Source organism: Wolffia australiana, chromosome 7 (genome assembly GCF_029677425.1).
Source record: "Wolffia australiana isolate 7733 chromosome 7, ASM2967742v1".
NCBI classification, from domain to species: domain Eukaryota; kingdom Viridiplantae; phylum Streptophyta; class Magnoliopsida; order Alismatales; family Araceae; genus Wolffia; species Wolffia australiana.
In genome coordinates, this window is record NC_135841.1 from 19033346 (window position 1) to 19103016 (window position 69671).

Below are 69671 nucleotides of genomic sequence, written 5' to 3' on the forward strand. Positions count from 1 at the left end.
GAGAGAGAGAGAGAGAGAGAGAGAGAGAGAGAGAGAGAGAGAGAGAGAGAGAGAGAGAGAGAGAGAGAGAGAGAGAGAGAGAGAGAGAGAGAGAGAGAGAGAGAGAGATTTTGGGAAAAGTCAAATATGTGGAAAAGAAAGTTGCCGAGTGAGGAGCGAGAAAACTAGAGTGGGAAAACTAAGGTTAAAACTAGAGAAAGAAAGAAATAAAAAGCCAAAACAAACTGGGAGAAAGGGATAAATGGGGAAGAAGGGAGAAAGGGCAAATGACCTACATATTTCACATCAACGTGAGAGAGGGAGAGGGAGATGGACATAGATAGATATAGAGGCGAGGAGGAGAGACAGAGGAGACGAGAAGAGAGAGAGGGGAACATAAAGAGAGTGAGGAGACATAGAGGAGATGAGAAGAGAGAGAGGGAAACAAAAAGAGAGTGAGGAGAGATATATGAAATGAGAGGAGATAGAGGAGAAGAGAAAGAGAGTGAGGGGAAGAGAAAGAGAGTAAGGAGAGAGAGAGAGATAGATATATACAGATAGATAGAGAGAGAGAGAGGGAGAGAGATAGAGAGAGATAGAGAAGGAGAGAAGAGGAGGAGACATAGAGAAAGAGAGAGACAGAAGGAGAGAGGGGATGAGAGAGAGATATAGAGAAGGAGAGAAGTGGAGGAGACAGAGAGAAAGAGAGAGATAGAAGGAGAGAGGGGAGGAGAGAGAGATAGAGAGAGAAGAAAAAGGAAATAGATAGAGAAAGAGGAGATGAGAGAGATATATAGAAAGAGATAGAGAGAGAGGATAGAGAGATATATAGATAGAGTGAGAGGAGAAGGATATATATATATGGACTGAGATAGATATATATATAGAGTAAGATATATATATATAGTGAGAGATAGAGAGTGAGATAGAGAGAGATTGAGAGCGAGAGATAGAGAGTGAGAGAGAGAGACAAAGAGAGAGAGACAGAGAGAGGGACAGAGAGAGAGAGACAGAGAGACCGACAGAGAGAGAGAGAGAGACAGAGAGACAGAGAGACAGAGTCATAGAGAGAGAGAGACAGAGAGAGAGAGGGAGACAGGTAGAGAGAGGGAGGGGGAGAGAGAGAGAGACATAGAGAGACAGAGAAACAGAGAGAGAGAGGGAGAGAGAGAGAGAGAGAGAGAGAGAGAGAGAGAGAGAGAGAGAGAGAGAGAGAGAGAGAGAGAGAGAGAGAGAGAGAGAGGACACTCTAAAGGTAGTGTTTGCCCGTCCTGATGCCGGTATCGGATACCGGTATCGGGATGGATGCTGAACCGGATACCAGAAATGAATTTTCCGGTATCCATTTTTCCGATATCCAGATACCGGATATCGGTTGCTACAGTGCCGATATCCGATATCGGTATCCGTCCGATACCGGCATCCGTCTCCTGTCTTAGGGGGACAGATGACGGTACCGGATTTCGGATGCGGATATCGGTTTTTGATATCCGCATCGTATACCCTTATCTCAGTCTCTCTCACTCTCTCATTCTCGCCTCTCTCTCCTCTCTCCTCTCCTCTCCTTCCTCTCCTCTCTCTCTCTCTCTCGCTCTCTCTCTCCCTCTCCCTCTCTCTCTCTCTCTCTCTCTCTCTCTCTCTCTCGTTCTCGCCCTCTCTCTCGTTCTCGCCCTCTCCCTCTTTCTCTCTCTTTCTCTCTCTCTCTCTCTCTCTCGTTCTCGCCCTCTCCCCTCTCTCCTTCTCTCTCTCTCTCTCAGTCTCTCTCTCTAGTTCTCGCTCTATCCTCCTCCTCTCTCCTCCTCCTCTCCCTCTCTTTCTAGCTTTTCATGCATCGCTCTCTAAAAATATGAGAAGCACATGAAACCATGTTTCTCTAAAAATATGGTCGACTGACATTTCATATTTCGCAGGGGGTAACGTTGGCTAGGTGGCACCAGAGAAAGAGAAACAGAGAGAGAGAGAGAGAGAGAGAGAGAGAGAGAGAGAGAGAGAGAGAGAGAGAGAGAGAGAGAGAGAGAGAGAGAGAGAGAGAGAGAGAGAGAGAGAGAGAGAGAGAGAGAGAGAGAGAGAGAGAGAGAGAGATAGAGAGAGAGAGAGAGAGAGAGAGAGAGAGAGAGAGAGAGAGAGAGAGAGAGAGAGAGAGAGAGAGAGAGAGAGAGAGAGAGAGAGAGAGAGAGAGAGAGAGAGAGAGAGAGAGAGAGAGAGAGAGAGAGAGAGAGAGAGAGAGAGAGAGCACACTCTAAAGACTAAAGGATTTCGAAAATTTAACATGACAATGGGCATCGAACTGCTGGGCCTGGCCCAATTTAGACCCACTCGAAAGGCCAGTCTTGTCAATTTTCGTGCGCAAGATCGCGATACATCCTACGGTCAGGATTCGCCCTCCTGATATCACCGTCGAATTCAAATTTGGCCCCCTGGCCCCGAGTCCCGCTCCAAAGAACATAATCGACCAGGTGATATCGAAAGAGCGAGAGAGAGAGAGTTAGAGAGAGATAGAGGTAGATAGAGAGAGAGTTAGAGAGAGATAGAGGTAGATAGAGAGAGAGTTAGAGAGAGAGAGAGAGGATTTTGTGTGTGTGTGGGTGTTTCTCTCTCATCAGCCGTCGTCTCTGTGAGATGTCTTCTCAGCGGCATGACAAAGAGAAGGCGGTGAACGTCCAGGTGCTCCTCCGATGCAGGTAAAATCGTTGCCACTCCGTTTTTCTCCAGTTTTTGTTTCCTGGGTTGGGTTTTGATCTTCGATGTGGTCGTGTTTTTGGGAATATTTTTGTTTTTGTTTGTTTTTTTGGAAGATTTTTGATCTAGTACTTGTTCTTCTTTTGCAAACTGTAGATTTGTTCTGTTTTCGTAATTCAAGGTGTTTTCTTTGTATCAGGCCATTCAGCGACGATGAGATCAGAAACAATGCTCCCCAAGTGGTGACTTGTAACGAGTTCCAGAGAGAGGTCGCTGTTTCGCAGACTATTGCTGGCAAGCAAATCGACAGGGTTTTCACATTTGACAAGGTTTCCAATTCCTTTTATTCTGGGTCATTTTTGCTCTCTTATTTAGGTTTAGGCGAACGTTATTGATGCTAAATTCCAGAGCTTCGGATTTCGTTACATATAGTTATCTCCCACGTATGTCATTATCAAGGATTTAATTTCTCTTAAGAGAAAAGTAGAAGACATAGATCGTCGCATCGTTGATTTTTTTACTTTCTATGTTCTGACCATTCGCCATGTCTAATGCTCAGATCCACAACTTCTCGACTGTTGTGTGTTCCTTTAATCCTTGCATTCTTATTCGGCTTCCCTTTAGTTTCTGATTCTTTGGCGTTCTTATTTATTAAGTTTGATTTTGTCCTGTTGTGCTGAAGGTTGAGCAGACATACTCCTCAAAATGCCCAGTGGGGTTCATTTCGTCATTGTGTCAAAGAAATGTAGATAAAATTTTACGCTGATATTCGAGAGATGTAGTAGCTCTAAGCTATTTTATGTGGATATTCCTCTTTGAAATTTTCTTACGAGATCTTTTAGTTCATGTGAAGTGCCGATTGCCCTTATTCAGCTCATTTCTTTATTTTGAGTCCACCATTCCGCTGCAGACTTTGCATTGATAATAAACATAAAATTTTGGATATTGGGAAATCAATAATCATAGGTCAAAGCATAAAATCGTAAGAAACAAAAAAATCTTGGATTGTGTGCTAAACGATTCCTAACAATTTATTTTCTTCAATTTTGGGATAACAATATCGTGCATATATTTTCATCATGACGTAAACCTCTTTTACTCCCTTCTACTGTTTTCTGGTTGCAATCATTACAGATATGGATGCACAACAGCGCTGAACTTTTGTGGTTCATTTGTGAAATCTTGACAAGGAAAACCTTCGTGTTCGTTAAAAATAATTGGTGTTGATTCTGGACAAGCTGTTCGTGAACTATACTCAAATCAATGTGATTAGTGTTTTTATTTTACTTTAAAAAAATAGTATTTTTATTTTTTATGTAATTGTAATTATGTGATATTTATTATCATATTCTCCAAGACTGTCTTGTGTTAGCATTATACAACTGATTTTATCGAGTTGGTTTTTAAATTGTGCTCAGGTATTTGGTCCTTCAGCTCAGCAGAGAGACCTGTACGACCAAGCTGTTATTCCAATTGTAAATGAAGTGCTTGAGGGTTTCAACTGCACTATTTTTGCTTATGGTCAGACTGGGACCGGAAAAACATATACAATGGAAGGGGATTGCAAAAAGACAAAGGTAATCAGAAGTCACATACTGATCTTTAACCCTTAATTTCTTCTCTCTTTACTCTTCGCAGTACATGACATTGTTTTTGGCAGGCGGGTCCGAATGGGAAGTTGCCTCCAGGTGCGGGTGTAATACCCAGGGCAGTTAAACAGATATTTGACACATTAGAAAGTCAGCAGGCCGAGTACAGTGTTAAGGTTACATTCCTTGAGCTGTACAACGAAGAAATCACCGATCTGTTAGCTCCCGAAGAACTTTCAAAACTTGCCCTGGATGACAAGCAGAAGAAACCCCTGCCACTTATGGAAGATGGGAAAGGGGGTGTTCTTGTTCGAGGGCTCGAGGAAGAGATTGTGACAAATGCTAGCGAAATTTTCAGCCTTTTGGAAAGAGGTTCTGCAAAACGGAGGACTGCTGAGACGCTTTTGAACAAGCAATCAAGGTCATTGTTTTGTGGGATGTTATTTACTTTTTAATCGTGAATATTTCTGTGAATTTTTTTCATGGGTTCATTTCCTTTTTTCAGCCGATCACATTCTCTATTTTCGATTACTATCCATATTAAGGAGGCCACACCAGAGGGTGAAGAGCTTATCAAATGTGGAAAGTTAAATCTTGTTGATCTTGCGGGCTCAGAGAATATATCTCGGTCTGGCGCAAGGGAGGTAACACTTTCTAGCGATTATTTGGATCTATATTTTCCTCTTGTGTAAGCTGAAAGAAATTGTAGTGGCCTTTTTCTGAGAACAAAAGAGGAGTTTTCCCGTCTGATCAGTTTCGGAGGCTGATTGATGATTGCATTGGGTGTTTTATATATTAATTGTCTTCCCCAGGCTCAGAGGAACCATATCACAGAAGTGGATTATAAACAGAAAAAACTTATTTTTACGTCAAACTTAATCCATAGTAATTGATACGTTCCCGCTGGATTATATCAGTTATGCATTTTCAGACTCCTTTCTGTCCTCTTCATCTTCTCTCATCTTCTTCAATTTTAGGGCCGTGCAAGAGAAGCAGGAGAAATCAATAAGAGTCTACTTACCTTGGGTCGCGTTATTACCGCACTTGTTGAGCATCTTGGGCATGTGCCTTACAGGTTAAGGCTATCAACTGCAAGTAAGTTTGCTTATGCCTATTCGGCCAACTGAACTCTAATATCTTACAGGGATAGCAAACTGACTCGTTTGCTGCGAGACTCCCTGGGAGGGAAGACGAAGACATGTATTATTGCTACTGTTTCTCCGTCCGTTCACTGTCTTGAGGAGACCCTTAGTACATTGGACTATGCTCACAGGGCGAAAAATATCAAAAACAGACCTGAGGTGTGTTCTTGGATGACATATACCTTTGACTGTTGGATAATATAAGATTTGTTTCAATTATGAGATGGAAAATTTGATTTTTATTATGTGAGGCATGCGTGTTATGTGAGATCTACTATGAATAAAAAGCAATCGTGGGAGCCATGCTCAGAATTTATCCTTTCTTTTGGACCAACTGGAATTTAACGTAAGGATTAAGAAATGATGCTCAGGACTAATAGTGGAATCTGCTCCGTACAGGTGAACCAGAAAATGATGAAATCTACGTTGATCAAGGACCTTTACGGGGAGATTGATCGGCTGAAAGCAGGCAAGTGAAGTTTTCGAGTCCTCCATTCTTCATCCGATGTGCGTGCATTATCACTTACTTGAGTACCTTTCAACCAGAGGTTTATGCTGCGCGAGAGAAAGTGGGAGTTTACATTCCCAAGGAGCGTTACCAGCAAGAAGAAGCTGAAAGAAAGGTAGTGATGGCTATAAATGTAGTTACAGAAATTGTTTTTCAACTGTGTGATATATGATGCTGGAATTATTTTTTATGTATTCCTGAAGGCAATGGCAGAACAAATAGAGCAAATGAACGCCACCATAGAAACCTATCAAAAGGTGATGTAACTTTCTTCATTTAAACATTCACAATAATTTAAGGTCGATATCAAATCTTACCCGTACTTCACCAAATGATGCTTGCTGAATGAAGTTTAACTTTACAGCAAATAAGTGACCTGCAAGAAAAATACGATTCTGAGATTCATCAATGCACGGAGCTCACCAAGAAGCTTGCTGCAACAGAGGTGAGATTCCCGGAATATGGTCAGCTGATGAGTTAAAGTAGCTCTTATCTTGCACCAGTTAATGAAAAAGGAAAACCTTTCCAGAAAAATCTTGATAACACTAGTAAGATGCTTGCGGCGACAAAAGATGACTTGAAGCATTGCCAGTACATCTTGAAGGAGAAAGAGTTTATCATCTCCGAGCAAAGGAAGTCTGGTTCGTTTGATATGATTTTTTAAATTTCTTCAGAGCTGTCTTTTAGAGTTTCTTCTCAAGTTTTCGACTTCTTGATTTGACACGGCAGAAGCTGCGCTGACGAATCAGGCTTGCGTCTTGCGATCTGACTTGGAGAAATCAATGCAGGATAATGCGTCACTCTATTTAAAGATGGGCAAGTATAGGATTATTTATTTTAAACTTTAGCTCTATAATTTATTGTTGCTATCAATGATATTGCAGACAGAGAAGACCAGTTGAACTCGGAGAACCGGTTAATTGTAAACAGCTTCCAGTTAGATTTGGAGGAGAAGGTTAGGGCACTAGGAGACATTCTTTCCTCTTACATTACCCGGCAAAAGGAACAGCTTGACACTGTTGAAGAGATCTGCAAGTCTTGTGTAGAATCTCAAGAAAAGGTATTGGTCGCTTGTATAAAATATATAAATTCTATCAAAATTTGGATCTCATTTTATTTTTTGACGCAGTCATCTGCCGAGCTAGCAGAGAAAGTGGCAGCTTCTAGAGCTGTGTACATTTCTCACATCGAAACAATTCACAACATTGTCCAGTTGCACAAGGCCAACTCTGACGGGAGTTTGGATCAAATTTCTTCTTCGATCTCTGCCCACCATTCCTCTCTTGAAGAGGTCTATCCTTCATTAATACATTTATTACTAAATCAATTCATTTTAAGCTGCAATCGTGTAATAAGCTTATTCTATGTGTGGTGTTTATCAGTTGCTGGCTTCAGGCGAAAAGAAATCTGACCAGCTATTCGGCAAAATTCAAGAGATGCTGTTGAGTCACAGAGCGGAGATTGCACGATTTGCTCAGGAGCTCCGAGAAGTTGGCTCTCGTTATGAACAATTTTCATTTCAGCATATTCAACATTATTTTCTAGGAAATTATCTTAAACCATGCGTTTTCTTGTGGCTTTCAGAGGTTTCAGGGCAGTTTACAGCAGTCAAAGGATACATCAGACTTCATCCTCGGCGTCTTCTCGTCGCTTGGTGATGAATCTCAAAAATTCTACAATGACATGAATCTGATGCAGGGCGCGCAAGGAAAACACATTACAGACTTTCAGAAGGCCTTCGAGGTTCAAAAATATTGTGAAATATCTTCTCCGTCATACCCTAGAACTTTTTACTAAATGTGCAATTCATATTAATGTCAGGAGCAATCCAAGGCCGAGACGGAGAAGCTCTTGGCAGAAGTCAGCAGCCTGGTCTCTGGCCACATGTCTAGGCAAATGGAGCTGGTCAGTGTGACTAGTGATTTGTGCAGTAGATAATAATTTTTTTTTGGTTAAAATTGCGATTTTTTTGATTATGGAGTTTAACTGAGATTTTATTTACAGGTGTCTGGCAGGTTATGCGGTCTGGAGGTGGCGGCTGTGGAGAACAAAGCTGCTCTTGATGCGCACAACTCGTCGATCAGGCGGATCACGAATGATGCAAAGAGGAAGTGGGAAGAACTCTGCGCCGCGGCCGATGGTGATTTTAGAGAGGGCGCTGATTTTTCTGCAGCCAAGCATTGCCGCATGGAGGTTATGCTTCAGAACTGGTGCGTACACTTTTTCTCTCTTCTTCCACCTAAAATTTTCTCATCCCATCTTTTGATGCAGATTTTCTTGCTTCTTTTTTTCCAAAAAATACATTTGATGACGCTGATTTCTCACATTTTTTGTTTCGGAAAAATACATTTGATGATGCTGATAACTTGTTTTTTTGTTTCAAAAAAATCTCATTTGATACATATTTTGACGCTTATTTTGAATATTTTGATAAAAGCTCAAAACATTTTTTGATGCAGATTTCTCTCTTTCTTTTCCAAAATACACTCATATGGTTTGAGGCGCATTATTGCCTTTTTACCCCCAAACGCTTGCTTCTAATTTTGTTTAGTTTCATCCCACTCTCTCTCCCACACTGGCAATGATGATGATTTATTGTTTCCTTCTGCCATAACTGGTCTCCCTTTTCTTTCTTTTCCTTTATTTCTTCTTTCCTTCTGTCTCTCTATCAATAATGATTGTATGATGACTTGAGTCATAAATGTTGAGCAGCGTTGATGCCATTGGAGCTGCTTCCAACCACTGGAAGGAGACAAGTGTGTCTGTAAACGCGACGGGCACACAACATGTGACGGCCTTGGAGGAGATCATCAGGTATTTTTCTTTTAGTCAGGGATTGAGGACTGACGACAAATAACGGTTACAGAACTGAATGGCCATCTGTTCAGTAATCCATACTGGGGATTTGTTGCCGTCTCTACCATCATCCGTCCACATTTCATCATATACACTACTCCGTCATCAGTCCCTTTCAGTCATTCGTTTGAGACGAAGAACAGATGACTATTGACGGAATTGACTTAGTCCTTCATCTTGGATGGATGACAGATGACTAATGATGGAATGACTGTGTCCATCAATCTGTCCACGGGTGTGACAGACTGGGATGATACTGATGTCTCTCTGCATCCCGTATAAATGACAGATGACTAATGACGGAAATGACTTTGTACAGTCATATGTCCACCTATATTTAAAAGAAAACAGTCATCTGTCCACTGGTGTGATGGATGACGGAATGGGACGAGACGGATGACTCCCTGTCATTCGTCCTCTGTTCCTACTAGTCCTCTATAGGGTTTCCTCCCTCGCCTTCGATTGGTCAGCAAGTTGACTTGTGGGGTTCAATGCAGAGCCAGCGTCGAGAACAACGGTCAGCATGCACTCGAGATCGCCTCCACCCGGCGCTCAGCCGAAGAAGACGCGGCAAAGGGCAGCGAAGACATCCTCGCTCACTTCCAAGGTGAAATCAAAATCCCAACAACCAGTCAACACATTGACTTTTGACCAAAATTCTCCGAATCTGCAGCCACGTTCGAGTGCTGGCGCGGCAAGACCTCGAGAATCGCGTCGTCGGTAAAAGTCAACGAGGGCCTGCTGGAGAGACTACAGGAGGAGCACTCTGCCGGGGAATCTGAGATCCGCCGAGGATCGGAGAAGACCTTCCGGGAGAAGTACCAGGTCAGCGCCGGCGCAATCCTGTATAATTAACTTTGATTGCAGCTAATCAAAGCTCATGATCTCGTGGTATCAGGATTATAAGCCGACGGGGGAGACGCCGGAGAAGTGGGAGCCCAACCTGCCGAGCCGGGCGACGATCGAGTCATTACGGGCCCGGCCCATTAACGATTTACTGGAAGAGTTCCGGGAGAACAACCCACCAGAGCCCATTAATGCAAAAGAGCCAAAGCCCACATCCATCCCTCGCTGCCCACTCTCCCAGCTCAATTCCCTTATCTAATCTCCCCCTACTTTATGCCAAAATTACGGTTTGGCTGTGCTTTTCTTAAAACGGAAAATCCCCTGGGAAATTGAAGGATTCAGTATTCCTCATTGGCTGGGGGGGGGGGGGTTGTGGGAATCCAACGTATTATTCCTATCATGTCTCCTGCATGGGATGTGACTACATGGCCACTTTGGACATGCAATTGAAGGTCTTTGTTCTCGTTTCTATTAAAGCCGGGGGGAGGAGAAGGAGAGATGGGAAGGGAGGGTGGTTTTGTGAGGGCCATGGGAAGAGATTTGCTTGCGGTAGTGGCGGTGGTGGTGGTTGGTGGCGGTGGCGGGTTCGGAGAGCAGGGGCTGGAGGGGTCTCATGTGGTGTACCCGGAGGCACAGGGCTACGAGGCGACGAAGGTGAGCGGCTGCCACCTCATCGGCTTCCAGTACCAGCCCCCCTCCAACTGGATCAATGGTGAGAAACACATCTCTCTTCCTTCTTCTGATTCTCCTTCGATTCTCCTTCATCTTCTTCACCTTCATCTTCTTCTTTTTGTACTCTCCCACTTGGGGAGTCTTCTTCTTCTCCTTCATCTTCATCTTCTTCTCCCCTCCTTCAGATTCTCCTTCTCCTTCACCATCATCTTCAGATTCTCCTTATCCTTCATTTTCTTCTTCAGATTCTCCTTCATCTTCTTCTCCCCTCCTTCAGATCCTCCTCCTCCATTATCATCTTCTTCTTCAGATTCTCCTTCTCCTTTTTCTTCTTCGGATTCTCCTTCTCCTTCTTCTCCTTCATCTTCTTCTTCTTCTTCTTCTTCTTATTATTATTATTATTATTATTCTCTTTCTTCTTCTTCTTACTATTATTGTTGTTCTTATTCCTTTTTTCTTTTTCTTCTTCTCCTTCTTCCTCTTCAGATTCTTCTTCTTCTTCTTCTTCTTCTTCTTTATCCTTCTTCCTCTTCAGATTCTTCTTCTTCTTCTTCTTCTTCTTCTTCTTTATCCTTCTTCCTCTTCAGATTCTTCTTTTCCTCGAGATTCTTCATCGTCTTAAGCACGTTTCTCTCGAGTGTTTACTGACTTTTTTAGCCGCTGCTTCGCTGTGGCGGCCTGGCGTTCATGCCGTAGGAGCTGCTTCCAACCACTGGAAGGAGACAAGTGTGTCTGTAAACACCTCACACACGCAACATGTGAGGGCCTTGGAGGAAATCATCAGGTATTTTTCTTATAGTCAGGGTGTGAGAAGAGGAGCCCCGTTTGGGCCTATGTAAGTGGGCCATTGGCCCACATATATAATATATATATCTCTCTCTTTATGTATCCCGTTTTCTATTGGGATAATACTAGGAGGAAGCCCGAACTTCCAGTTTTGTAAAGAAAGTAGCCCCAACTTTCACATTTGTAAAAAAAATAGCCCAGACGAATGAGATGTAAGTGGTACCCAGGTGGACTCCACGGTGGCATCCACGTCACCGCGTGACCGCCGACAACGCCGTGCTCCGTCCGCCCACGCCACCGCCCGTCTCCGTCTCCCGCCGCCGGCCGACTCCGTCCCCCGCCGCCGCCCGCACCCGGCCGCGGCCGCCGCGCGTTTCCGGCTGCCGCCGACGCCGCCTGCCGGCGTTCGCCGTCGACGCCGCCCGTCCGTCGCCGCCGACGCTGCCCCTTTTCCTCCGCCGTCGACGCCGCCTCTCTTTCTCTGCCGTCGACGCCGCCTCTCTTTCTCCGTCGTCGACGCCGCCTCTCTTCCTCCGCCATCGAGGCTGCCCCTCTCCGTCCGCCGTCGACGCCGCCTCTCTTCCTCCGCCATTGACGCGGCCCCTCTCCGCATCCTCTCTTCTCTTCTCTTTTATTCTCGTCTTCTCTTCTCTTACGAGCTTCTCTTCTCTTCTCTTTTACTCTCGTCTTCTCTTCTGTTACGAGCTTCTCTTCTCTTTTACTCTCGTCTTCTCTTCTCTTACGAGCCACTCTTCTCTTCTCTTTTATTCTCATCTTCTCTTCTCTTACGAGCTTCTCTTCTCTTCTCTTTTATTCTTGTCTTCTCTTCTGTTACGAGCCTCTCTTCTTGTCTCTTTTATTCTCGTCTTCTCTTCTCTTACGAGCCACTCTTCTCTTCTCTTTTATTCTCGTCTTCCCTTCTGTTACAAGCTTCTCTTCTCTTCTCTTTTACTCTCGTCTTCTCTTCTCTTACGAGCCACTTTTCTCTTCTCTTTTACTCTCGTCTTCTCTTCTCTTACGAGCTTCTCTTCTCTTCTCTTCTCTTTTACTCTCGTCTTTTCTTCTCTTATGAGCTTCTCTTCTCTTCTCTTTTACTCTCGTCGCAGGCGCCGTGTTCATGGAAGAGGAAGAAGAAGAGGAAGAAGAAGAAGGAGAGGAAGAGGAAGAAGAAGAGGAAGAAGAAGAAGAAGAGGAAGAGGAAGAAGAAGAGGAAGAAGAAGAGGAAGAAGAAGAGGAAGAAGAAGAAGAAGAAGAAGAAGAAGAAGAAGAAGAAGAAGTGGTCTCACTGAAATGGAAAATGACTGTCGAAATCCGCATACTGCTACTAAGTCACCTCCCCCCAAGTTAAGCTCGTACATGCTGCTGCACCAGGCGTGATTTTACATGCAGTCTTTTGTAGCCATTGTGGAAAGATGGTTTGTAACTGTATAGCGGTTATTTTGGTTTTGGTACCTATAAAATATGGGGACCGATTAATAACCAAGTACAAACCGAGTGCGGCATAGTTAATTAAAATTAAGAAACAATCAAACCTGTAACTTGGTCATGCTCTTCAACAAGTTGCTGAGTCCTCTTGAAGAAGACTGTGATCCCTGCATTACGTGCTTAAACCTTTTTGTTTTAATGAAAATCACAGCTATAAAGGAAGTCAAAAAAAAAACTCAATCCATACTAGAGATGGTCGTGCGGTGCGGTGCGAAAATTCGCACCGAGTGTGCGAATTTTCGCACGCACAAAATGCCCTGCGCGGTGTGCGGTGCGCTTTTGTGCGGGAAAGCGCACCGCACATCGCACTAAATTTGCTCATTTATAAATATTTTTAAAAAATATTTTAAATGTTATTTGGAAATAAAATAACTATATTTAATTCTTAATATAAGAGGTATAATTGCTATGTTTAATTATTAATATAATAAATAATTAAAAATAATATGACGCCCAGGGCGGCCCACGACGGCACCGCCGGAGAAGACAGTGCGCGGCGCGGCGGGGGTGGGGGCCACACGAGGAGGGTGGAGAGAAGGCGGGGGGGCGGGGGGGTGGGGGGGGGGTCGTGGTGTGGGGCGGCGGCCAGGGGGTGGAGGGCGGAGAGATAGTGGCGGCCGGCTGGGGGAGGGGGGCACGCGGCGACGAGGGAAGGCGGCGGTTGGGGGGTAGGGGGGTGCCGACAGAGGAGGGTTGGAGAGGGGGGGGCTAGCGGGGGGGCGGGCGGCAGGAAGGGCTGTAGCCGGAGGGGCGCGGGGGAGAGGCGGCGCGCGGGGGCAGGGGGAGAGAGGGGCGCGCGCGGGCAGGGGAAGGAGGGGGGCGGGGACGGCCGGAGGGGGAGGCAGGGAGGCGGCTGGAGGGGGGGCAGGCTAGACGGGGGTGGGCGGCGGGCTGACCAGCAGACGCCGGGGGGGGGCAGGGGATGCGAAATTTGCACAACGTGGAATTTTCACACCGCACCGACTCCTGCGCCGTGGGCCATGCGGTGTGCGAAATTCCTGTGTGAAAATTCGCACAATAGCTTCGCATATGCGCCCAACCGCACGAGCGTGATCCGCTCACACGGTTTGGCGCATGTCTATCCATACTTCGCATGCGTGTTGTTATCTTCTATTGCCGCATGTCTTTCTGTTATGGCTGCCTTGGTTGCAGAGAGAATAGTGCATTTGCACGCCTTTCTTGGTTAATCTTAGAACACTAGGACCTGCCTCACTAACATTAGTTCTCCTTTTATGCTTCGGCCTTCTCGGTTGTTTCTTTCGCAATGGGGGGAAGAGGTAGCTTCCATCATTCCCCCCCACATGTTTTTCCCATTCATCGACGGGATACCATAAGTATAAGCTAGCTGGTATGAATCCCTCTTCAACCATTCATTGACGTAGTTAGCAGGGTCGGCCCGGATAAAGTGAATGCAGGCAACAGAATGCAGGCATGGAATGCCCGTAATAGCCCAATATCTGCAGGTGCAGTGTTGGGCACGCAGGTCAACCACGTATCCTTCTCCATGTGTGCTAACCTCGAATTTAAGAGGGCCTGCATGGATAACTCTGCATGCCCTACACTTGAGTCTGTTATCTTCGAGTACCCGTCTTATCCGAGGGCATAAGGAATCAGCACTCTCCGAGAATATCTCCCTGTTCTTAACTATACATTCCATGATTGCCGTTCTAATGTATTCCAACATGTCGATGATGGGTTTAGCCCTACTCGGCAAGATGAAGCTCTTGAAACACTCAGACATATTGTTATTAATAACCTCACATTTCGGCCTGTCAGAAATAAAAGCCCTGCAAAACTTTTGAACGCGTACCTCTAGAAGATCTTGTATGGCTTCTGCTTTCAATGTCTTCATTTGTCCGATGACCCTCTCGAATCCTTCGCGGGTTGTGCACTTCACTGCTTTCCAAAATAGGTTCCTCAAGATGTCGGTGGAATGTCCCTTCTTTCTCCAATTTGCATAAATATGTCTTGCGCAATTCCTGTGCTCCGCATTCGGTAACAAACCTACCACTGCATTCTCGAGATCCTGAGAGATGCCAAGGCGTATCAACGTATTAGTGCACAACATTGATTCCGCCTTAGTCAAGTAAGTCTTAGAATGAGTAGTATAAAGGGAACGACTCAAATAAATAACTTTTGTTGATCACTTATAATCGTCCAACCGTAGCCATCAACAATCCCTAAACCATTCATCAGCAGGCTGATAAACCAAGTCCATGAAGCTTGATTTTCCCCTTCTACCACCGCCCAAGCTATAGGGAACATTTGGTTATTCCCATCCCTCCCCACGTCGCTCAACAACTGCCCTTTCAATTCGGTTTTCAGGAAACAACCATCCAACCCAAGCACTGGTCTACAACCCTCAAGGAGCCCCTTGCTAAAGATTCGAAGCAAATATAGAGTCTGCTAAACCTAGCCAAAGAATGATGAATGTCGTGCTGCACCTCCAATTGGAAAGTACTATTCATATTCACTTTTTGTAACTCAGCCACATAGCAGGGTAGCGTGTGATATTGCTCATTCAAAGAACCCTGAAGCACACATTGCTTGAATCTTCTTCCTCTTGTTCTTCCTCTTCCTCTTCTTCTTCCTCTTGTTCTTCCTCTTCCTCTTCTTCTTCCTCTTCTTCTTCCTCTTCCTCTTCTTCTTCTTCTTCTTCTTCTTCTCCTCTTCTTCTTCTTCCAATGAGAGAAAGGTGATGCGGCGTTGAGGAGTGAGAATAATGGCGTGAATAGGGTTTGATGTGATATTCTCATGCGATTTATACCCGCGAGGAGAGAGGATGTGGAAGGTTGACCATAATCCACACCGTCCGTTAGACCAAACCCATCATCATCGCGACCGTCCAATCTTAACAAAACTCACCATCATTAGCGATGGGCTCGTCGTTTGAGTTTCGGGTGCGAAGCTCTGCACGGCCCTCTTCTGATTTTCCTTCTTCCTTGCCGTCTCCACCTTCAGCCACTTCCCCATGAATAAAAGAGAAGAGAAGCTTGTAAGAAGAGAGGATAGAATAGAGCAAAAGAAGAAACAAGAGAAAACGAGAATAAAAGAGAAGAGAAGAGACACTCGTAAGAGAAGAGAAGACCAGAATAAAAGAGAAGAGAAGCTCGTAAGAGAAGAGAAGACCAGAATAAAAGAGAAGAGAAGAGAAGACCAGAATAAAAGAGAAGAGAAGAGAAGCTCGTAAGAGAAGAGAAGACGAGAATAAAAGAGAAGAGAAGAGAGGCTCGTAAGAGAAGAGAAGACGAGAGTAAAAGAGAAGAGAAGAGAAGCTCGTAAGAGAAGAGAAGACGAGAATAAAAGAGAAGAGAAGAGAGGCTCGTAAGAGAAGAGAAGACGAGAGTAAAAGAGAAGAGAAGAGAAGCTCGTAAGAGAAGAGAAGACGAGAGTAAAAGAGAAGAGAAGAGAAGCTCGTAAGAGAAGAGAAGACGAGAATAAAAGAGAAGAGAAGAGAGGCTCGTAAGAGAAGAGAAGACGAGAGTAAAAGAGAAGAGAAGAGAAGCTCGTAAGAGAAGAGAAGACGAGAATAAAAGAGAAGAGAAGAGAAGAGAAGCTCGTAAGAGAAGAGAAGCTCGTAAGAGAAGAGAAGACGAGAATAAAAGAGAAGAGAAGAGAAGAGAAGCTCGTAAGAGAAGAGAAGACGAGAATAAAAGAGAAGAGAAGAGAGGATGCGGAGAGGGGTGGCGTCAACGGCGGAGGAAGAGAGGTGGCGTCGACGGCGGACGGAGAGGGGCGGCGTCGACGGCGGAGGAAGAGAGGCGGCGTCGATGGCGGAGAAAGAGAGGCGGCGTCGACGGTGGAGGAAGAGGGGCGGCGTCGACGGCGAATGCCGGCGGGCGGCGTCGGCGGCAGCTGGAAATGCGCGGCGGCAGCGGCCGGGTGCGGGCGGCGGCGGGGGACGGAGTCGGCCGGCGGCAGGAGACGGAGAAGGGGGGCGGCCTGGGCGGACAGACCACGGCGTCGTCGGCGGTCACGTGGTGACGTGGATGCCACCGTGGAGTCCACCTGGGTGCCACGGTGGCATCCACGCCACCCTTTGACCGTCGGTGGGGAAAAAAAATTGGACGCCAAGTGGTGAGGTCTCATTCGTGTGGACTATTCTTTTTACAAATGTGAAAGTTAGGGCTACTTTCTTTACAAAACTGGAAGTTCGGGCTTCCTCGTAGTATTATCCCAATAGAAAATGGGATACATAAAGAGAGAGATATATATTATATATGTGGACCAATGGCCCACTTACATAGGCCCAAACGGGGCCTATAAGAAAAATACCTGATGATCTCCTCCAAGGCCCTCACATGTTGCGTGTGTGAGGTGTTTACAGACACACTTGTCTCCTTCCAGTGGTTGGAAGCAGCTCCTACGGCATCAACGCCAGGCCGTCACAGCGAAGCAGCGGCTAAAAAAGTCAGTAAACACTCGAGAGAAACGTGCTTAAGACGATGAAGAATCTCGAGGAAAAGAAGAATCTGAAGAGGAAGAAGGATAAAGAAGAAGAAGAAGAAGAATCTGAAGAGGAAGAAGGAGAAGAAGAAAAAGAAAAAAGGAATAAGAACAACAATAATAGTAAGAAGAAGAAGAAAGAGAATAATAATAATAATAATAATAATAATAATAATAATAATAATAATAAGAAAATTGGAAGTTCGGGCTTCCTTGTAGTATTATCCCTTTTCTATTTTTCTAACCTAATGAGCACGTAGTCACATCGTTTGACACTCTACCTCTTTCTTCTTACCTTTGTCTACATGGTATCAGAGCACCAGGCTCCAGATCCTTCTCCTTGTCCAAACTTCTGGTCTGGCGGTGGCGAACTACATTTCTGGAGCGTATATTTTCCGGCGGATTGCATTTCTGGCGTTTCTTTAACGTGTGGCGGTTCTTGACCAGCCGACGGTTCTCCTCATCTGAACTTCTCACAGTCTGGCAGAGACTTCTATCTCCTAGTCCGGCGGTTTATCGTCATCTATTCCGACGGAGATTGCTATCTCCTAGTTTGGTGGCTCCGGCGATCTGCTCCGGTTGTTCCGGCAGTTCTGGCGGCTCCACCTTTCCGGCAGCATCGTTTTTCATCTTTCGGCTGCGTCATTTTCATTCCGGCGGCGCTATCATGCCCCGGCCCGACATTCCCTCGTGCTGGCGACCTTCTCTCGTTCCGGCGATGATCTCTTCCCGTCGATCTATCTTCCAGAGGGCCTTTACCGGTGGTATTTCTTCCCGGTGGTCTCTCTCCTCGGCATTGTACTTCTCTCGGTGACATTTACGCGTGGCATTTGCAATGGAGTATTATGGGGACTCTCCCTTGAATCCTCCTATGCCTGCACCAGTTAACACTAGACCGGTTAATCCTTTAATCTCCCAGCTGCAGGCTCCATGTTATATTTTCTCTGGGCGTGGATCAAATTATATCACATGGTTCGCGAGTTTCCGTCGATTTCTACAGATACATCAGCACGAGCCTCTTCTAATGGAAGATTCACCGTCTTCTGATGATCCGCATTATGCGCACTGGATAACTTGTGATTGTACGGCCACTGCCTGGCTCCTTAAGATGCTCTCCCTCGATTTTGCCGACTCACTACAGCTTATATCCCCAAAAAGAGAAGATATGGGACAAGCTCTTCCGGATGTATGGTCCGAAGAGTAATATTGCCTCTACTATTGACATATTTGATAAGATGTTTAAACTTCAAGGATCAGAGGGTTCCCTCAAGATGGTATATGCTACTCTTCGTGGATGTGACTCTCGACTACAAGTCTATCAACCATATACTCTGGATCTAGCGGAGCAAAGACGTTATCGGGAGGAGTTACAGGTATCCATCTTCCTTGACTCTATCCCTACGGCCATCAGTACACAGATTCATGGCTCCATTTTGAGTGGCTCAACTCTTCCTTCCTTGGCCGATGTGTTTAATGCGGCTCAAAGAGTGGACAGCCTCACTCCCTCAAGGGACTCTCTCCGTCCACCTCTATCGCATCATCCATCTCTTCGACACTACTTCTGCTCCTACGGCTCTAACCACCACTAGGAGAAGCTCTGGATATTCTCAACATTCCGGTCATCGCACTTTTGATCGTCGTCGCAGTTAATATACAGGTCCTCCATGCATTCATTGCTCTCGACCGACGCATTCATCCGCTTGCTGCTATCAGAAGTGGGATTACCCCCTCGACATCCTCAGCATATTCCGTTTTCATCTGCCACTCCACCGGTGCCACCCTCTTCCTCTCTATTGGCCACTCCATCTTATGAGGCAAATACTTCTCTTGCTAGGCTTCCAATCAACATCACTCTTACCATTGCTATGCGCGGTTCCTCTTCCACGGGCCCAGGTACTACCTCTTGATCCTGCTCTTTGGGGTCTTGGATCATTGACTCTGGTGCATCCTGCCATGTGACGGGTGACAACACCATCCTCACACATTTCCAAACTAGCCAATCCTGAGTCCATATTTGTTGCGAATGGTCACTTATGTCCGGTTACCGGCAAAGGCACTACATCTCCTACATCTCAGCTTTCACTTCATGATGTGCTCTATATTCTGAGCTTTCTAGTCAATCTTATCTCCATTAGTACCTTGACTGAATCTCTTTTATGCTCGGTGACCTTTTTTCCCTATCATTATGTGTTTCAAGACTTGAGGACCGGAGCACAGATTGCTTTGGGGTGTAAGACTCGGGGTGGCATTTACGAGCTCGTCTCCAGTACCCCATCCACAGGCCTTACCTATCACCTCTCCCATTCCTCTACCTCTCTTGAGTGGCATCATCGACTTGGCCATCCCAGTATCACCAAGCTCTCCCATGGGTGAAAATTAAGGAATTTGTTTGTGAGTCACGTCAGATGGGAAAGCATCATCGTGCTACTTTTCAAGGTACTGAATCTATTAGTCCAAGACGTTTTGATTTAGTGCATTGTGATATTTGGGAGCCATCACGCATTCCTTCCAAACTTGGTTTTCACTACTACATGGTTCTTATTGATGATTATTCCCACATGTCATGGGTCTATCTTCTGACTGACCGCACCGATGCTCTTCTGATAATCCGCTAGTTTCTTTAGGAGATATAAACTCAGTACTCGTGTACTCTGAAGAATATTCGTACGGACAATGCCGCGAAACTTGTCCAATGAAAATTTCAAGATTTGTACATCGTGGCTGGTATCATTCATCAAAGATCATGCCCTCATACCCCTCAACAGAATGACGTAGCTGAGCGAAAGCATCATCACTTTTTGGACATGACTCAGACGCTCTTACATGCGATGAATGTCCCTCATGAGTTTTGGGCAGATGCTATCATGACCTCGGCATTCCTCATCAACTGCCTTCCTTCCACACCTCTTGGTGGTGATGTCTCTCTTCATCGACTACATCCAGAGAGGGAGCTCTTTCCCTTACATCCCCATATATTTGGGTGTGTGGCATTTGCTCAGAACCACTCGGCCACCAAATCCAAACTTGGTCCTCGGGCGACCAAGGGAATGTTTGTTGGCTACTCTCCCATGAATCCCTGAATGGTATTATACTGAACTTTCAATTAGGTCAATTCATGTCACAATTGTGTAAGTTGTCCTTAGACCTGCGACACCAAAGACGTCTTGTGAACAGACAGTTGTACTTTGACTATGGCCAACGAGTCTCTAATCATGAGATTCTAAACGGTTTTAGTTTGGGTACATCAAGATGTTCACGAAGACGATTGAGTGGTCAAGATGGGATTGTCCACCCTGGGTATAAGAGGTGACATCTCAAGGAAGATGATGCGATGAAATCCTTGGCCAAGGCAGTGAAATATCGGAGAAGAGTTCTCCGATGATTTCCGAATGCATCAATACTAACTCGGATGACCGATTAGGGTTTGACATTTGACCATACCCTAAGTCGTCAAAGGAGCGTTAAGCGGATGAGGGATTATACGTACACGGTAACCGATGATGAATATGTTTCATGAGTGGGTCCGTACACACTCCTTTGTATCTTATAGAACACGAGGTGTATCTTGGCACCCCACGTGTTGGAGACTCGACCTATCGATTGGGATAAATCGATATGATGTTAATTAATATAGTTAATTAATTTGGAAGGCCAATAAAGGTTATTGGTCCATTAGAGTTATTAACTAGACTGATGCATGGCCTAGAGGGTAACACGCAAATGGTCTTTTGGACGTCAGAAGATATACTTAAGTTTTGGGGGTTTTTAAGAAAAATACCCACTTAGTATAAATAGGGGAAGGCCCTAAACGAAATTCACCGAGGCCAGAATTGTTCAGGGGCCTTTCCCCTTCGTCTCCCTTCTCCCCACACCCCCTCTCCATCTCCAATGCGATCGACATGACGTAGCAACGACGCTGGAGATTGAACGGGGCTCATCAATGAGGAGGAGATTTGATGTGCCGAGGATTGCGTGGATATGTCTAGAGGCTGCACACTTGAGCACCTCGACTCATCTCACTTCGGGATCCAAGAAATCAAGGATGCAATCCGTGTAAAGTACTGCGTTTCATGGTTTTAATGATGTCGTTCGATTTCGTTCAAGTCTTCCGCTGCGGAATATTTTGATTTATTCATCCATGTCAAGGCCTTTAGAACCCAACAATTAGTCTCATATGGGTTAATCTCATCATCTCTAATCCTCTTTAGCCTATATTAAGGCTTGTATCGCTCTTTTTTTTGTGTTAATGCCATAAGCATACAATCACTCTCTTTCCACAAACCTATAATGCCACAATACAAAATTCACGTCATTGTTAAATTCCAGTTTTCATAAATACTTAGGTTTTGGTTTATGATTTCAACAATGACACAACTTACATAATCAGGTATGCTTATTTTTATTCATACATCCCAATCAAATGAGAATTTCGAAGATATCATGCCTAGGATTTTTTTCAAAATCCCTAGATTAGTGTTTTGAAGAATTTTCAAATTTAAAAAGCTTCGAAGGATTGGGACATCCCTAGGTCAACATTTTTATTTATGGTAAACTCATGACCAAGCATCATAACATTTTCCATTAACTTGTACATGGCAAACTATGAAAAGAAATTTAATCTGACTTTAATTTGAATAAACTATAGCGCCAAGTTTTCATTTTATTGGACGCAGTTGAGATTTTCAATGTGATGAAAAAATACTTTACTACAGCATAAAATTTATGTGATAGGAAACTTAAAACTACCATGACTAGTTGTTAAGATTTTTGTTCAAAGATATCATTCGATCAGCCAAATAATGTGTTGAATGCAAATATGTATGACTTGGACAACCAAAACATAACAATCAAAACATTTACTCAATAATAAGAATATGATAAATTTTAAATATTTTCATTTTTAAGAAGAATATTTAAATTATTTTATTACATAATGTTCAGACATTTTTTATTTGAATTTGATAAAATATGTATTATTGAATTGTTTTAGAAGCTTTATAGCATGAACACACAAGCAATTTATCTACAGTTTACAGATTGGAGAATGTTGACTGACATCAGGGTGTTGTCTTGAGTAAAAAAATTCCATCAAATCCCTATATATATAACTCATTTGAATAGAACAAAAAAGTTTTATATTACAGTCCTAATCAAATATAAATTATAAATTATACATCTATATTACAGTCCTAATGAAGAGGAGCATAAATCAAGAAGTCATTAAATGAAAGTTTTGACTAGCTAACTGTTGCGGAGAGAGAGCCATTATTTCTCTTTCATTGACAAGCCTCACTTTATCATTCATTTGAAACTACATTTATTCACCCAGACTCAATGGTACAGAATGATGGTTTCTGTCTCAGTATTGGTTTTTGACAAATACATATACCTTTACGTATAACGATGCATCGGTACCGTCTCAAATGGTCAGAGTTTGATTTTGGTTCTATAAAACCTATACGTCTGGTCATTTTTTCATATTTACAAAGTCATAGATTTAAATATTTGTATATTTAAATATATAGGTGTTTACATAATTACATATCTAGGTTTTTACATTTTTGTGTAGTTATGCATTTGCATAATCACATATTATTGTCATTTATGAATTTATATTATTTGGGTATTTTTATGTTAATGTTATTTTCATATTTAAGTTATTTGTGCATTTATGTAAATTTCATATTTATGTATTTTTTATATATCTTATTTGTATCTTTATCTCATTTGGATATTTATGTTATTTTCCTACTTTTGATTTTTTTGTATATATTATTTGCCTATCTATCTTAATTTAGTATTTATGTATTTTTGGTATATGTCATTTGCATATCTGAGGATTCCGTAATACACTTGTTATTCGACATGTGGATTTATACAGAGAAGAAAAATCCAACGGTTTAGAATGATTCAGTTTCGAAACATAATATTGATGGATATTTGTGGCCGTCAAGCCAATCACACTACCATGTTTATTTAAGTCCATTGAATAAAATATTTACGTTCATTATTATTCCGTGTGATGTTTATAATGAAGTCCATGAATACGTGCAATGACTTAGTGAATTATGATGAGATCATAATACAGTGATCACTAGTTTTTAAACATGTATTCTAAATATTCATATTCGAGGATAGTATATGTTATCTCCTTGTTTATCTTCTTTTTCTATTTATGATTTTATATTATTATATTTACATTACTCTAGAGTTAAGATCGGTAGCACAATTGGCATAAGGTCTGAATTCATGAGTGACCGACAATAGCTCAAATCCAACTGTTCTCATATTTTAAAAATATTTTTTCCCTTATAATTTTCATTCCGGTTTTCAGTTTGGTTTTATTGTGAAATTGAACCTTGGTACCAAACTTTTGATAAACCCGATACTCTCAGATGGACTTTATCGGTTAGGTTTTACTGAACTTTGGTAAAAAATGGCAAATTCCTAGGAACACATGAGAAATACATTCATATAGACTCAATTTTGCATGTAAACTATGGCACTAGTGAGTTTTTCTCCAGGTTATTCTGTATTAATAGTGTTTACTTATTTTTTATAGTTAAAATGATAAAATATAATACACTAACGGACCAATTCAATGAGAGTTTTATATGTTTATATCATTAATTTTGTAGCATGATCTCATGTGTTTCATATCATCTTTTGAAAAAGAACTAGATTAGCCTGAAATTAAAAATCCTAAATAAGAAAATAATATGATTGATTTAAGTCACTTTTCAATAACATTTCAAAAAACAAGCATTCACGCCACTTGGAAAAATGTCGAAAACCCAAAATAAATAAAGATAAATTGATATAGGAATAAAGAACAAAGATTAAGCTCTTTACAGAAATATAAGAATAAATATAAAAAAGTATCAGAGAAGAATAAATATAACAAAGAATAAAGATATTTGTGAAGATGAAGCTCCACAACAAGTCCTTTTGTATTGGGGTATTTTCTGATGGAATAAGAAACATATTTTCCCCTCCGATGTCTTAATTCAAAATCCTAAACATTATTGCAAAATATTTATTATAATGTATTACATGCAAAAGGGAGTAATAACATTATCATCATTAAGAGTAGGCTTTGGAGATCATATTGTGATACAAAAATATGCAATAAGCTATCAAATTTGCTTCAGTATAAAACACCTGGAAAACTAAACTCTAAATCAGCCATTGAACTCAAATCCAACTGTTGCCAAAGAGCTGGTGGTAAAAGATAGCTGATAATCAACTAACAACGGTATCAGCAATAGGAACCAATAGGAAATCTCAGATCTGACATCCCCACTTCACATTTTGCAAGAAATATCATGAATGCAAACATGAATCTCTGACTTGAGGTATGGATTGAATCAATTTTACATGCCAATTACTAAGAAACAATTATTTTTAAGACATCTTAATGATGTTTAGAGTGACAGGGACTGATATTTTCAAGACATCTTAATATTTTTAAGAAACAATTTTACACGTCAGTTAATTTTTGGAAGTTCTATCGTCCTCACACGAGCTTTCTTCCTCAGACCATGGCAAGACAGCTTCAGTGGCGAGAGCATCGGCGAAATCTCAGTCTCTATCCGTGCAATGTATATCCGTGAAATCTCAAACCTTCGAATCCGTGCAATGACGGCCATCTCAGCGATCTTGATCTCTATCCACCTCTATTTTCTTGGATCAATGGTCTTGGCATGAATCAGAGTGATCTCAAGCTCTATCCGCCTCTTTTCTCTCTGATCCCCTTCTTGAATCCCGGTCTATGGACTAGTTGATGTGTACGTAGACAGTGTAAGTATGTCTATCGATATCGAGAGAGAGATTGAGATAGATGAGAAGAAGAGACAAGAACAAGATGAAGTTCGTTGATTCTTGTTATTCAAAATATTACAAATGGGTTGGTATTTATAAAAATATCTATAAGAGTAGTTATAGGCAGTTATAGATCCAGATCTGTAACTGACTATTTTAGTTAGAGCATAACCGTTAGTTTGTCTAACGGTTTGTTTCTCCTACCTAGATTTAATCCTAACCACTGAATTTAATCCTATCTGTGTTTAATCCTAACAACTAGATTTAATCCTATCAATCTATCTCTCATTAACGAGTATAAATATTTTCATTTTACTAACTAGTTATTAAACTCTAATAGTCGAGGTTGACGCTGGCATGATATTGTCCTCGTCTTCACCCCTCGCAAGTTCATCGGCGGCGGAGAAGACGTTGAGCTTGGATCGTAGCTCCCAGAATCTTGGCTTAGAAAGAGGCTTGGTCAAAGCATCTGCCAGCTGCCCTTGACTTGTAATGAATTTGATGTCAAGAATATTAGCTGCAACTTGTTCTCTTACAAAATGAAAGTCTATTTCAATATGCTTCATACGAGCGTGAAAAACTAGATTTTTGGCTAAATATGTAGCTCCAATATTATCACACCAAAGCGTAGGAATAGATGATGATATCAGCTGTAGTTCTGTGAGAAGAGAATTTATCCAAATAACCTCACATGCTACATTTGCCAATGCTTTATATTCTGCTTCAGTACTTGATCGAGCAACAGTAGATTGTTTCTTTGAACTCCAAGATACTAAATTTTTACCCAAAAGTACTAAATGACCACTAGTAGACCTTCTATCTATTTGATTTCTTGCCCAATCGGCATCACTATACGCATTTAAAGACAATGCAGAATCTGAATGAATCACAAGACCATATGAAATACTTCCTTTCAGGTAGCGAATTAGGTGTTTTAAAGTTCTCCAGTCATCAGTTGTAGGTTTATGCATTTTCTGAAAAGCTTTGTTAACAGCAAATGCTATGTCAGGACGAGTTAAAGTAAGATATTGAAGACTGCCAACTAAACTTCGGTAAGTTGAATCATCTAATACATCAGAAGAAGAAGATGAAATAGACGATTGACTTAAGGGACATGAAGTAGGCAATGGTTTACTATTCTCAAGATTGGCTCGTTTTAGAATAGAGTAAATATATTTAGATTGAGAAAGAATAAATCCGTTATTGACTTTAATTAGTTCAATACCAAGAAAGAAATGAGCGGGGTGATAAGCCGAAAAATCACGTAAAATTACGTGGTCGTTGCGCTTTTTAGACTTATGCAATAAATTTATAATTCCCTTAATTACTAAATAAGAATATAGAGCAAGCAAGGGGTCGATCAGCAAGGAGGCAAAAATTCAGAATTTTCAAACAATTTTTATGAATCAAGTCAAGTAATTTTGAATTTTGCAATATTTAATTCAATTAATATTAAATAATATTCTTAAAATAATCAAAATTAAGTAAAACTTAATTTTGATTTCGGTCAGATAATTCCAGATAAGAATATTATTATTATTTTAAGCTCATAAAAATATAAATTATTAATTTCCCAATTTAATAAAATTTATAATAATTTTCAGAATTAAAATTGGGAATTTAATAATCAAGAAAGTGATTTTTGAATTGGAGTTCAAAATGGATGAATTTTCGGTTAAAATTTTATTTTTGGGTTTTTTATATATTAAATTAAATTCCTAAACAATAAAAACCGAAATATAGAGAGAGAAACAAATCAAATTAACCTAGAGAGAGAAAGTGAAGAAATTGGGGAAAGCCCCAATTTTGACCCTAAATTAAAAATGTAATGAAGCAGAAATGTCCTAAAATGATTAAGAATTAATTATCAAAAGTCAGATCTCGAATCCAAATCAAAAAGAAGTGCTGATGCATTCAAAACATGAATCTAGGGCATGTACATTTCGCCCATGCCAAGGCGTTTTCGAATCGTTCTAGAAGATGATCAAATACAATTCAGAAACTTACAAATTTGATAAAGAGATCCAGATCTGACGACTTCCAGAATGCCTCCTGTGTCCTTCCTGGCCAATTGCTTGGGAGAGCCTCCAAAAGTGATTTTCGCCTTTTCCAGACCTCCATTTAAAGATCCAACCGTCTGGATTGTAGAGGGGAAAAGACGAACCTACCCTCAAAATTTCAGCCCAATCGGACATGTAGATCTCAAGATATCAAGGTTTTAGTGAGAAAAATCTGAGCCGTTGGATTTATTTATCTCTCCTCCAATAAGCTTGGAAATGGCGCGTTTTGATTGGCTAGCATGATTATTTCTCGTTTTCCGCTTTCTCGGATCACGCCTGACACGTTGTTGTGCGCGTCGTCCGCCCGCAATCACTGGCAAGTGATTTCGTCATTTGAACGGCTAGGAATTCTCCACGTCCCCCTGAAATAATAAAAACAAAAGAAAAGGACAAAAGGTCTTTTTAAAAAAAAATATATATATATTTTTATTCTCTTAGCCGTAATCTTTGACCATTCTTCTCTCTTTTATTTTAAATCATAAGCCATTCTTCTCTCTCTTCTCTCTTTAAATATTTTAAATCATAGCCACTTATGTTGACTATTCTTCTCTCTCTCTTCTCTCTTTTATATATTTTAAATCATAGCCGCTTATGTTGACTATTCTTCTCTCTCTCTCTCTTTTATATATTTTAAATCATAGCCGCTTATGTTGACTATTCTTCTCTCTCTCTTCTCTCTATTTATTATATAATAATAACCACTCATTCTCTCTCTCTCTTTATTCTTATTTAAATAAATATATCCATTTATTCGCCCGGGCGAATGACGTGGATACTCCTTAGTAAATATTTAAATATATTATAAATGCCAAATAAATAATATATGTGTTATTTAAATATGTAAAAATCATTTCTTGGCTATATAATGGTCAAAAAATTGTATAAAAATATGGAAAATTCCATAAAAATCATGGAAACACTTACCAACCTTTAGCCAAGTATTTAAAACCCTGTAAAAAATATTTCTTCACTGAAATGAAGTTAAATTCCATAAAAAATGATAAAAAATCAGAATTAATAATAAAATGAAAGGTTAAATGATCTATCTTTATTTTAATATGATAACATGGAAATATAGTCATTAAAACACATAAATATAATATAAAATTCATTAATTAATCATGTTAATTTGCAAGTTATCACGGGGCCAAGATCCTTAATGGCAAAACGAGTTTGAAGTTCAGTGAGAAGTTTATTGATAGGATCAAGTGCTGGACAGATTATCAAAATATCATCTACATAAATAAGAATAAAAATAGGTGTAAGAGAATCAAGTTTATAGAATAGGGAAGTATCAGTTTTGGAGCCTGAAAACCCAAGAGTAATAAGAAAGGTGGTTAATTTTGTAAACCAAGCTCTAGGTGCTTGTTTCAAACCATAAATTGACTTCTTGAGTTGACATATATGTTCCGGATAGGTAGGATTTTTAGAAGTTGGAGGTTTTTCCATGAATATAGTTTCTGAAAGATCCCCATGTAAAAAGACATTAGACACATCTAATTGATGAATTTTCCATTGATTGCTAATAGCAATAGATAATAGTAAGCGAATAGTAGTGTGTTTAACAACTGGACTGAAGGTTTCTCCTTTAGAGTTATATTTGAGTTTATAGACCCATTTAGAACCAATCACATGAACAATTGGATTTGGTGGAACTAATAACCATGTATTATTATCAAGAAGTGCTTTATATTCAGATTCCATAGCATGCATCCAGTTCATTTTTTTAGATGCTATTGAACACAAGGTAGGCTCTAAGGGAAAATTTATTGATGTATTAAAGCATATAGGAAGTGGATGTTTAATGGTAATATTTTTCGATGGTAAGGAAGTGGACGGATGAAAAATGGCAGATGCTGCAGAACAATATTTGTCGTCAGAGAGATAGACATCAGATAATGCTTTGACTTTAAGTTTAACACCAGGTTCAGGTGTGCTATCTAAAGTAGTAGATAGATCAATCAATGATTGACTCGAATCAGGATTAGTACTAGAGGTCAATGATCCTAAAGGGGACTCATTGTTTTTAGGAAAGGAAAATGAAGATGGAGAACAGTTTAATATTGGTGAATGAGAGTTTGAAGATGGGTGGTCATTTGTAGTTGGAGGATCTGTAGTTGATTTGGGTATCGACGTTAAAGATGGAGTTGAAAATTGGATAGGAAAATGATAGAAATTATCAGATGGTCGAGTTCCAAGAAGACCACGCATAGATGATTTAAAATTTGGGTTTGAAAAAGGAAAAATTTCTTCATAAAAAATAACATGATGAGATATAAAGAACTTACCTGTATGGAGAGATAGACATTGGTATCCAGCATGATGAGTACTATATCCCATGAAGACACATTTCTCTGATCTGTCATCTAATTTATGTTTTGAATATGATCTTAAATATGGAAAACAAAGACATCTAAAGGTTCTTAGCCAAGAATAGTTAGGAGAAACATGAAAAAGAACTTCAAAAGGAGATTTATTTTTTAAAACAGGTATAGCCATTCTGTTGATGAGAAAAGTGGCTGTAGAAACAGCTTTATCCCAAAACTTTCGTAGGATACTAGCTTGATGAAGTAATGCCAAAGCTGTTTCAACAAGATGTCTATGTTTTCGTTCAGTAGTACCATTTTGTTATGGTGTATGTGGACAGGAAATTCTATGAATAATACCAGTTTGTTTAAAAAAAGAATGAAGAGCTTGAAATTCGCCACCTCCATCAGATTGAAAATACTTAATTTTAAGAGAAAATTGATTTTCAACTCGTTTTTGAAATTCCAGAAATGTTGAAAAAACATCAGATTTTCTTTTAAGTGGATATAACCAGGTGTATTTACTGAAATCATCAATACACACAACATAGTAAAGATAACCGGAGTGAGACTGCATAGGAGATGGTCCCCATAAGTCAGAATGTATGATTTCCAATGGCATTGTTGAGAGATGATAAGTTGGAGTAAGAGGAAGTTTGTGCGATTTACTAACACAGCAAGAATCACATATAAAATGTTTTCGAAGGTAAAAGTTTGGAAGACCAAAATTTTTTCATTATAAATTGTAAAATGCGAAAATGTGGACGTCCAAGTTGCGCATGCCAGGTATTTGTGGAAGCTCTTTCTCCCAGAAAAGCTTGAGACATGTTTGAACTTGAAGAGTCGAGGCAGTACAGCCCGTCCTTAATGGTTCCTCGACTAAGAACTCTATTTGTTTTCTTGTCCTTCACAAGACAATATGAAGAATGAAACTCAACATATACGTCATTATCCATGGTTAGTTTCCGAATTGACAGTAAATTTTTAGTTATTTCAGGAACATGCAACACATCTTTTAAATATAAACTTTTATCATGTGTAACAATTTTAGAAGAGCCAATGGATAGGATATGCAAACCTGAGCCATTACCGATGTGAAGTTGATCATTTCCAAAATAACTACCATATTGATGAAGCATGTTTTCATCAGAAGTAACATGATGTGTAGCTCCACTATCGGGGTACTAGGCTTCACCTGAAGGTAAGTTTTCTGCACTTGTAAGGAAAGATCTTGGTTTTTGTGCTTGTTGATGTGTCTTTTTCCTTGTCAATTCACTTTTGTTGTGAAATTCACTGCATTCCCTTGCTCTGTGTCCAAATTGGAAACAGATTTGACATTGTGGCTGAAATCTATTGTTTCTGCCTCTTCCTCTTCCACGATTCTGATTGTAGTTCCTGTTGTAGTTCCCATATCTTCTGTGCTGGTGATAAGCTTGTACATTTCGCATTTGAGAATAGTTGGCAGATAGATCGAAAGAATCATTTGTATTTTCTTGCTGATATGCTAGATATGAATCATGTGCCTTCAAATTCTTGAAGATATCATCAAGTTTCATGTTATTGATGTTAGCATTCATGCTAACAACAAATTGAGAGTATTCAGTGCCCAATCCTCTTAGAAAAGTAAAAATCATGGTTGGCTCACTGATTATTTGGTTTGCCATTTCCAGTGAGTCAACTATTGATCTGAAGTGTGCTATATATTCATCAGTTGTCATGGTACCTTTCTTCATGGTATGGAATTTTCGGTGTAGTTCCATAATTTTTGCTTGACTGCGGTTTGAGAAAACATGCTCAAGTTTCTCCCAAGCTTCTTTGGAAGATCTCGTTTTACTAATGCTTGGGATGATGGTTTCTGACAGTGTGGAGTGTAGAAATCCCAGAACTTGTTGATCAAGCTTCCACCATACTTTGGACATTGGATTTTCTATCATCCTTCCTTCCGAATCTGCAACAGAAATGGGTGGAGATATGCCTTCAATATATTGAACTAGATCATACCCATTTAAGATTGGCAAGATAGAGTTTTCCACGCTTGGTAATTGTCCTTATTCAGCTTGATAGAAACTGTTGCACCACTTGGAACAAAGGCCGTAACTTGTCCTGTGGCTGTCAAAGCTCCAGACTCTGAACTGCTCATGGTGAAGATTGACTACTCAAGCAGCCTTTGCAGATCTCCAGCAGACTTTATTCGCAGCCCTCTCAAGATCTGGCTGCAGTAGTGAAGTTGAACTCTCAAGCTCCGGGCGCATGCGTCACAGCAGATCTACAGTCAAGGGAGCAGTCGTGGAAGAAGAGGCGGAGAGTTCCGGCCGCAGTGGTTGAGCTGACTGTCTGCGCGGTTGAAGTTGAACTCCCAAGCTCTTCCACAGCCCTTCCGCAGCCCTTCTCCGACACGTAACCAAGATTTTCAAGGATTTCAGCCAACGCTACAAAACTCCTCCAGCAGCTCCTGCGACGGCAAAGGAGAAGGCTAGATGGGGAAGGGGGGAGGAGAAATCGCGGTTGGAGTTGGTCCTCCCTGCTCCGTGAGTCAGCAGAGCGTGACCGATTGACAGGAGAATGCCGTAATAATTTTTTTTTTCTTTCAGTAGTGGCTCGTGCTATGCGAAGAGGCCGTGGCAGACGGAGATGGTCGCCGGAGATCTCCTGTTCTGTGGTGAAGATTTCTCTTCGACAACTCCGTCAGATTGCTGGCTCTGATACCATGTGAAATCGCCCAGAGAAGGTAGAAGAAGATGTAGAAGAAGGAGAATGAGAATAGAGATAGATGAGAAGAAGAGACAAGAACAAGATGAAGTTCGTTGATTCTTGTTATTCAAAATGTTACAAATGGGTTGGTATTTATAAAAATATCTATAAGAGTAGTTATAGGCAGTTATAGATCCAGATCTGTAACTGCCTATTTTAGTTAGAGCATAACCGTTAGTTTGTCTAACGGTTTGTTTCTCCTACCTAGATTTAATCCTAACCACTGAATTTAATCCTATCTATGTTTAATCCTAACAACTAGATTTAATCCTATATTTAATCATATCAATCTATTTCTCATTAACGAGTATAAATATTTTCATTTTACTAACTAGTTATTAAACTCTATTAGTCTAGGTTGACGCTGGCGTGATATTTTCCTCGTCTTCAAGATAGACAGAGGAAGACACTAGCGAAACTTAGAGGGAGAGAGAGAGAGACTCAGAAAGCCGGATTGAGAGGCAGAGAGAGAGACTCAGAAAGAGATGGAGAGTTGGAGACCAGAAAAAAGTCACAGAGAGAGAGGTAGAGAGAGATGTAAAGAGATAGAGAGAGAGAGAGACAGAGAGAGACTCAGAAAGAGAGGGAGACTAGAGAAACAGTCAGAGAGAGAGAGGCAGAGAGAGATGTAAAGAGAGACAGAGAGAGAGATATAAAGAGAGAGAGAGAGAGAAAGAGAGAGAGAGAGAGGGAGAGAGAGAGAGCAGGGAGAAGGGGGGGAGAGAGAGAGGTGTAAAAGGAGACAGAGAGAGGGATATAAAGAGAGAGAGAGAGAGAGAGAGAGAGAGAGAGAGAGAGAGAGAGAGAGAGAGAGGGCGACGAGAAGAGGGAGACAGAGAGAGGGGTAAAGAGAGAGAGAGAGAGAGAGATAAAGAGAGAGAGAGAGAGAGAGAGAAAGAGAGAGAGAGAGAGAGAGAGAGAGAGAGAGAGAGAGAGAGACAGAGAGAGAGAGAGAGGGCAACGAGAAGAGGGACACAGAGAGAGGTGTAAAGAGAGACAGAGAGAGAGAGATGAGAGAGCGATGTAAAGAGCGACACACAGAGAGAGTTGTGAAGAGAGACAGAGAAAGAGAGATGAGAGAGCGATGTAAAGAGCGACACAGAGAGAGAGTTGTGAAGAGAGACAGAGAAAGAGAGATGAGAGAGCGATATAAAGAGCGACACACAGAGAGAGTTGTGAAGAGAGACACAGAGAGAGAGAGAGAGAGAGAGAGAGAGAGAGAGAGAGAGAGAGAGAGAGAGAGAGAGAGAGAGAGATGTAAAGAGAGACAGAAAGAGACAGACTAGAGAGCCAGACAAATAGAGAGACTAGAGAAACAGTCGAAGAGAGAGGAAGAGAGAGACGTAAAGAGAGACACCGAGAGAGAGAGAGGAAGAGAGAGACGTAAAGAGAGACACCGAGAGAGAGAGAGGAAGAGAGAGACGTAAAGAGAGACACCGAGAGAGAGAGAGGAAGAGAAAGACGGTAAAGAGAGACACCGAGCGAGAGAGAGGAAGAGAGAGACGTAAAGAGAGACACCGAGAGGGAGAGAGGAAGAGAGACGACGACAGAGCTCCGCCGGCTGGTGGCTCTCCGGGAGGAGGCGGCGGGGGAGGAGGGAATCCAACGTATTTCTAAGAACGGAAAATCCCCTGGGAAATTGAAGGATTCGGTATTCCTCATTGGCTTGGGGGGGTGGAGGTTTGTGGGAATCCAACGTATTATTCCTATTTTCATGTCTTCTTCGTGGGATGTCTACGTGGCCACTTTGGACATGCAATTGAGGGTCGTTGTTCTCGTTTCTATTAAAGCCAGGGGGGAGAAGGAGAAGGAGAAGGAGAGATAGGAAGGGAGGGTGGTTTTGTGAGGGCTATGGGAAGAGATTTGCTCGCGGTGGTGGCGGTGGTGGTGGCGGTGGTGGTGGTTGGTGACGGTGGCGGGTTCGGAGAGCGGGGGGTGGAGGGGTCTCATGTGGTGTACCCAGAGGCACAGGGCTACGAGGCGGCGAAGGTGAGCGACCGCCACCGCACCGGCTTCCACTTCCAGCCCCCCGCCAACTGGATCAATGGTGAGAAACCCATCACCTTCCCATCTCTCTTCCTTCTTCTTCTTCTCCTTCTTCTTCTTCAGATTCTCCTTCATCTTCTTCATCTTCATCTTCTTCTTTTTATACTCTCCCACTTGGGGAGTCTTCTTCTTCTCCTTCATCTTCATCTTCTTCTTCAGATTCTCCTTCATCTTCTTCTCCCCTCCTTCAGATTCTCCTTCTCCTTCACCATCGTCTTCTTCTTCTTCAGATTCTCCTTCTTATCCTTCATCTTCTTCTTCAGGTTCTCCATCATCTTCTTCTTCAGGTTCTCCATCATCTTCTTCTTCAGGTTCTCCATCATCTTCTTCTTCCCTCCTTGTTCAGATTCTCCTATTCCTTCATCATCATCTTCTTCTTCAGATTCTCCTTATCCTTCATCATCATCTTCTTCGTCAGATCCTCCTCCTCCATCATCTTCTTCTTCTTCAGATTCTCCTTCTCCTTCTTCCTCAGATTCTCCTTCTTCTCCTTTTTCTTCTTTAGATTCTCCTTCTTCTTCTCCTACGTCTTCTTCTTCTTCCTCTTCTTCTTCTTATTATTATTATATTATTATTCTCTTTCTTCTTCTTCTTCTTCTTATTATTATTATTATTATTGTTCTTATTCCTTTTTTCTTTTTCTTCTTCTTCTCCTTCTTCTTACTCCTCAGATTCTCCTTCTCCTTCTTCTTACTCCTCAGATTCTCCTTCTCCTTCTTCTTGAGATTCTTCATCTTCTTAAGCACGCTTCTCTCGAGTGTTTACTAACTTTTTTAGCTGCTGCTTTGCTGTGGCGGCCTGGCGACCAGATCCCAACGGTAAGCTAAGCTCTCCCCCGACCAAGGTTTTCTCAAACCAAGAGAAGGCATAACCGAGAGATTTTCTCCCCGTTTCAGGGCCCATGCTCTACAAGGGAGTGTACCACCTCTTCTACCAGTACAACCCGCGAGGCGCGGTGTGGGGGAACATCGTCTGGGCGCACGCCGTATCGACGGACCTGATCAATTGGAAGATCCTGGACCCGGCCATAACCCCATCCGAGCCGTTCGATATCAACGGCTGCTGGTCCGGCTCCGCCACCCTTCTTCCCTCCGGCAAACCGGCAATTCTCTACACCGGCGTCGACCAACGGAACAGACAAGTCCAGAACATCGCCTTCCCCAAGAACCTCTCCGACCCGTTCCTCCGTTACTGGGAGAAGCCCCGTTACAACCCCGTCATCGTCCCTCGCGACGGAGTGAACGCCACCGCCTTCAGAGACCCGACGACGGCCTGGCTCTCAGAGGACGGCTTCTGGAACGTCCTGGTCGGGTCGAGACGTCGCCGTCGCGGCCTGGCGGTGCTCTACCGTAGCGCCGATCTCGTCCAATGGGTCAAAGCCAAGCACCCGCTTCACTCTTCTCCCCGGACGGGCATGTGGGAGTGCCCGGACTTCTTCCCCGTCAGCGTAACGACAACGAACGGGCTCGACTTCTCGTCATCGTACGAATTATCGGAGCGGAAGTACGTGCTGAAGGTCAGCCTGGACGAGACGCGGTTCGAGTATTACACGGTGGGGAGGTATTTGCAGGAGAAGGGGAGGTACGTGCCGGACGGAACGTCGGAGGACGGTCGGACGGGGCTGAGGTACGATTACGGGAATTTCTACGCGTCGAAGACGTTCTACGACGGGGAGAAGAGGAGGAGGGTGCTGTGGGGGTGGTCGAACGAGTCGGATAGCCGGGGGAGCGACGTGGGCAAGGGGTGGGCGGGGGTGCAGGTGAGGGATGGGTTTTAGGGTTAGGGTTAGGGTTTTTGGGTGGGGGTTTTGACGGGGGGGTGTGATGGGTTGCAGGCGATTCCGAGGAGGGTGTGGCTTGACGAGGGAGGGGAGCAGGTGGTGCAGTGGCCCGTGGAGGAGGTGGAGAGGCTGAGAGGGAAGCGCGTGGAAGCCCGGGGAGTGGAGCTCGCCGATGGAAAGTTCTTTGAGGTCCATGGCGTCCGAGCTTCTCAGGTTTGTCCACTCTCTCTCTCTCCCTCTCTCTCCCTCTCTCTCTCTCTCTCTCTCTCTCTCTCTCTCTCTCTCTCTCTCTCTCTTTCTCTCTAACTTGTTTTCTCTCTCACTCCCTCTCCCTCCCTCTCTCTGTGTTCTCTAACTTGTTTTCTCTCTCACTCTCTCTCCCCTCCCTCTCTCTGTGTTCTCTAACTTGTTTTCTCTCTCACTCTCTCTCCCCTCCCTCTCTCTCTGTGTTCTCTAACTTGTTTTCTGTCTCGCTCTCTCTCCCTCCCTCTCTCTCTGTGTTCTCTAACTTGTTTTCCCTCTCACTCTCTCTCCCTCCCTCTCTCTCTGTGTTCTCTAACTTGTTTTCTCTCTCTCTCTCTCTCCCTCCCCCTCTCTCTGTGTTCTCTAACTTGTTTTCTCTCTCTCTCTCTCTCTCTCCCTCTCTCTGTGTGTTGTCTGACTTGTTTTCTCTCTCTCTGCGTCCTCTAACTTGTTTTCTCTCTCACTCTCTCTCCCTCCCTCTCTCTCTGTGTTCTCTAACTTGTTTTCTGTCTCGCTCTCTCTCCCTCCCTCTCTCTCTGTGTTCTCTAACTTGTTTTCTCTCTCACTCTCTCTCCCTCCCTCTCTCTCTGTGTTCTCTAACTTGTTTTCTCTCACTCTCTCTCTTTGTTCTCTAACTTGTTTTCTCTCTCACTCTCTCTCTCTCCCTCTCTCTCTGTCTTCTCTAACTTGTTTTCTCTCTCCCTCTCTCTCCCTCCCTCTCTCTCTGTATTCTCTAACTTGTTTTCTCTCTCACTCTCTCTCCCTCCCTCTCTCTCTGTGTTCTCTAACTTGTTTTCTCTCACTCTCTCTCTGTGTTCTCTAACTTGTTTTCTCTCACTTTCTCTCTCTCTCTCTGTCTCTCACTCTCAGATTCACTTTCTCTCTATCTCTCTCTGTTTCTTTCCCTTTTTCTCTCACTTTCTCTCTCTCCCTCTGCCTCTCATTCTCAGTTTCATTTTATCTCTATCTCTCTCTGTTTCTCTAACTTGTTCTCTCTCACTTTCTCTCTCTCTCTCTCTCTCTCTCTCTCTCTCTCTCTGTCTGTCTCTCACTCTCAGGTTAGCTTTCTCTCTATCTATCTCTCTGTTTCTTTCCCTTGTTTTCTCTCACTTTCTCTCTCTCCCTCTGTCTCTCACTCTCAGTTTCCCTTTTTCTCTATCTCTCTCTGTTTCTCTAACTTGTTTTCTCTCACTTTCTCTCTCTCTATGTCTCTCACTCTCAGATTCACTTTCTCTCTATCTCTCTCTCTGTTTCTTTCCTTGTTTTCTCTCACTTTCTCTCTCTCCCTCTGTCTCTCACTCTCCATTTCACTTTCTCTCTCTCTCTCTGTTTCTCTAACTTGTTTTCTCTCACTTTCTCTCTCTCTCTCTCTCTCTGTCTCTCTGTCTCTCAGTCTCAGATTCACTTTCTCTCTATCTCTCGCTCTGTTTCTTTCCCTGGTTTTCTCTCACTTTCTCTCTCTCTCTGTCTCTCACTGTCAGTTTCACTTTTTCTCTATCTCTCTCTGTTTCTCTAACTTGTTTTCTCTCACTTTCTCTCTCTCTGTTTCTTTCCCTTGTTTTCTCTCCCTTTCTCTCTCTCTCTCTCTCTGTTTCTCTAACTTGATCTCTCTCTCTCTCTCTGTTTCTTTCCCTTGTTTTCTCTCACTTTCTCTCTCTCTCTGTTTCTCTAACTTGTTTTCTCTCACTTTCTCTCTCTCTCTGTTTCTCTAACTTGTTTTCTCTCACTTTCTCTCTCTCTCTCTGTTTCTTTCCCTTGTTTTCTCTCACTTTCTCTCTCTCTCTCTCTCTCTGTTTCTTTCCCTTGTTTTCTCTCTCTTTCTCTCTCTCTCTCTCTCTCTCTCTGTTTCTATAACTTGTTTTCTCTCACTTTCTCTCTCTCTCTCTCTCTGTTTCTCTAACTAGTTTTCTCTTACTTTCTCTCTCTCTCTCTCTGTGTTTCTCTAACTTGTTTTCTCTCACTTTCTCTCTCTCTGTGTTTCTCTAACTTGTTTTCTCTCACTTTCTCTCTCTCTGTGTTTCTCTAACTTGTTTTCTCTCACTTTCTCTCTCTCACTGTTTCTCTAACTTGTTTTCTCTCACTTTCTCTCTCTCTCTCTGTGTTTCTCTAACTTGTTTTCTCTCACTTTCTCTCTCTCACTGTTTCTCTAACTTGTTTTCTCTCACTTTCTCTCTCTCTGGCTCTCACTCTCAGTTTCACTTCCTCTCTCTCTCTCTTTGTTTCTCTAACCTACTTTCTCTCACTTTCTCTCTGTCTCTCTGTCTCTCACTCTAAGTTTCAGTTCCTCTCTACTACTCTCTCTCTCTCTCTGTTTCACTCCCGTGTTTTCTCTCTCTCTGTCTATCACTCTTAGTTTCACAGTTCCTCTCTACTCTCTCTCTCTCTCTCTGTTTCTCTCCATTGTTTTTTTTCTCTCCCTCTATCTCTTTCTGTCTATCACTCTAAGTTTCACGCCTCCTCTTTATCTGTCTCTCTCTCGCGTACCTCTCTGTCAGTTTCACTTCTTCAATCTCGCTCTCTCTCTGTCTCTCTGTTTCTCTCCCTTGTTCTCTCTCTCTCTCTCTCTCTCTCTCTCTCTCTCTCTGTCACTCTCATTTTTACTTCCTCGGTCTGTCTCTCTGTCTCTCACTCGCAGTTTCACTTTCTGTCTCTCTCTCATTCGCTTTGTTTCCCTCTCACTATTTCTCTCTCTCGTTTTCTCTCATTCTCTGCCTCTGTCTCTCTCTCTCTCTCTCTCTCTCTCTTTTCTATCCGTCTTTCACTCTCAGTTTGGTGCTCATTCTTTCTTTCTCTCCCTATTTCTCTCTCGCGCGTTCTCACGCAGTTTCACTCTCTCTCCCCCTTGTCTGTTTCATTCACCTATTTTCACTCTCTCTCTCTCTCTCTCTCTCTCTCTCTTTCTCTCTTGTCTTTCCAACTTTCCATCCAATTGTGCTCGTAGATCTTCCTCTTTCCTCTCTATAATCCATTTTTACGTCGAATTATTACACCTCGTTTCTTCTCATAATCTATCGATCTATCATCGATCTATCTATCCTTGTGTATATCTCTCTCTATCCGTCCATCAAGCCATCTCTCAAAGAGGCTTTGAGGCTTTACCTTGGATGTTCAAAGTGTAGAGTCGTTTTGCAGACAGACGTCGAGGTCACGTTCGAGGTGAAGGGGTTAGAGAAGGCGGAGCCGTTGGATGGGAGATGGACGGACGCGGAGGAGTTGTGCGGGCGCAAGGGGGCCGACGTGGGTGGCGGGGTTGGCCCGTTCGGTATGTGGGTTTTGGCTTCTGGAGACCGGACGGAACGCACGGCCGTCTTCTTCAGGGTCTTTCGCGCTGCTCACGACAAGCACCACGTCCTCATGTGTCATGACATTCGCAGGTCTCTCTCTCTCTCTTTCTGTCTCTACTTACGTCTCTCTCTACCTCTCTCCCTCTGTCTCTCTTTACGTCTCTCTCTTCCTCTCTCTCTCTGTCTCTCTTTACGTCTCTCTGTACCTCTCTCTCTCTCTCTCTTTGTGTCTCTCTTTACGTCTCTCTCTACCTCTCTCTCTCTCTCTGTGTCTCTCTCTACCTCTCTCTTCGACTGTTTCTCTAGTCTCCCTCTCTTTCTGAGTTTCTCTCTGTCTCTCTCTTTGTCTGGCTCTCTAGTCTCTCTGTTTCTGCGTCTCCCTTTACATCTCTCTCTCTCTCTGTCTCTCTCTTTGTTTGGCTCTCTAGTCTCTCTCTCTGTGTCTCACTTTACATCTCTCTCTGTCTCTCTCTTTGTCTGGCTCTCCAGTCTCTCTCTCATCTCTCTCTCTGTGTCCCTCTTTACATCGCTCTCTCATCTCTCTCTCTTAACATCTCTCTCTCTCTCATCTCTCTCTCTCTGTGTCTCTCTTTACATCTCTCTCTGTGTCTCTCTTTACATCTCTCTCTCCCTGTGTCTCTCTTTACATCTCTCTCTCCCTGTGTCTCTCTTTACATCTCTCTCTCCCTGTGTCTCTCTTTACATCTCTCTCTGTGTCTCTCTTTACATCTCTCTCTCCCTGTGTCTCTCTTTACATCTCTCTCTCTCTCTGTCTCTCTTTACATCTCTTTCTGTGTCTCTCTTTACATCTCTCTCTCTGTGTCTCTTTTTACATCTCTTTCTGTGTCTCTCTTTACATCTCTCTCTCTCTCTGTCTCTTTTTACATCTCTTTCTGTGTCTCTTTTTACATCTCTTTCTGTGTCTCTCTTTACATATCTCTCTCTGTGTCTCTCTTTACATCTCTTTAAATCTCTTTCTGTGTCTCTCTTACATCTCTCTGTCTGTCTCTCTTTACATCTCTCTCTCTCTCTGTCTCTCTTTACATCTCTCTCTCTCTGTGTCTCTCTTTACATCTCTCTCTGTCTCTCTTTACATCTCTCTCCACCTTTCTCTCTCTCTCTGTCTCTCTTTACATCTCTCTCTACCTCTCTCTCTCTCTCTGAGTCTCTCTCTGACTGTTTCTCTGGTCTCCCTCTCTTTCCGAGTCTCTCTCTCTGTCTGTCTCTCTAGTCTCCCTCTCTTTCCGAGTCTCTCTCTCTGTCTGTCTCTCTAGTCTCTCTCTCTCTCTCTATCTCTCTCTACATCTCTCTCGATCTCTCTATCTCTGACTGTTTTTCTAGTCTCCATCTCTTTCTGAGTCTCTCTCTCTGCCTCTCAGTCCGGCTTTCTAGTCTCTCTCTCTCTAAGTTTCTGTGGCGTCTTCTTCTCTCTATCTCTCCAATCTCTCTCTCAAGAACGATAGACCTACTTACACTGTCTACGTACACATCAACTAGTCCATAGACCGCCCTCTCTTCCATCCATCAATCACTCAAAACTACCATTCATCTACCCATTTTCATAGTCGACATGTGAACTACTTACGTCCCCATTTCAGTTATGCACACATCAATCTATAAATTTAAGCAATCTATTCATCCATCCATCATTCTACCATTTGATTACGAATCTGTCATCCCTTCTCTTTTGATTTCATGCACTAATCACCCTTAAATCTCTTCTTTTACCATTTGTTTAATGCACACAGATCTACTGCGGCAGACGGAGTATGGAAACCATCCTTCGGTGGATGGGTAAACATTGACATTAAAAAGAATAAAAAGATTTCATTACGAACATTGGTAAGAAATTAACTATTACTACACTCCAACTGACACGGGTAATTAATTACTACACTCTTGATTGTAAATCATTACTGCAGATTGATGGATCAGTGGTGGAAAGCTTCGGTGCTGGGGGCAAAACTTGCATTACTTCAAGAGTATATCCTGAGATTGCACTAGGCGATAGTGCCCACCTTTACACCTTCAACAACGGCGAAACAGCCGTCGAGATTACCCAGCTTCATGCTTGGGAGATGAAGTCCGCTACCATCTACTAAACCAAACAGTGTAATGTTCCTAATTTGAAATTAGGGTTCTAATTACCCAGAAGTTATCATCAAGAAGAGAATTCCAGAATAAGAAAAAGGGTCGACATATGATGTTCTTCAAAAAAGAAAGATGGCATAAGATGATTCGGAGTTAAACAGAAGAGATGAAATACTCGCTTTAAAATTCTGCTTGACTTGAATAACAAGGGCAGCAGAAGCAGCTTGATAATCTACTTGATCTTCTTTTTCGGCCTCAGCTGCAGAATTGAGAGAAATATTTAATAAAGATTACGAGTAGAGGTAATTTTAAAAGCTGATTTACCTGGTTGCAATGACCGCACTTCTTCTTCCTGCAATTCACAGCCCTCGGGTGAAGCCTGGCGTAACACCTAGAATCACATTTGAAATAAATATTTAGTTCCAGAAACATATAAAATTTCTTCAGAAACATTTAAAACAAAAAGTTAGTTCAAGAAGATTGCTGTGGACAAAGAAAGTTTTAAGGGCAGAACGAAGTGGCCGATCAGACAATTTTTATGCCTCAAATTTCAAATCATGAGGTTTGTCATCCATCTAATTGGTTCGTCATCTAAGCCACGGTTAAAAATCAGTATTTAAAAAATATATCGGAAAAACGGAATAAAAATGGGAAATGAACGGGTGACAATACGTGGCGATCAGATAATTTTAATGCCTCAAAGTTTTAATCATAAGATATTAAAACTTCATCCATCTAATTAGTTCGTCATTTGGGCCACACAGCAAAAAATAGCCGCTACTGAAGCAGAGAGAAAAGCCAGGAAAAATAGCGAACCGTAGTATTAACGTGGCATGTCAGATAATTATAATGCCTCAAAAATTCAATTCACCAGCTACAAACTTCATCCATCTAATTGATTCCTCATTCAAGCCACAAGGAAGTTTTAGTCGTCGCAAAAATGCATCCGAAGAACTGAAGTAAAAGAATGTGAACCGGTGAAAAAACGTGGAAGGTCAGATTTGTGTAATGCCTCAATGTTTTAAATTCACCAGCTACGAACTTCATCCATCTAGTTGGTCCGTCACTCCAGCCACGTCAGATGTTAAACTTTGATTAAAAGACGATTAAGTCAAAGTAAATGGCGGTAAAAGTGAAAAAAGATCGATTTATCCCCTCTCACTTCGGAGCAACACCTAGAAACACCCACGAAGAGAGAAGCTTTAGGGACAACAAAGTATGAAATCATACCATGTGACACTACAGAATCCTCTTTAGGGTCAGCGATAATTGCTCACAATAAGGAAGAAGGAATTGGATCGAAGAGAAGAAACTTCTCTATGATACCTTTATATTTAATCTCGCATGGTTATGACTCGACACGCTTCCATGGGTAATTTCGAAAATTGTTCGAAGGAAGGCGATCTTAAGGACCATGCTTAACAATTAAATGGCGAAGAATACAAAAAACACGCATTTAACATGTTTCTAAAACCATGTTCAAGATTTATTCAGATATAAATTCGCAAGTATAATGGGTGAAGAAATGTGAAGCGCTTACTTGCGACAGATCATCTTGTCTTGGTTGTACTTCCTCGCAAGCGCCATGAGCGAAGGCTCAATGATACCTCCCCTCAACCTCAGAACGAGATGCAAGGTAGACTCTGCAACCGTAAAAACCCGATTATAAATTACCAAACAAATTTGTTGAATAAATCCATAACAATCCTCAGATACCTTTCTGGATGTTGTAATCGGCGAGGGTACGGCCATCCTCGAGCTGTTTCCCGGCGAAAATCAGACGCTGCTGGTCGGGAGGAATTCCTAAAACCAAACAATAACCAGATTAAATAAAAAAAAATACAAGAAACAAAATTTCAGCACCGGAAATCGATCCAAGAACGAACCTTCCTTGTCCTGAATTTTCGCCTTGACATTGTCGATCGTGTCGCTGCTTTCCACCTCAAGGGTGATCGTCTTCCCCGTCAGGGTCTTCACGAAGATCTGCATCTTTGCAGGCGCCGCCTTCTCTTCGGCCCCTTCCTCTTCCAAGACTTAGGGTTCGTATCCCCACGGCTATATTTATACTCTCTCGGGTATCAGCCCAAGATTAGGGTTTACAAAATATAAAGTGACAAAAATACCCCTGACTATTTAATGGGCCGAATGCCGATAACTTAATGGGCCGTCTGATTTTGGGGGTAATCGCGAAGAAGATGAAGAAGACGACTGGCGATGTTCTTCAATCAAAACCAGTTCTTCAATCGAGAGGCGCCAGACCCATCAATCAAAACCGATTCTTCAATCGAAATAGGCATCTGGGTGCCGCGATTTCGACCGACATCGAATGATCTTCTTCTCGATTTCGACCATTTCTCGCCGAATTTGCAGATCCGGGGGGCTTGATTTCTTCCCTTTCTCCGCTTCCTCCCGCCTCATCCACTGCGCAAACCTTGAAAGCTCGATCCTTTCGACATTCCACTCCGACCCCAAATCCTTCACCCTCGGATTTCCAGCCCCGGAAGAACTCAAGCCCGTGATCGCCGATCCCAAGATCTTCCTCCACGCGCTCGATTCCCTGCGAGAGAACCCCCGAATCGCGCTCAAATTCTTCCGATGGGCCGAACGACAGCGAGAATTCAAGCGCTCCGATCAAGCCTTCTGCCTCCTCCTCGACATCCTCGTCGACAAGGGCCTCACCCGAGCCGCTTACTCCGTCCTGGAACGATCAGCCCGAATTCAAATCCACGGCGTGGTCGATTTCCTTGTCCGCGGATTCATGGACGAGGCCGCCTCCTTGAAGCTCCTCAATCTCCTGCTCTGCGTGTACACCAGGTGTTCGACCGCAGACCGCTGTGTAGAAACCTTCTTCAAGATGGCGAGAAACGGGTACCCACCCGACGTCAGAAACTGCAACAAAATCCTCAAAATCCTGAGAAACCGCGATCGCGGGTCGAAAGCTAGAGAGATCTACCAAGCCATGGTGGCGTTCAACATCGCCCCGACCATCGTCACCTTCAACACCATGCTCGATTCCTTCTGCAAGGAAGGGGAGTTTCAGGAAGCGCTCAGACTGCTGGAGGAGATGCAGAAGAAGGGCTGCCTTCCCAACGACGTCTCCTACAACGTTCTGGTGAACGGGTTGTCGAGAGAGGGGGTGCTGGACAGAGCCAAGGACTTAGTCGCGGAGATGATCAATTCTGGCCTCAAGGTCTCTTCTTACACCTACAATCCTTTGATCTACGCTTACTGCTCGAAGGGCGACATGAACGAAGCTCTACGATTCGAGAAGGAGATGGTGGCGCGCGGCGCGCTGCCGTCGGCCTCCACCTACAACATGTTCATCTACTGGCTCTGCAAGCACGGCGAGATTTCCATGGCGAGAGAGAAGTTTCTCGAGATGGGGGAGAAGAATCTCGCCCCGGATATCATCTCCTACAACTCTTTGATTCATGGGTATTCGAGATCGGGGGACATCGCCGAGGCCCGGAAGCTGTTCGAGGAAATGAAATGTTTGGATCTTCCGCCGACCGCAAGAACATTCACTCCGATCATCGATTGTTTGTGCAGATCAGGGCTCTTGGAAGACGCCCGATTGCTGAAAGAGGAGATGGTGGGATTGGGGATTCTTCCGAATCTCTTCATCTACACGGTTTTCATCAATGGGTACAGTCGATCGGGGAATCTGCCCATGGCGAAGCACTACTTCGACGAGATGGTGAGCAACGGTCTGAAGCCGGATTGCCTGGCTTACACTTGTCGGATTTCCGCTGAATTGAAGCTCGGCGCGAAGGCCACCGCCGTCAACCTGTTCGAAGAAATGCGCCCGAGAGGAGCTTTCCCCAGCGTTATCACCTACAACGTTCTCATCGACGGGCTCTGCAAGACTGGAAATTTAGAAGAAGTGGACAGATTGCTGATCAGAATGCGCCGCGACGGGCTTTTCCCCGACGGGCTGACTTACACTTGTATAATCCACGCGCATGCGCAGAAATCGCAGCTCGCGGAGGCGACGGGAGCGTTCTACGACATGATCAACGTGGCGAAGATCGCGCCGTCCGTGGTGACTTATACGGTGCTGATTCACGCGTTTGCCAGCGTCGGGCGTCTGGCGACGGCCTCCATGTTCTTCTCGCAGATGCTTGAGGCGGGGATTTCGCCGAATATCATCACTTGCAATGCGCTGATTAATGGGTTGTGCAAGTTGAGGAGGATCAAGGAAGCGTATCAGATTTATTATGGGATGCAGAAGAGAGGGCTAAAGCCGAATAAATACTCGTTTACGCTGCTCATGAACGAGAATTTCGTCGCCGGGAATAAGAAAGAGGCGCTGCGGATGTTTGATCAGATGATTCTGCAGGGGATCGAGCCCGATTCTCATGTTCGTAGCTTGCTCGCTAAGAATCTTGGACCGGGTTATGAACTGGGGATGGGTTTTGTTTTTGCTGAGGATGATTCTTAGGTTTGTGCCTTTTAATTTTGTTTGTTTTTTCGTTTTTTTATTCATGGATTGAATCGTCTTTGGGTGTTTTCAGGGATGGGCGAGAAAACAGATTAGTTATTTGTTGCGCTGTTCAATTGTATCAGCTAAGTTGGGAAGAGGTTTGTCAATGAGATTTAACAGTTTGATGCTGGCTCTGTTGATTCTGTTGATTCAATTTTACTGAAAATTTGTGTTTTTTTTCTTTCTAATTGCAGATGGGAAGGACCATCTGAGTCAGCGCTCTGTTTGCTGTTTCTCCGTCTGATACCCACCACAAAAATGTAAGTGAATTTTTACATGATGATCGTTCATATTGACCCATTTTTTATTTTTTGTTTGGAGGAATGGGAAGAGAGGAAGGAGAGAATCTCGTTGCATAAAATTCAGGAAAATTTTGCGATGTTTTGCCTCTTGAATTCTGGGTTTGGAATTGGGGTGGTTCTTTAGCAATGTTCTGCAACAAGGTTGAGCGGGCATTGTGTTTTATCAATGTCCGTTGGATTAATCCACTCCTGGGTCAATAACATATGAAGAAAATTTCAGTCCTATATTCAAAAGATATTAATTTCTTTTTGCATTGTGACCAGTCCTATGACCAACTGTGTTTTTTCACTGAACTGACTATGATGCCTTGAAGGGGGGATCCCTTGGGCTCTGAAAAGCTTTGTTATCGATTCACTACTTGAAATTGCAGGCGTAAAAAATGAACAAACAATACCGTTTGGCTTCACCAAAATTATCAAAAATTAGTGCAAGATTGGTATTTTTAAAATTTACTTTATTGAGGAGTGCATCCTGGACTATCTGACTCAGTGACAATGACCACTTCCTCGGCATCTCTGTCTCGTCATCTGTCGGTCATCGCCGGGGACTGGGCATTTACCGCTTCTCCCCGGCGCTGGGTTGTGTTGGACGGCGAGCACCAAATCATAAGGCGTTGACATTCGGAACCGGGGCGGCAAATGATTTAAGAATTGTCCCTTGTGAAAATATTTTATGGCCATTCCCCTGTCCCCCTTTTCTTTCCTTTCACACTTCTCACTGTGACTTTACTCCGTTTATGAGCACATTTATTTACAATGTACTTGCAGCCTCTCACACCCCATGTACCTATACCTTTTACATGAATGCAACATTGAGGATGGGTTCATTGAGTCCCCTACATTGAGGATAATGCTGTTTATAATTATTATTATTAAAATCAATATTTGGGTGGTTACTGTTTTGTCAGGTGACTGCCCTCTTTCAATCAACTTTCTAAAAAAATTAAGTAGAATCAATATTCCATTGAAAAATCTTGTCTGGGATGTAATTAAACACTGAGAGGTGAATGAAGGATACTGATATGGACAGGATATAGGCTCGTATGGGAAGGAGGGTAGAGGACAAGGCGAGGTAGAAGTTCTCCGGGTAGAGAGGGGAAACGGGAAGGATCCCAGAGGAGGCCGAGCAGAGGGGTTAGGGATCGGCCGAGAACGAGCCGCGTGAAGACGCGATGAAGTAGAGAGGATCACGAGCGCAGGGGATCGTAGAGGGAGAGAGGGAGACCAGAACTAGACGAGAAGAGGGGAGACAAGAAGACCTTACTTCAATCTACTTCTTCGCTGCCCTCCTAAAGGGAGAGCATCCCTATTTAAAGGAAATACAATGATAGCTAAGTGACTGAAATGCCCCTGTGGGCTAACATGATAAACTACCCCTAGATAGGTTGAGGATCCTATGAAGGATCCTATCTGATACTGATGATAATGATAATTACTTCACTTCAAGTGGAACTGCTTGATGCTGCATATTAGAACTCATTAATGCCCTGCCGGCAAGAGAGGCTCCAATAGAAACATATTGAAAGGGAAAATTCCTTTGAAGATGAACCTGCTCACGGGCAATGGTCAGGAATTCTTGATGGTATCGAGCAAGAACAACCAGAGTATTATGATGTGAATTAATTAAATTATGGTCTCGATGGATAATTCATATGAGAGGTTGATCTTTAGGAGGCGGTGGCGATCTGGACAGACGTCACGAGAGCTTGGAGGAGGCTCCTCATTATCCTGGGCTCGTCTGGGGGAACACGGTCGTTTTGCGGCCCATTACGCACTGCCCGGAACATCGGCCCGTCCGCCTCGACGACAACGACGCAGTCTATGTAAACCGGCACGTCCACATCACCGTCGCCACCCATGCTCACAAAACCCAGCCTTGCTCCGCCCTTCACCCTGTCCACCTGCTCACAAAAGAAACCAGAGTATTATGATGACGGATGACGGACAAACGAATGACGAATGTAGAATTGGCGAATGATGGATGACGGATGGCGGATTGCAGATGGCAGATGGCAGATGGCAGATGGCAGATGGCAGATGGCAGATGGCAGATGGCAGATGGCAGATGGCAGATGGCAGATGGCAGATGGCAGATGGCAGATGGCAGATGGCAGATGGCAGATGGCGGATGGCTGATGATGAATGACGGATGACTGATGATGAATGACAGATGACTGATGATGAATGACGGATGACGGATGACAGATGACGAATGACAAATGACGAATGACAAATGACGAATGACAAATGACGAATGACAAATGACGAATGACAAATGACGAATGACAAATGACAAATGACCAATGAAGAATGACAAATGACTAATGACGAATGATGAAGGACAAACCTTAAGAGGAGTAGAAAGCGGTAGAGATGCCCCCTGGCAGAGACTGTTCGCCCACTGACAAGAAAAAAAAAGCACAAGTCAGGTATACGTCAACCGTCACGTCAACGTCATCGACATAGGTAATATTGAAAGGTTCATGGACATTATCGCTAGATTTAAAGGTTCATATCGTCAACCGCGTCAACGATACGTCATCCAAAGGCCCTTCCACTATCTATAAAACCAAAACGGAACGAAATCCTTCATCCGTTCTGCCCGTAGAGACCAAATTACACGACCCGGGACAGAACGGGAGACCCGTTCCGTCCGGCCAAACCGTCATCCGTTCTCGAAGCCTACCTGGAAGAGAAGGATTTCGAAGCGGGCGAGGTCGGTCTTCGGCGGCAGCTTCATCGTGCCGAGAGAAACGCCGCCGCCTTCAACGGCGGCGGAACTGAAGACCCTCAGAACGGGAACGGGAACGGGACGGCGACGGAGAGAGGAACGGTGGAGCTTGTGAGAGAAGAAGTTCGCCGGAAGAACAGAGCTCGTATGTGGGCAGAGCTGCCGGCGGCTTTGGAGAGAGTTTGGCGAAAGGGGCAGGCGGAGGAGATTCCCTGATGCTGCCATGATCTCTCCCTCTCTCTACCTCTCTCTCTATCTATCTATCTATCTATCTGTCGTTATATTGATCACTCCCTCTCTCTTTCTCTCTCTATCTATCTGTCGATATATTTATCGCTCCCTCCCTCTTTCTCTCTCTATCTATCTGTCGATATATTTATCACTCCCTCTCTCATTCTCTCTCTTTCTATCTGTCGATGTATTTATTACTCCCTCTCTCTTTCTCTCTCTTCTATCTTTCTCTCTCTCTCTCTCTCTATCTGTCGATATATTTATCACTCCCTCTCTCTCTTTCTCTTCTCTCTCTTCTCTCTTTCTTTTTTTTCCTCTCTCTCTATCTCTTTCTCTCTCTTTTCTCTTTTTTTTTCTCTCTCTCTCTCTATCTGTTGATATATTTATCACTCCCTCTCTCTCTTTCTCTTCTCTCTCTTCTCTCTTTCTCTTTTTTTCCTCTCGCTCTATCTCTTTCTCTCTCTTTTCTCTTTTTCTCTCTCTCTTTCTCTCTTTTTCTCTTTTTCTCTCTCTTTCTCTCTCTTCTCTCTATTTCTCTCTCTCTCTTCTCTCTTCTCTTTCTTCTTCTTCTTCTTCTTTTTCTCTCTTCTCTCTCTCTCTCTCTCTCTCTCTCTCTCTCTCTCTCTCTCTCTCTTCTCTCTTCTCCACTCTCTCTCTCTTCTCTCTTCTCTTTCTTCTTCTTCTTCTTCTTCTTATTCTCTCTTCTCTCTCTCTCTCTCTCTCTCTCTCTCTCTCTCTCTCTCTCTCTCTTCTCCACTCTCTCTCTCTTCTCTCTTCTCCACTCTCTCTCTCTCTCTCTCTCTCTCTCTCTCTCTCTCTCTCTCCTTAGATGGATACTGCCATGATCTAGCTGGATTGTTATTTGTGGCGGGGATTGGATAGGAGCGATTCAGGAGGAAATCCTCTGGTCCTGTCATTTATTTACTCAAATCCCTTGTGGGCTTGAGAGAGAATAAGAGATAGAGAGTGGGAGGGCGGTAGAGAGAGAGACTGAGAGATAGAGATATAGAAGGATACACATGAATATACAATAGATGGGTGGATGGATGGATGGATAGATAGAATAGATGGACAGATGGATAGTTAATGGATGTATAGATGGATAAATAGATAGAATAGATGGAAAGATGGATATCTAAATGGATGGATGGATGTATATATACATAGAATAGATGGACAGATGGATGGATGGACAGGGCATTTTTTTCTGTGGCAGGGGGTGAGTGATGAATGTTTGGGATCAAACTAGATGACCAATTGATTCCCCCTTGAGTGATTAATTTGACTGGGACACGAGGCGTCTGAAGAAAGCGAGGAAGCATCTCAACAACAGAAATACTAAAGTGATAAAGATGCCTGTAAGAGACGACACAAACTCAGCAAAAGGAGCATGCTGGAGTATAGTTCCGGATCGTCCCGGACGTGGACGAAGGACGGGACGGGACAAATTTCGTCCCGTCCTACATCCGATGTTAGCTCAGGAATGAAGGACGGGACGGTTTTTCGTCCACCGACAAAGAAACTGTCCCGTCCAATAATCTCGGCACAGTTTTTTGTCCCGTCCAGCCCTCCCGGGATGAATTTTCGTCCCAAAACTCGTCCCGAACGAAAAAACACATTTTATATTTTTAATATATTATAATATATTAGAAATTGTCCTAGTGAGGCCACGTGGCAACATTTCAACTGTCAGATGTGAATCCAGAGGTTTTCCGTCCAGATTCGTCCGTCCATCGTCTGGAGACCTCCAGACGGATATTTTTTCGTCCCACGGGACAAATTTTTGTCCCAAAATTCGTTTGTATCCTCGGATGAGACGATTTTTTTGTCCGGGGACAAAAAAATCGTCCTGTCCGCAACCTTGCACTAGAGCTGGGAGCATTGAAGGGATTTGAGTGAACCACAGAGTTGCAATGGAGATACAGAGCTGAAATAGAACAACAACACAAAAACAATTGCAGGTAACTACCCAGGTATGATCCAATACATCAAGAATTGGATCATCGACAATTTGGTTTTAAAATTTGCGTGGGATTTAAATGTTTGGTTGAGTTTTAAATGGTTAAAAACCAGTACATGTCGGCTTTGTTTTGTCCGGATTTGTTATGTTTTGGGGATAGAGTGATTGTCTTGCATAAAACTTGATCAGACCTCAGTAACCGCCCAAAAAATTCTGCTAGAAACAAAAATAGAAATAAAATGAATAATCAACATGTCTAGCATATATGCTGTTATGGTAGATTTTTACCTGTGCATATGACTCCAAGGCGAGAGAGTAGAAGGATACAAAATCATCAAAACAAATTTTATTTTCTTTTTTAATACAATGACCACCTGCTCAGCATTTTCCGTAGAAAACCAAGGAAACAATAGAATGAAATTTTGGGGAAGATGTGGTATCAAACCTTGTAGGAAAAAAATGGAATTTCCCATCAGGGAAGACCTATAGTGCCAGCTATTTTTTAGCTTTGAATCGGATCAAATTTATGCCCAGATAAATAATCGAAGAATCTCACAGAGCCACATGAACCTAGCTAGAGCTGTAGATCTTAATAGGAAAATCGACAAATTCCAGTATTGCAGATATGTAAATGGAACCAGAATAAGAGAATTTGAAGCACATATCATCTCCTACCAAGCCTGAGAACATTTGCAATCGATGGGAGGTGAAGCAAGGGTGAGCAGATGGGAAATATTTGGTAAAGCATAGAATTGGGTACACGAAAGGACAGTCAGAAGATAATGGGCAGCTCTCCTATGGGGCATGATGGAATGGGAAATTAAAGAAGTCCTCAAATCATACATGATTATAATCATCTATTTGATGTTATCAATGGTTAGTGTTGAGAATCCCCAACTTCACAATGAGATCCATTAAAGTTAGAGTCACAAAGGTCTCCGTGCATATGAACATTGACATGTGCTAGAAATTTGATACGCCCCGATTCGTATGTAGGTTCGAGAGCGAATAGAACTCCAAAGAACAAATCAAACTCCGACTCAGGTTTACTGGATTCAAATCAATGCCAAGAGTTCGGGAACGGAAACAAGAAGATTTAGGAAGGAAAGAAGAAACTAGGAAGGGTAGGAGAGGGAACTAGGAAGGGTAGAAGAAGAAACTAGGAAGGCCGGCGCGACTCTTCCTCCTCTCTGGATCGGGGCTCTCCCGCTCTCCAGCCCGTACTTTCTGTAACAGAATTTCCCGCCCGCTTTTTCCTCCCCAAAGATGTACTTATAGCCCTTTTATGTTGACGCCCCGCACTTCGTTGACCGACTACGCTTTGACCTCTGATACGTCCGTGGCAGGGTCGTATCAATACTCCCTTCCTGTAGATCCAAATTGTCCTCAATTTGGAAGGTTGGGAATTGCTTTGCTATGACATCGGCTTCCTCCCAAGTTGCTTCGAAATTCGGTAGATTCTTCCATTTTATAAGGAGTTGCATCCCGGACCTGGTGAAGCACCTTTTCAGTACAGATTTTGGAAAGACCTGCCATTCCCATTCATAAGAAAGGTTAGTGGGGACTGGTAAAATTTTAATATCATTTCCCACAACTCTTCGCAAGTTAGAAACATGAAAAACCGGGTGGATAGAGGCCGTGTCTGGTAAGTCCAGTTTATATGCTACTGGCCCGATACGTTTAATAATTGTGTATGGGCCAAAATATTTTAGAGCTAATTTCTCCGACTTGCGCTTTGCCAAAGATTTCATCCTATAAGGACGAATTTTCAAGTATACTTTATCCCCTTTTTGGAATTCCAAATCCTGTCGATGCTGATCAGCTTTTTTCTTCATCATCATCTGAGCTTTGGAGAGATGACTTTGTAATCTGGATAGTATTTTGTCTCTTTCCGTGAGTAGGGAATCTACTGAATCTAGAGGACTGGGTAGTGAACCATAGCGAATAATCGGGGGCGGATCTCTCCCATAGACAGCTTTATAAGGTGTCATTTTGATAGATGAGTGGAAGGATGTATTGTAGCTATATTCTGCCCAGGGTAACCAGTGTGACCATTTTCTTGGGTTTTCAGAAAAAAAACACCGTAGATAACATTCCGGGCTTCGGTTTATGACTTCTGTTTGTCCGTCGGTCTCAGGATGGTAAGATGAGCTGAGCTTCAATGATGTCCCTTGTAGTTTATGTAATTCTTTCCAAAACTGGCTGGTGAAAGTGCTGCCTCTATCTGAGACTATAGAACGCAGGATCCCATGTAGCCTGATAACTTCTTTGATAAAAGTGTGAGCGATGTCGAGTGCAGTAAAGGGGTGTCTAACTCCAATATAGTGGCAATATTTGCTAAGTCTGCAAACCACTACTAGTATAGAGTTATATCCTTCAGACTTGGGTAGTCCTTCCACAAAATCCATTGATATATCTTCCCAAATTTGATTTGGTATTGGTAGAAGTTGTAATAAACCCGCTAGGGAGAGTATTGAAGACTTGTGCCGTTGACAAATATGACAAGCGGCAACATATGCTTGAATCTCTTTTTTCATACCCTGCCAGTATAGCTGTTGAGATATACGTTTTTGTGTTTTGAGAATTCCCCCGTGTCCTCCGATCTTAGCATCGTGAAATTCTCTTAGTATCGCTGGAATGAGAGATGAATTGGGCGGCAAAACAACTTTACCCTTGTAGAGAAGAGTATTATTCTGCAATGTGTAATGTTGTGGCGTGACTGATTGATTAAGTATAGCTTGTTTAATGCTGGATAGCCTTGGGTCTTCGTCAATCTCTCTTTCCAGCACTACTCTGTCTAACCAATGGGTCACTGTGATGTTATTGCATTGGACTGGTTCATCTACTTCTGATCTGGACAATGAATCTGCCACTGTGTTGTGTCGCCCTGCTTTGAATCGAATTTCAAAGTTGAATCCTAATAACTTGGATACCCATTTGTGGTAATGCTGGGGAACTTCTCTTTGGTCGTTCAAAAATTTCAGGCTAAATTGATCTGTGTGGATGAAATTTTTTTGGAACAGTAAGTAGTGCTTCCACTTGTGGATTGACAATACCACTGCTATCAGCTCTCGTTCGTAAGTAGACTTTAACTTGGACTGCTCACTGAGTACCTTGCTGAAATAGGATATCGGATGTTTATCTTGAATTAGTACTGCCCCCAGACCGAATCCGGATGTATCAGTTTCAACAATGAAGGGTTTAGAGAAGTCGGGTAGCTTCAGTATTGGGGCAGTCAAAAGTGCTAATTTTAACTCTGAAAACGCCTGTTCAGCTTCCTTGGTCCAGACAAAAGAATTCTTCTTCAATAGTGATGTCAACGGATGTGATTTTGCGGCGTAGTGAGCAATAAATCTTCTGTAATAGTTTGTTAAGCTCAGAAATGACCGGAGTTGCTTTAAAGATTTAGGGGGAAGCCATGCTGTTATGGTGGAAATTTTGATAGAATCAGTTGCCAACCCCTTATTTGAAATCCTGTGACCCAGAAATTCAATACAATTTTGTGCAAATAGAAACTTCTTTGGATTGACTTGTAGCTTATTGTCTTGCAAAATCTGAAACACCTTACGTAAGTGTTCATCATGCTCCTCTGGAGTTTTGCTGTAAATCAAGATATCATCAAAAAATACCAATACAAATTTCCTGAGTTGCTTCCAAAAAACCGAGTTCATAAGTGCTTGGAAAGTTGCGGGGGCGTTGCTTAGCCCGAATGGCATCACTAGAAATTCAAAGTGTCCTTGATGGGTCTTGAATGCCGTTTTATGAATGTCTTGGTCGTGCATTCTGATCTGATAATACCCTGATTTGAGGTCTAATTTAGTAAACATTGTAGCTCCATGCAGCTCTTCGAATAATTCATCAACTACTGGAATAGGATATCGGTTAGGAATGGTGACCTTGTTCAAAGCTCTGTAATCTATGCAGATTCGCCACCCCCCATCTTTCTTTCTAACCCGGAGGGCGGGGCTTGAATAAGGACTGGTAGATGGTCTGACAATGTTAGTGTCGACCATATCCTGAGTCAATTTCTCCAACTCATTCTTGTGCAGATATGAATACCGATACGGCCTCAAGTTAATTGGCTGATTACCAGGTTTCAAATGTATTCGATGGTCTATATTCCTTTTAGGCGGTAATTGCAAATTTGATTCGAAAACGGAAGGATGAAGACTACAAAAAATATCAGAGTAATTAGACTTTTGGATATTAAATATTGTGGGTTGCCTGGGATCGCATGCTGCGTAGAGAGCTCGGAATTGTCTCTTGTTGTTGACTATATCTTGAGCGCTGGGGTATGCCGGCGTTGATGCTGATAAGAAATATTGGTCCGTCTTGAGCTGATGCACATTTCCTTGCCATAAAATCTTCAAAGTTCTCAGGTTGTAGTTGCTTAGGAACCACTCAAGCGTCCTCAGCCATTGAGCGCCTAGCACCACGTCGAAGGTCCCCATTGGTAATGGATATAGATCTTGAAGAATATCTATACCCTGCATGTAGATAGGTACATCGAGGCATACTCCCATAGATGATTGCATAGTCCCATTTGCTAATAACACATCGAATCGTGATCCGGCAAAGAGTTGTAGAGCTGCTTCCAATATGATCTCAGGGGTGATGAAATTGTGTGAAGCTCCGCTGTCAATTAAAATTCTCACAGGTAACCCCGTGACGTGTCCCCAGAGTCGTATAGTGTGATTCGGTGATGGACCTTGAGATATAAATGCTGTTAGTTGTGCAGAAAATGCCGACCCCTCAGTAATTGGCGTCTCGTCTTTTTGCATTGGATCAGCTTCATCCTCTGATTCATCTGCAATTTCCGTTCTGTCTAATACTAAAATGAGGTTCAGGTCCTTCTTGCATCTGTGCCCCGGTAAGAACTTATCATTGCAGTGAAAACAAAGTCCTTTCTCTTTACGCAATTGGAACTCAGCATCAGTGAGACGTAGATTTCTCTTCCTTTGTGGCCTCGCTTGGATAGGAGCGGGGTTTGCCAAATTAGTGTGTTGAGTGTGTACTCTTGGTGCAGAACTCCTTGCGGGACCCTGAGTTCTCGGTAGATTCTCAGGATAGTTGGTAGTATTCTTTGTACTGGATGATCCGACATACTGTTGAGACTGATAATAAACTGGAGAATTCTGCCATGCTGAATATAGAACTCCCAAATCAATTTCAACTTGAACTGAAATGTCCATCATCTCTTGTAACCCAAACGGCCTGCATTTTCGCACTTCCGTACGGATTTCGGGCTTCAATCCATGTAGATAGGCGTACTCCTTTGTTTCGGTAGCTATTTTGGGCAGCTGGGACAGTATCCGTTCAAATTCATCTCTGTACTCAATAACAGATCCTGTTTGTTGCACATCAAATAATTCCAAATAAAGTTTGTTGTAAGATATACCATAGCGATTTGCAAATAAAATCTTGAAATGATCCCAATCGCGGAATCCTAATTCCTTCTCTGTGTAGATGAACCAATTTTGAGCAGCATTGTCGAGATGCAATGACACCAGATGCAGCTTATCCTTATCGTCAACCGGATGTAAGAAAAAGAAGCGATCCACGCAGGCTATCCAACCCTCTGCATTCTCCCCTTGAAAAAAAGGCAAGTCTCCACGTTTAAGCTGAAAATTCTGGTCTGACCTGGCGTAGGGTGGCTGCGGATCTGGTTGAACATTTTGTTGACGATTTCCACGTTCGTTAGTAGTGGCCGATTGTTTGAACTCCTCTAGACGCAGATTTATGGAGGCGATTTGCTCCATCACATGCTCCAATACATTGGCGGTGCATCGTTGAAAGTCTATCGTCCCTTGATCGGCTCTGGGATCTTGCTCCATCGAAGCGTTAACCTCCAGATCTTGCTCTGATACCAGTGATACGCCCCGATTCGTATGTAGGTTCGAGAGCGAATAGAACTCCAAAGAACAAATCAAACTCCGACTCAGGTTTACTGGATTCAAATCAATGCCAAGAGTTCGGGAACGGAAACAAGAAGATTTAGGAAGGAAAGAAGAAACTAGGAAGGGTAGGAGAGGGAACTAGGAAGGGTAGAAGAAGAAACTAGGAAGGCCGGCGCGACTCTTCCTCCTCTCTGGATCGGGGCTCTCCCGCTCTCCAGCCCGTACTTTCTGTAACAGAATTTCCCGCCCGCTTTTTCCTCCCCAAAGATGTACTTATAGCCCTTTTATGTTGACGCCCCGCACTTCGTTGACCGACTACGCTTTGACCTCTGATACGTCCGTGGCAGGGTCGTATCAAAATTTTATGAATTTCATTACAATGTAATTTGAGTCAAACCAAGTCAGTTCAAACGAAGGTAAGAAACACTCACGCTAAAAAAAATTATGCTCACCAAAGTTCATAAGCATGTTATTCAAGGTCATGATTGGTGCATAATAATAGATATTACATCTGCTATCATCATCATTTTTATCTACCAAGAAAATTGGTGGCATATGTACATAGCTTTAGGATATCTAAAAATCCTTGAGAATGACGTACTATTATTGGTTGTTATCAAACTTTTTAAATGACCTTCGATGCACGACCACTACATCATTATCCTCTTTTTTTAGATTGGAAACTTAAATTGAATTCATTGGATAGTCTAAAATTTTTTGATAGTCCAGGCGTATTTTTTTTGTTTTTCATCATCTTGAGCGACTAAAAAGGTTGATGCATGTTTTAGAGTAGGACTAAAAGGTTGATGCATGTCCACTTTGGTAAGATTATCTCTGTGATGAAAGAAAGAAAACATATTAAAGAGACTATGGTGCAAGAGTATGCATCCTTTAGCAGGGTCTCATGACTCTCTTCTACACCTTTAAATTTAGTGTCATTTTCAATACTATGGAGGATGATTGGAAAATGTGAGATACAAAGTTATTCTACGTCTATTTAGACAAAAAACATTGATCATGTAGGTCAAGAAACTGAAGCATTTGTTCGTTCAACTTCTTAATGACAATGTGTGTCGTCTATTTATTGTTGGATGCATTCCAGATTATCTAGACTCAATTACAATCAGAAGATGAAATCATGTTGTATGAGAGAGAAAGAAAGATTTTGGATTAAAGAAATAGTTCTATCTGAACCTACGTTTACTGTTGTGATCCCAGTGATAGATGAAAACCACATTTTATAGTATGAGGGAACCTCTGGAAGACTATGACCAAAATAGGATTTCCTCAGCCATTTTTCCTCTCATATTCCTTTGCTCATGCCTCTTTCTTCTTTCTTAATACATTACTCTACACCTCATCTTATTCTCTCTCCTCTTATTCTCTTCCCATTTTTCCTCAGATCTAGTTTTACACCTACAGCCAATTCAATCCCCTCAATGGGTTCTACCAGCTACGTAAATGTAGTTTCCCATATTGAAAGAACCTCTGGCAAACAATGACCAAAAGAAGGTTTCCTTAGCCATCTGTCCTTTCATGCTCCTTTCCTCATGCCCTTTCCTTCTTCTTCCTCAAGATAGCACACTACACCCTCTCCCCATCTCCTCTCTCTGCTTCGTATGATATGATTTCAAAGATAGCTTTAATCATGCATCCATGTCAACCCCTTCTCATGGAATTTTGCTACCTCCAACTATATGGTTTCCTGGCCCAGCTATTAACAAATATATTTGCAGATGTATTAATAACAATTCAATCCATTTTTTGATGTATGAATACAGTTCAATGTATCTTGGTGAACGGGCTCATTGCTGTTGTATTTTTTACTTGTTGAACTACTTTGGTGAAGCCATTCCATATAACTATTCTAGTTATTATTTCACCTATCTGGTTTGTGTTGATCTTGTTTCTTAAATAATATGGAAGAGTCTCCTTCAATGATCAAGGCACTTAAAAAGTTGATGATGTGTCTACTGGATAAGTTCTCTTCAATAAAAAATGAGCCTAAAGTCATTTTGCTCATAATTATCTAATCAAGATGGATGTCCCTAATACATAGACAAGTTGGATGATATAGGTACATCCTACATTGAGTCTGCATAATCTGATGGGATATATCTCTGGCGATGAGGATCCCCCTAAAAGGAATGAGAAAGCTCTAAAGAAGTGGCAGGCATATAATTCCCATATCATTAGTTTATTACAGGGTCTATGATTCCCCATGTGCCTTGATCATCATAGGAACCTAAAGTTGGATGATATAGGCACATCAACTTTTTAAGTGCCTTGATCATTGTAGGAACCTAAAGTCATTTTGCTCAAATATAATCTAATCAAGTTGGATGTCCCTGATACATAAATAAGTTGGATGATTGATAACATGCATGTTTACTGCTTCAATATGATCATATTTATATGTATATTTGCATTAAATCACTCATATTTGCATGTTATCAAGCTTAAATTGATTAAATCTATTTTTAGAATGATTTTTTGAATTTTCTGAATTTTTGGGTTTTGTATATCAATATATTCTAAAATAGTATAATTTTGAGATAGAATACGATTTTTTATGGAATTTTTAGACATTAAAGTTGGAAAGATATGATTTTTCTAAGTCAATATATATATATATATATATTTATACGTATTTTTGGGATTTTATTTTATTTAATATGAAATTTTGAAGTATTTTTGGCTTTTTTTTTGCCGAAGGGTGACGTGGCATGCTCACGTCCACTCATTTAAAACAAAGAAAAAAGAAAGAAGTGGGTGACGTGGCACACGGACGCGCCGCCACACCAACACCCCGAAAAAAGTTTTTTAAATGTTTTTTCTTTTGTTTTCTTTATCCTTTTTCAGGTACACATGGCGTGGAATACGAAGAACACCCACACAGAATACAAAAAGCATGAAATATCATGTGCTTTGACTTCTTAGCGGGCACGAAAAATGAGGACGCTGTCTAGGAGAGAGAAAGAAGTCAAGGGCTAGGATTGGCTCAACTTCAAACAGCCATAACTTTTGATCTACAACTTCGATTGAGCTAAAAATTTTAGTATTGCTTCGTCTTCCCCTCCTCTTTCCATCCATACCCTCTGATCTATAAATAAAGGCCTGCATCATTGTGAAATTCATCTTGAACTTGCTTCCTACTTGTGTAGGCTGATTGAAAGATCATGTGAGTTTTGAGATACATCAAGAGTGTTCTTGGTGTCCTGGGTGTGTGGGGAGAAGCATAGGAGAAGAGGGGAGCTTACCGTCACTTATAAATCGCCGTGATCCTTGCGGAATGTAAGGATCTAAGGTAAGTGTCTTCGCCTTATGTTGTCTCTTTCCCGACACCATAGTTGACGTAGTTAGGGTTTATTATCGTACTTCCATTCTCATTTTACTCTCTTTTCTTGTCTCTCCATCCAGACCACCATAACACTCCACATCCAATCACTATTGTCGTTCATACCATCGTCCATCATCATGTCCATCACATTCACGTACTTTTTTCTATAAGTTAAATTAACACATAACTTACGTATTTTTATCTGATATCACTAGCTCGTATCTTTGAATCTTGTCCTCATCTATCCTCTTGTTGATCATCACTAGAATAAGAAATTAATTCCTTAATCATCATTCCCTGTGGAGATGATCGCTCCCTCTCCTAAAGTCGCGCCTTTGATGATTTTCTTTCTTTACTTCGTAACCCACTCGTAAACTCCTCTGCTCCCCCTTGTAAACTCGTGCCTTTGTTTCTGATTAAATGATTAGCCCTATGAAAAAAATACATCTATAGAGATAAAAAAATCCATCGACTTCTAAGAACTGCTTATTTTTCTTAATGGTTTAAGATCCCTTCCAAAAGACATAGGGGTGTCCTTTCCTTTTTTACGAGTTTTTCTGTTCTTAGAAGTCAATGGATTTTTTTTATCTCTATAGATGTATTTTTTCATCACTAATTAAGTATTATTAAGTGCGGTTAAATATATTTTTATTGAACAATCTCAATTACCAACCACGAATATTAACCCTAAAATTGAGATTGTCAATGATATAGGTACATCCTACATTGAGTCTACACAATCTGTTGGGATATATCTCTTGTGATGAAGATCCTCCTAAAATGTTTATTACTGGGCTATATGATTACTGATGTGATTCGTAACCTTGATTATTCGAATGTGGCGTCTGATTTGTAAAAGGATATCTCTTAAACTGTATGGTCATGGGAATGAAAGTTTACATGCTCACAAGGTACAATGTGAACTTCACACAATTTTACAAGGTGTTAAGTCAATGGCTAAGTCCCGTGAAGAAATTTTTCTTCACTGGAACTATTTTGACTAATATTTTTCTTTTCTTTATGCTGAAAAAAAATCTCATTAGATTCAATAAATGGCATAACCATATTAGGTTGGTTGATTTTCTATATGTTTTTAGTGTTGAATTTCAGTAGTGCCATTAAGGAATGTTTATCCAGATCACATGGCCTTCCTCTGATAAGGGATACTTATCTTCACTAAAAAAACACACTTAAAGTTTGTATCTCTTTCTCTCCAATAGTTTGCCTTTCTCTCTACTCTCATTCCCTCTATGACTTCTTGTGGTATTATTATTATTTTTCATAGGGTGAACTCCTTGCCCATATATGTGCCTTGAAGATATGTGACGGTCAAGAATCGAACATCGTCACATGGCGTCGCAAAATTAAGGCGCTAAAATATATTCTAAAATTATTTTTTAGTAAAATAAAGGCCAATAGATATAAATAAAGATTTCAACTTAGAAATTTTTTTCATTTTACAAATGTAATGTCCAAAAATTCCAAAAAAATTATATTATGACTCAAATAATTAATTCTTTCATAATTTGTTGTAAAAAAATCCCAAAAAATACATCAAATACAGAAAATCCAGAACACCATCCAAAGATAAATTTAATCATTTTAAGCTTGAAAACATGAATATTACTTAATTTAATGCAAATAAGCATGTAAATAAGGTCAGATTAAGCAACTCAAAAACACATGTTATCAGGATCAAGGCATATATATGGTAAAAAATTATGTAGATTTTAATTTGAAACTATTGTATGAGAAATCAATGTCTGAATGTTTGTGCTCCACTGGGCCTTCTACCAACCCAAAAGTTTCATTTGGGTGTTTTTATACCTGTAATAACCTAAAAGTTTCATTTGGACGATGGTAAAGGTCACTTTAAGGAAAAATATTAATTGTTTTCATCTTTTATGAGTTTAGAGTGGGCATTTAATAACCGAACTATGCACTCAAATAAATTTGAAGCATCTTAAGGGGTCTTTCCACCATGAATTCTTGTCTAAGAGATTCATTCAATAATTTACTAATACATCCAAATCCTTGACCAATTTAGCACCTAAGATATTAAAAGTTATCACAGATGACAAAGAAAAGAAACTATGACATATAATAAAGAGTCCTTTTTTCTAGAAGCTCCTTTATAGAGCTTGCTTTAGAATTATGATGTTTCCAATTTACAATGAGAGCAGTTTTAGGTCAAATGTAAGAGAGTCTGGCGTCCATCTATTATTATACAGCCAAAACTTAATTACTATTTATAAATTTTATTTTTAATATCTTAACTTTTGATCTTACTATCGAAATAAATTCATATTTAAAGCGGGGGAAAAATAGGTGAGTAACTAAGTTGGATATGTAGCTGACCCCTTAACAAACTTAAATATAGAAGATTTTTGTACAGATAAAAATGGAACCGCAAGGGGGCCATCCACAGTCGAAAATCCCAAGGGTGTCATATAGATGATGAAAGTTGAGAATATATATGGTGTGAGGGGCTTCCAGTACATAGACGCATATGACTAAGAAGAGTAAGATAATAACAGCCTTTGATGCCATATGGGAATGCGAAATGAGGATATATGGGTGCTCACAGTAAAGATGTAAAGTAACAAACTACAACTATGGTTGAATCAGTTATTAGCCCAGTTCTTAATGTCATTGTCTTACAACCAAGTGTTAGGCAAAACTCTGAACCATTTATGGTCTAAGAGAAGCAACCATTTATGACACCAGACTGGGATAACTAGTACAATGGCCCAATTCAGGACATAAACTGATAATATTCATCCTCAAGCACTAACATTTTGCATAAATTTGAGCATTGACATAGATCTCCCAAAAGTAATTTTCCTTTTTTTGTGCGTCAGTAAAATAAAACTCTTCTCATTGAAACGATGATAAAAATTTCCAGTGTAGAGGCGAGTCAAGGTCCAATTCACAGGGAATTTGGGGTAATCGCAAATATTTCAAACACTTAGAGGAAATTCATAAATTCAGATGATGAAATGAGATCAGAAGTATTATTTGATTGTATATTTAGAAAAAAGACTTGACGAGCTTCCCAAATGAATCCAAAATTATACAAATCGAACTTAGCTTGAAGGAGATATGGAAGAGCAAAATTAGAGAGAGAAAGTGTTGCATGAGAGTGAAAATGTGAACAATCCCTTATTATCTACCTAAAATGATGAAACAAAACCTAATTACGAATAAGTTTGACAAATCAATGCATCACTAACCTTAATGTGATGAGAAATTGATCCAATTGGCATTAGACCGATGAGTTCCATCAAGAATTCCACAATTAGAGCTCCCCATTAAAGCAACACATTTATCTATGAAAATTGCCTGATCATAAATGGCCATTCCTGACTGTCTGATCATCCCTTTAGGCGGGTCGGGACACCAAGATGTGGCCATGTCGCACCCCTTAAAGGGTAGGAGAGATAAAGGTGAGAAAATACAGAAGATGGAGACACACCGTAGAGGCACCAAGATTGCATGTACATGGCCCAATGTATGTGGGCGGAAATGCCCAGATCGTGACATGTGTCACTACAAAAAGAAGAAAATTAGAAGGACATGAGAGTGGAGGGAGAGAGGGGGTTGCATGTGTGTACGCATGTGTGTCATTGTGCACTCACATCGCGCATGTTGCCTCTTCTTCGTTTGATCTGTGTGGTGCACAGAGTGTATGTATGATGTGGCGATGTAGAGTAATTTTGAAACATGAACTTTTTTAAATATTATATAGTGTTTTCTTTGTTCTTTTACCCATGTAGGATTATTTATTATCTTTTTTATGCAAGATATGTGGCAACACCTAAAGCACTAAAAGAGGTGGTGTGAATACAAGCCATTGGATCAATGGAGCCAATAAATTGGATCTGGGTGCTCTTGCCCAGATCATGCCACATGGTCACAAAAGTAAGCCTCACTTATCTCTATCCAATGGATTGGTTACATTGATCCAATGGCTTGTATTCACACCATTTTTTTTAGTGCTTTAGATGTTGCCACATATCTTGCATAAAAAAGATAATAAATAATCCTACATGGGTAAAAGAACAAAGAAAACACTATATAATATTAAAAAAAGTTCATGTTTCAAAATTACTCTACATCGCCACATCATACATACACTCTGTGCACCACACAAGTGTGTCATGCGTGTGCCTTGTTAGCGCCAATGATGCCACTTAAGAATGCCTAGGCACCCCACATGGCAGACCATGTGCCACATTAGTGCAACGTGTGGGTGTCATGTGTGTGGTCGTGCAATGCTTGCTAACATGGCTGCCTTGCCATGTGGCAAAAATCCAAAAAAAATTTGGGGAAAATTAAGAAAATCCCAATTTTTGTCCTAACTTTTAACCCTTATAATGTTTTATCCACATCTTGGACTTGGGTGAAATTTTGCTTCAATTCTTCCATTTTCAGTGCTCTTTCTTGTCATTCATCCTGAATTTCAAAAGGATATGATTAGGGCAAAAAAAATTGCGCCAAAAATGGCACTTCTTTCAGATTTCTCCGTCTTGGAATTATCAACATTACCCATTCTTCATTGTTTATTCCACACTAGCTCTTGAAACAACACAAACTCTAAAAGTAATGATTAGCTTACAATGGTTTTATCTTGAAAAATTTAAACCTAAAACTTTCATCATTTTGTCGCCAATAATGCAAAAAATTAGCAAATGAGTAAATTAATGTAATAAATGCTAAAATGACAGAGATGTATATATTAATGTGTGTAAAATTCATGTTAATGAAGCATTAAAATTGGTTAATAATGATGAGAATGATTGCACACATATCAAGTCCATGATGGACTATATGTACACGGTAACAGATAAGAGGCCTATTTAATGAGCGAGTTGATACACACTCCTTTGCATTTGCTAGAGCATGAGGTATAGCTTGGCACCCCCTCAGGCTAGGGACTCGACCATTCACTTTTGTTAATTTAATCTCACATGATATAGATAATTAATTTGGATGGTCAATAAAGGTTATGGGGCCACCAGAGTCATTAACTAGACTGATTCATAGGCCTAGAGGGTCACATGAAAATAGTCTATTGGACATCAGAAGATATACTCAAAGTTTGGGGGTTTTATGAAAAAATCCACATCATAAGGATATGAAGGCCATAGAAAATTCATTATGGCCAAAAGTGTTTAAGGTCCTCTCCATGCTCTCCCTTCTCCCCTTGGATCATCTCCATTTAGATGTGATAGGGATGATGTAAGGAAAACGATAGAGTGACAACGGAGGTCATCAAGATGGAGGAGACTCACCTTGGATCATGTGTGTATGTATAGAGTGCACTTGAGTAGCTCAAGATGTCTCACTTAAGGAACTAAGAAATCACTGGTCCAATCTTTTCGTAGGTTATTTGATCACTGATTTTTTGAATTCCATTTTGAGTATGTTCAAAGGATTCTATTGTAGGAATACCTTAAGCTTGATTCAAATCAATACCATAACTAAACATCAAATGTCTTACAAAAAATCTGCAATAGAAAAATGTGAGTTAAAGCTTCTACAAGAGCTATGATTAGTCAAAGACTCACATGAATACCTCAAGACATGGCATAGATTGGATGGTCAAATGTGGGCAACCAAATTGAGAGGATTTGGAACCAACATGTCATGACTATTGCATTACGAAAAAAATTCGAGAAATAAATGACATTAAGAGTACAAGGCAGTGCCTATGTTAGTCATGTAGTCATATATATGTAGCTCATAGTACATTAATCAACATAGCAAGCAGGATACTTTTATGAGGATCGTTGAATGCCAAATGAGATACTGTAAAACTTTTTGGGGAGTGTTCTGTAAGATTTTTTGGGAGGAATGATAAGAGAAATTATCATCTGGTGTGAGTTCATATAGGTTGGTCCACGTTTGAGCCATGCTCAATCACTGAAGAATCATGCAGTGGATCTAATAGAATACCATGTTGCTTCAGGAACAATCTAGTGTTTTTGATCAGTAGTTGGTCACCATTAGATGGTAATGATGGGGTGAATAAGTGGCTAAACTTGCTTATGGAAAAGCCACTAGCTAAGCATCATAACAATCATTGATGGTGTCGTACCCTACTTTCAAGCTAGTGACTCCACGAAGTGTACCATCTCATGGGTCCTTATATAGCATCCAAATAGAAATCCCACTCACCATATTTTGATAATACCAAGTAACCTTGTTGGGAACTCAAAATCCTCATCCATAGTTTAATGTATAAGGCATCATTGAGAAACCTAATCCATATGCCACAGTCATCTAGTTGTCATCATTATTAAGTACAAGAAACCTAGTGTTGGCATCAATGACTGTTAATTTGGCTGGTCCATTAGAAGATTGCATATATCCATTCATAGTACATAGAAAAGTTTCGGGTGCCAAGTGCATCATTAAGATGTGAAATGATATGCTCACGAGGACATGACTTTTCAGTTGGATGAACCCCTTAGGGTTATAAGTTGGAGTTTCCATTCCATAGGTTTCTTTCTCAACTAAGTTTATCATTGAAACAATCATACCGATTTGGGCCAAGAAAGATAAAACATCAAAAGTAATCAAAAGATAGGTGTCTTGGAGGGTTTATCATCTAGTATGCGTTGCATGCATTTATGGTAGTGAAATTGATCTTTGAGGTATTCATGAACTGACCTAAGGCATCCTCGAATTGATATTTCATGTAGTAATACTGATCAATCCCTGAATTGATATTTTAGATTAATGTGTAAGGGTCTATTTAGTTAGCAATGACCAAGGCCAAAGTTGTGATCATGTAAGCGTTGACCATGGTCAACAATTTGATGAGGTTAGGGGGTGTCAATGCTATGTCATCATTCATATTATCAACATTATTTGTGTTAATATTGACCACATCAACATTTACCAAATTTTATATGTCAATAAGGTCATAATTGGTGGGGTCTTATTTAGTTGGACCATTTTCAATCAACCCATAATTTATCATAGGAGAGAGAATTGGGCCAAAATTTGAATCATAACAGAAACAATCAGGATGGAATCTTGGTTGTATTGATCAGTGGTGTCCATCAATCATGGTGACCTTTATCTATCAGTTCAGCCTATTCGACCTGATCAAGGTCAATAAATTAGTTAGGCTGACTCCATAAGGGTCGATACGGTTAGGTGGAAAGAGGTCGATGATGAGCTCTTCAATGTTGAGCAATTGTTATGATGGTGAGCTGGTGCCATTAAATAATAATCACTAATGTCACATGGTATTGATTATATTATGAACTGGGGGATGATCTAAAAGTGATAGAGTATGTGGAAAGTAAAAAAAAATAGTAGGCAATATGAGAGCTGATGCATCACTGTCCAAATACCACATACACCTCGTTGGATGAATTCTGTCCATCAAGTATATCTGTTTTATTGTCTGATAGATGTTTGATGCATTTTAATGCACTATCATACGTCACATTCTATGAGGCATCTAGGTCTGATGACATGGAATAGCGGATGGCTAAATATTTCGTGATGTTCCCAGTATTAGAGGCCATTAAATCTTTCAATAAAAATGTGCCAAACACATTTTTTATCCTCATTGTTCATCAGACATGACGTGGAACTGGGAATGGTTTGGACGATCACCACACAAACCTTTGACCTGACAGGACTTAATGTATTTGAAAATGGATTTTATTATACTTTCTAACAAGTTTTATCAGCTATGATCCTGGATATTTATCTAGTCCAAAATGGAAATAGGAGTTTGTAGGGTCTTGCCCAGGTGTCTCTCCAACTCAACATCGTTATATGTTTGGTGAATGCACTTTTAGATGTGTTACTCAATATTGTTTACAATGTTTTTTACAAATTTCTCAGTCGAACTGGGTATAGACCTCATGCTCTGGTGAAATATACACATTAGATGTTTTTTGGTTCATCTTTTTGGTAAATTTATGACTGTTGGATGCATCACGATTATCTGATCCAATGGTCTAGACACATCCATTTTCGAACACTGATTTGAGGTGAGCTGGGGACATGTATGACACATGAGGGGATCACTTTTGGGTTCCATCCACTGTGACAGAAAAATTAAATTCAGAGCCCCAAATTCTAATAAGCAGAAGTCATACTTGTGGTTATTATAAAATAAGAACTGATTAACACTAAATATACCCTTAATTGAGAAAATAAATCTACCAAATCTCACAGAAAAATGCGCAAGGACTCCCTTTTATGTAATATTTGGACCAAATACGCATATTTAGGCTTATAAATATGATGGAACTAGTAACAGCACAACCAGAATCATGCTTTATTATTTAGGAATAATGTAAATTATTCCTTCATAGAGAAGAAAATATTTAGGAGGTGTTCCAAAATAAGAATTATGTACTCCAATTATCCAGATATGTGCCACAGGTCTACAGGTGGTGGTAATTATTACTATAAATTTATACCATAAAAATAATATATTTAATCTTAAAGCTTTGTTGATTTTAGTGAAATGCCAAAGTTTGTGTTTTGATGAATGTTAAAATTGGAATATGAAAAATCAACCTTCAGTCAATGCTTTTATAATTTTTCAGACTTGTTTATTCATATCTTGAATTATCCACATTAAGATAGCATACTTTATATGATTCAAACTATGCAACTCACACAATCATTGGATGACTATCACCATTTATATAAAGAAATACTTATGTGAATAAGATATTTTTATGGGGGAAATCATTGAGTAAAGAATGGATATTTCTATGACATTTGATTACCAGTTCCTATGTCATTGGTTAAATACTTATGTGAATAAGATACCATTTGGCTAGTGAAACATGATGGCCAGAACCCTCTACTACCATAGATATTTATATCTAAATTAATATATTATTTTATAAGAGCATACATATATATTATAAAATTAATTATTTATATATTTAGAATAAGATTATTTCATATGTTTAAAGTTTTTTTATGGATTGGTTGATGTTTAATTGATGGAGGAAGTGAAACTATTGGATTTAGCTTTTACATCTTGAGAAGTGAATGGAAAAGTTATTATTCTGACATTTCAAAATTGAAGCAGTTATTATGCCTTATTCTTATCTTTCATATTAAATGCATTTTAATTTTGGATTTTTGAAAATTACAGATTTCCTGTTAAATTTATAAATCTATATAGGCAGATGAAGCCCCAACTTTCAAACTCTCATCTCTCTGTTTCTTGGACAAAAATTGTCACTACAACGATCAAGCATCAGATTTGGACTTCTGAAAAAATTGAAAAGACATTTTCTAGAAATATTTAAATATAATGTTTTTTTCAAACATCATCCCAGATCCATATGACTTAGAGTAATAATT

The 69671-nt window shown here is 41.4% G+C and overlaps 5 protein-coding genes and 4 non-coding genes across 11 annotated transcripts; 3 read left to right on the plus strand and 6 right to left on the minus strand.

Moving 5' to 3' along the window:
- Positions 1 to 2415: 2415 nt before the first annotated feature.
- On the plus strand, positions 2416 to 9945 carry LOC144705806 (P-loop containing nucleoside triphosphate hydrolases superfamily protein). Its single transcript, XM_078578631.1, has 23 exons — positions 2416 to 2660; positions 2858 to 2987; positions 4077 to 4235; positions 4319 to 4668; positions 4753 to 4891; positions 5225 to 5322; positions 5392 to 5548; positions 5789 to 5858; positions 5936 to 6012; positions 6101 to 6154; positions 6262 to 6342; positions 6427 to 6538; positions 6627 to 6717; positions 6786 to 6957; positions 7027 to 7188; positions 7280 to 7387; positions 7482 to 7640; positions 7719 to 7802; positions 7902 to 8107; positions 8610 to 8711; positions 9251 to 9360; positions 9427 to 9578; positions 9652 to 9945. Exons 1-23 carry the CDS (start codon positions 2599 to 2601, stop codon positions 9856 to 9858), a joined length of 3042 nt encoding a protein of 1013 aa, XP_078434757.1. The 5' UTR covers positions 2416 to 2598; the 3' UTR covers positions 9859 to 9945.
- A 23654-nt stretch (positions 9946 to 33599) lies between these two features.
- On the plus strand, positions 33600 to 41622 carry CWINV4 (cell wall invertase 4). Its single transcript, XM_078578649.1, has 6 exons — positions 33600 to 33973; positions 34869 to 35731; positions 35807 to 35965; positions 39128 to 39369; positions 41028 to 41121; positions 41202 to 41622. The coding sequence occupies exons 1-6, from the start codon at positions 33778 to 33780 to the stop codon at positions 41379 to 41381; spliced, it is 1734 nt and encodes a 577-aa protein (XP_078434775.1). The 5' UTR covers positions 33600 to 33777; the 3' UTR covers positions 41382 to 41622.
- LOC144705820 (60S ribosomal protein L40-1) lies at positions 41435 to 43416 on the minus strand. Its single transcript, XM_078578648.1, has 5 exons — positions 43257 to 43416; positions 43087 to 43173; positions 42911 to 43013; positions 41695 to 41761; positions 41435 to 41629 (listed from the first exon to the last, which is right to left on the minus strand). The coding sequence occupies exons 1-5, from the start codon at positions 43357 to 43359 to the stop codon at positions 41603 to 41605; spliced, it is 387 nt and encodes a 128-aa protein (XP_078434774.1). The 5' UTR covers positions 43360 to 43416; the 3' UTR covers positions 41435 to 41602.
- Positions 41886 to 41972, minus strand: LOC144706216 (small nucleolar RNA Z266). The gene has a single exon (XR_013582192.1). It is a non-coding gene; the product is annotated as a small nucleolar RNA Z266 (small nucleolar RNA).
- LOC144706217 (small nucleolar RNA Z266) lies at positions 42041 to 42132 on the minus strand. Its single transcript, XR_013582193.1, has one exon. It is a non-coding gene; the product is annotated as a small nucleolar RNA Z266 (small nucleolar RNA).
- On the minus strand, positions 42197 to 42288 carry LOC144706264 (small nucleolar RNA Z266). Its single transcript, XR_013582226.1, has one exon. It is a non-coding gene; the product is annotated as a small nucleolar RNA Z266 (small nucleolar RNA).
- On the minus strand, positions 42356 to 42448 carry LOC144706215 (small nucleolar RNA Z266). Its single transcript, XR_013582191.1, has one exon. It is a non-coding gene; the product is annotated as a small nucleolar RNA Z266 (small nucleolar RNA).
- Positions 43417 to 43552: 136 nt separating the features above from the next.
- LOC144705819 (Pentatricopeptide repeat (PPR) superfamily protein) lies at positions 43553 to 46982 on the plus strand. Of its 3 annotated transcripts, none has more exons than XM_078578647.1 (4): positions 43553 to 45811; positions 45885 to 45951; positions 46048 to 46113; positions 46527 to 46982. In XM_078578647.1, exon 1 carries the CDS (start codon positions 43697 to 43699, stop codon positions 45809 to 45811), a length of 2115 nt encoding a protein of 704 aa, XP_078434773.1. In that variant the 5' UTR covers positions 43553 to 43696; the 3' UTR covers positions 45885 to 45951; positions 46048 to 46113; positions 46527 to 46982. The 3 variants fall into 3 exon arrangements, with proteins under 3 accessions (XP_078434773.1, XP_078434772.1, XP_078434771.1); XM_078578646.1 differs by having other exon boundaries at positions 46646 to 46982; XM_078578645.1 differs by having other exon boundaries at positions 46048 to 46925.
- A 692-nt stretch (positions 46983 to 47674) lies between these two features.
- On the minus strand, positions 47675 to 49200 carry LOC144705799 (uncharacterized). The gene is made up of 3 exons (XM_078578624.1): positions 48842 to 49200; positions 48503 to 48556; positions 47675 to 48056 (listed from the first exon to the last, which is right to left on the minus strand). Exons 1-3 carry the CDS (start codon positions 49109 to 49111, stop codon positions 47823 to 47825), a joined length of 558 nt encoding a protein of 185 aa, XP_078434750.1. The 5' UTR covers positions 49112 to 49200; the 3' UTR covers positions 47675 to 47822.
- Between the last annotated feature and the right edge of the window lie 20471 nt (positions 49201 to 69671).

Bases quoted from the DNA above. Each gene is read 5' to 3' on its own strand.
- LOC144705819 (XM_078578647.1), top strand. From the start codon at position 43,697: ATGATCTTCTTCTCGATTTCGACCATTTCTCGCCGAATTTGCAGATCC.
- LOC144705806 (XM_078578631.1), top strand. From the start codon at position 2,599: ATGTCTTCTCAGCGGCATGACAAAGAGAAGGCGGTGAACGTCCAGGTG. The intron at 5,859-5,935 runs GCAAGTGAAGTT...CCTTTCAACCAG, and splicing joins GATTGATCGGCTGAAAGCAG to AGGTTTATGCTGCGCGAGAG. The intron at 6,539-6,626 runs GTTCGTTTGATA...TTGACACGGCAG, and splicing joins CTCCGAGCAAAGGAAGTCTG to AAGCTGCGCTGACGAATCAG.
- LOC144705820 (XM_078578648.1), bottom strand. From the start codon at position 43,359: ATGCAGATCTTCGTGAAGACCCTGACGGGGAAGACGATCACCCTTGAG. The intron at 43,174-43,256 runs GTTCGTTCTTGG...GTTTGGTTTTAG, and splicing joins GAAAATTCAGGACAAGGAAG to GAATTCCTCCCGACCAGCAG. The intron at 41,762-42,910 runs GTAAGCGCTTCA...ATGTGATTCTAG, and splicing joins GACAAGATGATCTGTCGCAA to GTGTTACGCCAGGCTTCACC.
- CWINV4 (XM_078578649.1), top strand. From the start codon at position 33,778: ATGGGAAGAGATTTGCTCGCGGTGGTGGCGGTGGTGGTGGCGGTGGTG. The intron at 33,974-34,868 runs GTGAGAAACCCA...TCCCCGTTTCAG, and splicing joins CCCCGCCAACTGGATCAATG to GGCCCATGCTCTACAAGGGA. The intron at 35,966-39,127 runs GTTTGTCCACTC...GTCGTTTTGCAG, and splicing joins ATGGCGTCCGAGCTTCTCAG to ACAGACGTCGAGGTCACGTT.
- LOC144705799 (XM_078578624.1), bottom strand. From the start codon at position 49,111: ATGGCAGCATCAGGGAATCTCCTCCGCCTGCCCCTTTCGCCAAACTCT. The intron at 48,557-48,841 runs GTAGGCTTCGAG...TTTTCTTGTCAG, and splicing joins TCGAAATCCTTCTCTTCCAG to TGGGCGAACAGTCTCTGCCA. The intron at 48,057-48,502 runs GTTTGTCCTTCA...TTTTGTGAGCAG, and splicing joins CGCTTTCTACTCCTCTTAAG to GTGGACAGGGTGAAGGGCGG.